This window comes from the organism of the source record quoted next, unplaced genomic scaffold, assembly GCF_019419815.1.
Source record: "Pyrus x bretschneideri cultivar Hongxiangsu unplaced genomic scaffold, Pyrus_bretschneideri_v1 Contig25, whole genome shotgun sequence".
Lineage (NCBI taxonomy): Eukaryota > Viridiplantae > Streptophyta > Magnoliopsida > Rosales > Rosaceae > Pyrus > Pyrus x bretschneideri.
Genome location: NW_025999557.1, coordinates 3,862,582 through 3,931,220, shown reverse-complemented (window position 1 = coordinate 3,931,220; position 68,639 = coordinate 3,862,582). Strand labels below are relative to the sequence as shown.

The 68,639-nt window shown below is 36.5% G+C and overlaps 4 protein-coding genes and 2 long non-coding RNA genes across 7 annotated transcripts; 3 read left to right on the top strand and 3 right to left on the bottom strand.

The window, feature by feature from the left end:
* Window positions 1–4,672: 4,672 nt before the first annotated feature.
* Window positions 4,673–6,400, bottom strand: LOC125478642. Its single transcript, XR_007259432.1, has 2 exons — window positions 6,006–6,400; window positions 4,673–5,304 (listed from the first exon to the last, which is right to left on the bottom strand). It is a non-coding gene; the product is annotated as an uncharacterized LOC125478642 (long non-coding RNA).
* Window positions 6,401–34,702: 28,302 nt separating this feature from the next.
* Window positions 34,703–36,883, top strand: LOC103957213 (50S ribosomal protein L24). Its single transcript, XM_018649860.2, has 6 exons — window positions 34,703–34,845; window positions 35,221–35,303; window positions 35,390–35,485; window positions 36,095–36,198; window positions 36,280–36,416; window positions 36,526–36,883. Exons 2-6 carry the CDS (start codon window positions 35,244–35,246, stop codon window positions 36,606–36,608), a joined length of 480 nt encoding a protein of 159 aa, XP_018505376.2. The 5' UTR covers window positions 34,703–34,845; window positions 35,221–35,243; the 3' UTR covers window positions 36,609–36,883.
* A 1,142-nt stretch (window positions 36,884–38,025) lies between these two features.
* LOC103957279 (vicilin Jug r 6.0101-like) lies at window positions 38,026–40,934 on the top strand. The gene is made up of 4 exons (XM_048586957.1): window positions 38,026–38,831; window positions 39,120–39,376; window positions 39,465–39,783; window positions 40,187–40,934. The coding sequence occupies exons 1-4, from the start codon at window positions 38,312–38,314 to the stop codon at window positions 40,645–40,647; spliced, it is 1,557 nt and encodes a 518-aa protein (XP_048442914.1). The 5' UTR covers window positions 38,026–38,311; the 3' UTR covers window positions 40,648–40,934.
* Window positions 40,935–42,627: 1,693 nt separating this feature from the next.
* Window positions 42,628–45,375, top strand: LOC103957211 (pentatricopeptide repeat-containing protein At1g03100, mitochondrial). Its single transcript, XM_009369331.3, has one exon. The coding sequence runs from the start codon at window positions 42,941–42,943 to the stop codon at window positions 45,296–45,298; it is 2,358 nt and encodes a 785-aa protein (XP_009367606.2). The 5' UTR covers window positions 42,628–42,940; the 3' UTR covers window positions 45,299–45,375.
* Window positions 45,376–55,837: 10,462 nt separating this feature from the next.
* On the bottom strand, window positions 55,838–56,905 carry LOC125478521. The gene is made up of 4 exons (XR_007259355.1): window positions 56,857–56,905; window positions 56,472–56,564; window positions 56,214–56,365; window positions 55,838–55,946 (listed from the first exon to the last, which is right to left on the bottom strand). It is a non-coding gene; the product is annotated as an uncharacterized LOC125478521 (long non-coding RNA).
* LOC103957209 (type I inositol polyphosphate 5-phosphatase 4) lies at window positions 56,906–60,616 on the bottom strand. Of its 2 annotated transcripts, none has more exons than XM_009369329.3 (11): window positions 60,127–60,616; window positions 59,956–60,043; window positions 59,463–59,531; window positions 59,226–59,313; window positions 58,979–59,083; window positions 58,269–58,887; window positions 58,001–58,194; window positions 57,760–57,868; window positions 57,445–57,593; window positions 57,073–57,347; window positions 56,906–56,982 (listed from the first exon to the last, which is right to left on the bottom strand). In XM_009369329.3, the coding sequence occupies exons 1-10, from the start codon at window positions 60,154–60,156 to the stop codon at window positions 57,122–57,124; spliced, it is 1,677 nt and encodes a 558-aa protein (XP_009367604.2). In that variant the 5' UTR covers window positions 60,157–60,616; the 3' UTR covers window positions 56,906–56,982; window positions 57,073–57,121. The 2 variants fall into 2 exon arrangements, 1 of the variants encoding a protein (XP_009367604.2); XR_007259354.1 differs by having other exon boundaries at window positions 56,943–56,982; window positions 57,445–57,487.
* Between the last annotated feature and the right edge of the window lie 8,023 nt (window positions 60,617–68,639).

Below are 68,639 nucleotides of genomic sequence, written 5' to 3'. Positions count from 1 at the left end.
CAGTGGTGAGGTGGACAACTGCAAAAACTCGCCCAACCAAGTATCAAGCCCTCGTGTATAATCAATTGTCTTAAATATTCCATACAATACCACGTATTCTTTTATATTAATTTTCCTGAAAAGTTGATGTCAATCCGCATTTAAAAATGGAGGAGAAAAAACTAGAGTGCAAAGAAAGAGGGGTTTTCTTGGTGAATTTTGTATAAGGCATTCGGACACCACTCCTAATCCCATGAAAGTGTGAGCTAGGATATGAGACAAACTGTCCTCACATCATCAACTCTCAACATGCCCTTGCACGTATGGTCAATTTTCAAGTCGATACATGAACAACAAATTGGGTGACGTGTGAGCACGTGTGACCCTTAGACTTTCACACAAGGGACAAGTGTGAGCACCTGTAGCCCTTGGGTTTTCAAACAAGGGATAAACTGGCTCTGATACCATGAAGAAAGTTGAGGTTCCACCACAAAACCAATTGACAATATGGGGAGTAGCTTAAGTCCTTATAAGCCTTTGCATGGTTTGGTCCCTCACTGATGTGGAACTTTGTGCTCATAACAAGAACAATATCAATCACTTGTATGTTATTGTCTAAAATAAGCTCTCAAATTCCTTATCAATTTATTTTCTCATCCATCTCCTCCTCCATCTACCCAACCAAGTCATGAAGAAACGTGTAAACATCGAGGAAATTAAAACAGAAAGCATCATAATGACAAATTAAAGATGATGACCAAGAAGCTTGTTGCGGTGTTTCTCATGTTCGTGGTTGTGTTAGAACCTTACTCTACACCTTCACAGATTGCACATAGAATATTCATATAAAACTCATATCATTCATAAACTGTCTTTCTTCTTGTACAAGCTACTATATGTCACAAACTCCTAATCCTTACTACCTTGACCGACTACTAATTGCTTATATCTACCATACATTTGTCAATCACAGATGATGCCATCTGGCATTCTAACAATACCCCCCCGTAAAACACAGGTTCATTAGAACAAAACATTAATAACGACTACAAGGAAAATAATACACAAGTAAAATTTGAATTCAAACCAATAACTAATGCCACCACTTCAAAAATTCACACTTCTGGAAATTTGTGTTTGAGATCCTGAAAAACTTCCCAAGTTGCATCATTTGTAGAATGATTCTGCCATTGCACCAACACTTCAGTGATTACTAAATTATTCTTTTTGACCATTCTGTGATCCAAAATGGCAACTGGTACATCTTGGAGGATACCGGCATTTGTAATTACAGGCAATTGTACTGTACTTTGAATTGTTGCACCTAATTGCTTCTTTAAACAAGATACATGGAAGACATGATGCAACTTTGAGTGATCATGCATCTTCAATTTATAAGCTATAGGCCCCACTTTAGCTAGCACAAGAAATTGACCATAAAATTGAGGTTGTAGCTTATGGAAAGGGTGGCATGTGTTGATATGGAACCAATATGAGATAAACCATATCACCAACTTCAAAAACTCTTTAAGACCTCTTTTTATCTGCTTGAACCTTCATTCTACATTGTGCAGCATGACTAAAAATTCATAAGAAAACCAAATGGCATAAGGCATTGAAAAGTGGCAAGGACATTTGTCAATCCAAATAGCTTCACTAAAAATTCATAATGTCCACCATGAGTACGAAATACAGTATTTTCAACATCATTTGGATGCATACGTATTTGATGGTACCCTGCCCTCAAATCTAACTTGGAGAAAAATTGAGCACCAAATAATTCATCTATCAAAGGGATAGGAAACTTATCTTTGATAGTAATCTGATTGAGGCCTCTGTAATCCATACACATGGGCCAAGTACCTTCCTTTTTTCTCACCAATATCACTGGAGAAGATCATGGACTGTTGCTCATCCTTATAAACCCAGCTTGTAACAATTCTACAACACATTTCTCAATCTTAGCCTTTTGAATATGACCATATCTATAAGGTCTACTGCCATGAATGAGTGGAATTATGTGGTCATGACTTCTATGAGGAGGTAATGACTATGGGATAAGAAGCACCATTTCATAATTATGCAGCAAGGTAAGTAACTGTTGTCGTTGCAACTCAGTGATATTTTGAACATCCTTACTACTATTCACCAATTGTTGTATCTTGTGAAAATAATTTCTGCATTTGTAAAGCAGAAATGTCTTGCAATTGTTCTTTAGGCAACCTTAGGCTAGTAATGTAATAAGTCTGAGAGTTGCTTGTGAACTGCATGTATAATTTGTCAAAATCCCACAATATAGGACCCAAAGTTCTCAACCATTGTACTCCAAGAACCACATCACACCCTCCCAAAGCCATAGCATATAAATCTGAAACACACACTTGAAATCTTGAAGTTTGATGGGAGCCTAATATAGAGTGCCTTGAGCAGCAACTTTTCCTCTATCTGCTGTCTTTACATTAAACACATGATTAGTATGCAATCATTCTTTCAATCTTTTCACCAGCCCCACATCTATGAAATTATGGGAGCTTCCAGAATTGATCACAATAGTAACAGGACAATTCCTAACATAGCCTGTAACCTTCATTGTTTGAATTGATGAAGGTGCAAGTGTACCAAATAATGCACAAGCTGTGATTTCAAGTTCTTCAATCTCTTCTTCCTCAGTAATACACAATTTAGTTTCTTGGACATTGATTAACAGTAGCTGTTTCCTCTCACAAATGTGACCCTTAACAAATTTTTACCCTTAACAAATTTTTCTTTACAATGAAAGCATAACCCAATTTTTTTCTACAATAATCCACTTCTTTAGGTGCTAACCTCCTAATGTTGTTTGGTCTAGGCTTGTTTTCTAACCCAAAATTGGAATTAACATTCTGTAAAGGAAATCGCACATTGGATTGAACATAGGGAGGTTTAGTGTTAGATTTCATCTTAAGATCAACAATTTTGACATCCAACTGATGAGCAAATGCAGAAGCTTCCATGACATCTTTTGGCTTCAACAACTTCACATCATGTCGCAATTCAGGGCGTAACCCTCCCACGAAGCATGATTTGAGCAATGCAGAACTGATGTCTCTTATACGATCTGTCAATTTTCTGAATTCAAACACATAGTCTTTGAGGGTACCCACTTAGCTCAATTTCACCAAGCTTTTTGCAAAATCTTCCAACTTCGAAGGACCAAATACTTGACATAATATTGTAGTGAAATAATCCTAATTGGGGTACTTTGTCAAACACCTCACCCACTGAAACCACTGCAAAGCTTAACTTTCTATGTGAAAGGAAGCTAATTTCACCTTCTTGGAGTCTTCAATGTTAAAGAACTCAAAATAGTGCTTTGCATTATATATCTAACCTAATGGATCATCTTCTTCATTGAATCTTGAAAATTCTAACTTCAAGAATGGAGATTGTGATTACTGATTGAAATTGGGACCAAAATCATGGTGATTGTAGGTATTGTTCATGCGAAATGGGCAAGGATTGTCACCCAGCGTTGCTTCTAATGATTCGCCCAAAGAACCCCCATTTCCTTGCTCCAAAGGTTCTGCAACTGCACCAAGATCAGCTCCTCAGTCGCTTTCACCTCATCTTGCGAAATCTTGAACTCCTCGATCTTAGTTTCCAAGCTCGAAACCCTGGACTCCATATTTTTAAGCGAAGCTTGTCGTGTCATACAATAGCGAAGGATTGAGAGGAACGAACTGGCGGATACCAATGTTAGAACCCTACTCTACGTCTTCACAGATTGCACAAAGAATACTCATATAAAACTCATATCATTCATAAACTGTCTTTCTTCTTGTACAAGCTACTATATGTAACAAACTCTCAATCCTAACTATCTTGACCGACTACTAATTGCTTATATCTACCATACATTTGTTAATCATAGATGATGCCATCTGGCATCCTAACAGGTTGTTCTTGCAGCACTCCACCTTTTCAAGACCGAGGCTTACGACGATGAATTCAAGAAATACAAGGAGTGGTTCGGCAACTGTTTGAAGGAATGTGAGACGGATAGCGCCAGCGGTCACTCTCTGTGAGATTAGGTGTGACACCTAATGTGGAAACAAAGAGAGTGTTGGTAAGTTTAAAAGTTATAGGAACATATTATCATATGGGGTAGCGTGTTAGGTTGTCATGTTGTCAGATAATGTTTATATCGTCAAATCATGAATTTAGATTACACGTTCAAGTGAGGAACAATTTGATAATTGTCTAGACTCAGTCTTATGACAACATAAGCATCTTATCTTGATGACAACCAAGACTCAAGTGCTAGTGAGTATATTGGGGGATGATTTAGGACGAGCAGCAGATCTCTCCCTTTGTCGGGTGTAAATGGGAAAGTCATCCACGAAGGTTATGCATAAGACCTTTTCCTAAATGAAGATGAACAACGCCGAATTATAGTATTCAGTGACATTTTCCTCTTAAGGTTCAGCTTTTGAAATTAGTTTATATCAAATTTGCAATGTCCCTATTCAATGGTCATGTATGCTAAGATAAGATTCGCTAGACACATCCGAGCTCCCAAAATAAAGCATGAAATTTGCCACAAACTCGTAGCGACATGCATGTCCCTTCATCTTATGACTTCAAAATTACTACTTGACTGCAAGAATTAGTTCCTCAAACAAGTGTTTCCAAATAACCAGGTCTCACAACCGCATGGAGTTAAAATTTGTAATCTTCTCAAAATTAAATATACAAAAACAAAAAGGAAGGGCTGTCAAAGTAATGACACCACATCCCTCAACCACTGATCTTTATGAGGCACGTCTGGTCCCATAGACAAAAACTCTGCCTTGCATTTGCGCTTCACATGTTTTATTACTGCACATTTGCCAACCGAATAGAACATCTCTTTGCCAACAGCTTTAAAAACCAATCGCCGCGTTCTGACTTGATATATCCCGCGCATTCTTCATCCCAATGCCCTTGCTTCCAACATCAGTAGCATTCTTTCGTAACAACACGAGCTTTATAGTCCTTTCCGTACTCACCCCCGTGGTAACCAGCAAGATGACCACAGAACTTACAACCTATATCATATTTGCTGCTCACAGTAACGCCCGCTGGAACAAATCCCAGTACGGACAATTACCAGTGCCATGTGGTTACCTTCTGTACAGCAAATTTCAGAGCCAACATAAAATCCTTTGAATCCTTCTTCTTCTTCTTCTTCTTCTTCTTCTTTGTCATTGAGTTCCAGTTGAGTCAGTCGAGTCATTGAGTCTCGAACACCCTTTTGTAAATCTTCCTCCTCTTTGTTTGTTTCTCTTTAGATATATTCCTCTTTGTCTGTTAATTTATTTGAAGTTCAACAGTCAGAATACTCGCAAACCATGAGGTTAATGATAAGAGAGCATCGATGCGCCATAAACTAGCATAATGATTGTATGTCTTCTGTATATCTAATTTCTAGTTGCTGTTTGACGGTCTCTGATCACAATCAAACTGCATCTGATAGTGATGTATACATGGTTGAATATTAATTTGGCCATAGAAGCGCTGTAAAATTTAAATGTTTTTATGGGCCATAGAAGCGCTGTAAGGCACTTAACACAGCGCTGCTGAGACGACAAATTCCTAGTAGAATGCGTAAGCAAACATAAAACTAAAGGCCCCTTTACTTTTCGTTCTCTAATTCGAAGCATTGCAACAGAAAAAGCACTACTTCAAGTTCAAGAATAATCTGTTAGGATGTTTATATCTTCTGTCATTATTCCTTGTCTATTTTCGATCTTATTTCTCCTTCGATTCGATTCAAATTGATTCGATTAATTCAACTCAATCAATTGAATTCGAATCGATTCAATTCAATTTAATTCATTATAACTTTGTTATTTTGTCAGTATAGCAAATAATCCAGTCCAGGGAAAAAATAAAAATTATCTAGAAGCAATTGAATAGAATTTCAATGCTGAAATAGCCAATTGCAAATTCCAGATCACCTTCCCCATCACAGATAAACCCTAAGACAAAATTAAAAAAATGCATACCTTTAGTATTCTGGATATCGTGGTCGTTGTCCTCACGGTCGTCGAACGGTTTGAACTTCGCCAGTTCCGCCGCATGCCACCCCTTGACGGATCCGGATCCTGATCCTGATCCGATAGGATATCGGAATTCCAACATGGCTTTGTTTGAGAAGGAGGATACAGGAGAAAGATAGGGAGAGCGAGACAAAGAAAATGCAGGAGTTAGGGTTAGGCGTTTCTCTCTCTGTTATCCTCCTTTCTCCACACGTGTAAGTAGAGATTAAGTCCTAAGATGAGCGTGTGTTCTGTGAGGGGAGAGGCCACTAAATATACATATATAGTCTTTACCAAATCAGATAGGATTCCATTAAAATCCATATAGGAAACTAAAAATCTTGTTTCCTTGTTCCATAAGAAACTGATCTCATTGCTGTGCAAAAACCTTCCTTTAGTAAGGACTAGCATTCCTCTTATTAATAAGACTTTACTATTAAACCTATAGCCGGTCCCTAAAACTTCTCTATCTCATACTTATAGTCCAATAGATCTCCTCTTTGAGTAGAAGTGGCATGAAACTAACACGGCCGTCAATTACCTTCTCCTCAAACTTTGCAAGATACTAACACGATCTTGAATGAATATATGATGAAATGATTTTTGAAAAACAATCAATCAAGAAAACCACAAGGCACATTTTCATAAGTGATTTCTAGTTAAAGCACAATGAAAAGTCAGTGATCAAAATAAAATTGGACTTTTGAAACCACATGAATAACAAACTGATTTTTCTGAAATGAAAATTTTAAGTAGGATTCGGAAATTTCACGCAAGGCCCCAAGAGGATTGAAGGCCTCAACGTTCTATACAGTCATGCAATTTCATGCTAATTCTATTTATATTACAAGTTTTAATTAATTACGATGCTAGGCCAAGTAAGGAAATATATTACGACACACCAAGAGGTAATAATTATTGATTACTACCTAATTTTTCTTTTAAATTTCAACAAAAGTTTTTTGTCTTCTTTTATCTGAAGGCTAATATGAATGTTAATATATTGGAATCGATGGGCAGCTTAAAAGGGGGTCGCACCAGGTCCTGCACCAGAATCTGGAACATCTGATGGTCTGCAGCCAGCATCTCCGTCTGATGAATCAGAAGCTCCAACAAAAAGTGATAAAATATGAACCTTACATATTTGCTTGATGAAACAATTACAAGATGAATTGCTTGATGAAACAATTACAAGATGAAACATATATATAGGGAAGAAAAAGAACACAAACCTAATTTTGCCTAACTTACCTAACTTGCTTGACTAACCTAACTTGCCTAACTTTGAACAAGAAAATTGACTAGCCTACCATTATTCCAACATGTTTATTTCATGCATTTTAACACTCCCCCTCAAGTTGGAGTGTGAATGTCGATGACACCCAACTTGCTAATTAAGACCTCAAATTGTGCCGAGCTTAGTGGTTTGGTGAACAATTCTGCAGGTTGATTCGAGGTCCGTTTGTAAGCTGTTTGAATGACGGTTGACATTGTGAGCTAAATGAGGATTTTGTGTTGACGACAAGTAATAGAGCCCATTATATCGCTTGTCCAGGCCAATCGCTGTCCTGTGGCGTTTGCAAAATGGTGAGGATTACCATCCAAGTTGTTTTTCCTTGAGCATGGCCATGATTTGGTTGTACTCTTCAGGAGTGAATTTGGGGCTGTCACCGTTGGTTTCATGACGGTGCTGATCCGTGACTGTGGCGACTTCACTGCTAGTCTTTGTTTGATTAGCCGCAGGTTTCTTCTTGTTAGGAAGAATCGTCTTTTTTTTTTTGCCATGGTATTTGTGCCCCGGTGGAAAACCATTGAGATAGAAATACCGATCTCCGGTATGATATTTTTTATCACAATATGAGCATTTAATAGAGGAGTTACCTCGTTGTGCAGCCTATGGCTTGTCAAATGCATCACATGCAAACTGTTGTTATGACGAGTGAGAGATACCTCCACTTGTTTCTCTTGTTGTAAAACAAGAGAGTACACCTTTAGTTTGGTGTAGTAGACTGAGATCGATTGTTGCTCCTGTCTGTGCTCAACAATTTCTCTCTTAATTTGGTAAACACGTGAATCGTTCCCTTGAGAGAAACGATCACGCAAGTCAGCCCACACATCAGTTGCTGAAGTGTAGTAGGAAACGCTGCTTGCAATGTCTTCATGTACAGAATTCAGGATCCATGCGAGAATCATGTCATTGCATCGTTGCCACAATGCAAATTGTTTATCTGTTTCAGCAGGTGGGTCAATGGTTCCATCGACCAAACCTAGCTTGTTCGCTTTGTGCTCAACGCATGGCTCCGTGTGTTGTAGTTGTCTCCTTGAAGGGTTTTGGAGACCAAGTTGTTGCAGCGATTCCATTGCTGCAGTTCCTCAAAATTGTCCTCACTTGGTTTGTTGATCGTCCCGTCAACAAAACCAAGTTTGTTCTTGACCGTTAAGGCCATACTCATGGATTAAACCCATGTGTTGTAGTTGTCTTCCACCAATGGTTGTGGTACGAGGATTGCACCAAGTTGATCCGAGTGGTGGAGATAGAGCGGGTGGTTGGGACTTTCCCATTTTGAATGAGAGGCCATGCCTAGAATGGTTGACCTTGTGGAAGATTGCACCAGCAATAATCTCAAGAAATCTTTTCTGATGTGGAAGATCAGTCAAAACTGCAACCACAGAGCATACTTGAAATTTCAAGAGACTTTACAACCAATGCTCTACCAAGATGTTCCCAGGTTGATCAGAGGGGTGTAATAAAAACGGGTTCGAAAGATCAGTAGCCATCTCTAATGGTTTTGTGTTGGTTCCTGAATCACTCATGATGACGATGTTGTTGGTTGTGGTGCGGAAGCGTTGAAGATAGGTGGGGTATTCAGAGTCACCAGAAACGGTGCTCTGATACCATGATAAAATATGAACCTTACATATTTGCTTGATGAAACAATTACAAGATGAATTGCTTGATGAAACAATTACAAGATGAAACATATATATAGGGAAGAAAAAGAACACAAACCTAATTTTGCCTAACTTACCTAACTTGCTTGACTAACCTAACTTGCCTAACTTTGAACAAGAAAATTGACTAGCCTACCATTATTCCAACATGTTTATTTCATGCATTTTAACAAAAAGTACCCAAAGAACGGGACGACCATAGCTGACCCCATCAGCATCTTGTTTATCTTATGTTTCCCCACCATCTTTCCTACAGATAGTTTTGGGAATTATGGTTTTCTAGTTCTACTAATACCTCTCTAGCATATGCTTTCTGTATGGTTTATCAAATGCACATCTAGTAAGAAGACTGTTATAAGATCATTAATTTATAACGTCTTGATTGGGATGATATAAGCTTGATAAACATTGTTAGCTTCGTTCATTTTATGTTTAACTATTTGTGGCTAGTGATTGTCTATGTGATAGCTAATCAAATACTACGTACAATGGCGAATCCATTATATTGTGTGAAGTAATTTTTTTCTTTCTCTATTAATGATTTTTTTCTTTAAATTAATGTCTGGCCATTAAATGTAGGGGTAAAAATGTAATCCAATTATAATTATTAGGGAGCTTTAATAAAAAGGGCTTGGGTCAACAAATATTTAACAAAAAATCATCCTAAAATGTTATTTAACCAAAAGGGCTCAAAGTTTAATAAAAAGACCATCCAAAACAATTGTCGACCTTTTTCGTGCTCTTATCCTCATCTTCCTCGTCATCGTCCTCATCCTTATCCTCTTATATGCACCACGAACAATTTATAGTGTTAGTATTTTATTCCAATAAAATCCAATAAGGACCTACAGTCTCGGTGATGTATGTACATATTAGGTGTCTGTAAATAGGAAAAAAAAAAAAAAAAGAAACAAAACATAAAACCGTTTCTAAAGAACCCAAAAATAACACTGTTTATGGAAAAAAAAAAAAAAATCAGATACAGTGTTTGTTTTTTCTATGCACAAATAAACACTGTATCTGGAAAGAAAATAACCAAAATCCAGAAACAGTGGCTTAAATTCCAAAAACAGTGACTTAGATTCCAAAAACAGTGACTTAGATTTCAAAAACAGTCTATGTATTAACATTTGATTGTTTCTTTATTTCATGCATCAGTTGATTATATTTAAGAAACATGATGCTTATTTTGCTTTGAATCCAAATTTCACTATTTCTTTTCCAACTTACACTTAAGAAACAATGTCTATTTCATTTGGATCCAGAAACAGTGACTTAGATTTCAGAAACAATAACTTAGATTCCAAAAATAGTGACTTAGATTCCAAAAACAGTGTAACTTAAAATCCAGAAACAGTTTATTTTTATAGTCCAGAAATAGTGACCCGTTGCTATTATTGAATAACATGCAGATCTCAAATTTATTTTCTGGAGAAACAAACGATGAACTCCACTAACGAAGAAAAATTGAAAAACAATACCTCGAATACTTTATGAATAATAACAAGGATCACGTTTCAACGAAATAATACAAAATATAAATTAAATAGCATGAGGATCTATATTTTTGTTTCAAGGAAAAAGAAGAAGGTCTGCAAAACAACGATGAACTCCATTAACGACAAAAATCTGGAACTCAACCTAAAAAAGTTAGGGGTAAAATCGACAAATCATAATTTATTATAGTTAGGTCATTTTTAGTTGGACTGCTTTAATATGGGCCTTGTACTAATCATTAAACAAAACTTATAACATGGTTTTTTTATTAAAATTAAAACTTTTCAAGCTATTTTCATTAATTTTTCTTAATTATTAATGATTATTTTCTCCGTTCATACATGCCCACTTGTAAATTGTAATGGAACCCTGGTATAATTATGTTCTTCATTAATCAAATTTCTTCATGAATAAATCAAGGAGATATGTGGAAAGTGGATTGTATCTTGGTTAATAAATTTTTTTTCAACCACTTAGTACTATAATTCAAAATAGTTTTATCGCTTGTAATAAAAATTCAAAGAAATAATCTAAACGCTCGAAGAATAAAATCAGAAATAGCAAAAACGGAGATGAAAGATGGATATTATTTCTCATATTATCCAAAGCATCTCCTATTTATTATTTTATTTCTCCTCATTGATATTCCGTGAAGGAACGTTCACAATACAAAATAAAAGAAAAACCCTGCTCATCAGCAATTAATCATGCATGTGCAAAAAATTTCACCAGACACGCCGGGGGCTTTTCGCATTTCGACGTGCTTCTCGGGTCTTGCAACCAACATTTCTCTTCACATTTCTAGTCATACCCTGTATTATTGCAGCGATAATCCCCTATCGCCACTCTGCATTTCTTGGCATCAGTAGTAGCTGCACATATGACAAGTTAAGAGTTTAATAAAATCAGTCCATATGGTAATAAAAAAAATAGAAAACTTCATTTTAATCTTTGGTACATATAATTTTTTAATTAAAATTATGAGTAAGATCTAAATCTAATTTTAGTCCCTTGATACATTAATAACCTCATTTATTAATTATATTTTGATGTTTTAATTATTTATCTTTTTCTTTCTAATTTTTAATGTATTAATTTTATTTCATTATAGTTTTTATTTTCATTTCATTCATCGTAATATATTTTGTTGTGAACATTTAGATAAACTAATTTTTGTTATATAATATATTTCGATGTACTTTATCTTCTTCATTTAGGTATATTAAATTCATTAAAATACATTTCGGTACATACATTTAGGTACACACATTTCGGTACATGCATTTCAATACAAAAATTTAGGTACATTAATTCAATATAATACATTTTCGGTACTAACATTTCGGTGCATACATTTTGGTACACACATTTAGGTACATTAATTTAATATTAATACATTTCGGTGCATATATTTAGGTACATACATTTCGGTACTAACATTTAAATATATTAGTTCAATATCATATATTTTGGTACTAACATTTAGGTATATTAATTGAGTCTTTCAAGTTTGAAGAATGTTAATAAAATTAATAAATTAAAAAACTCTTTTTTGGTCAAAAAAATAAATTAAAATTTGTGTATTAATAAATTTAAATATTTAATGGGAGACATTAAATAAAATGCACATTAATTATTTTGAATTAAGGACATATTAGGGACTAAAATCAATATTCAATCTAACACCAGGTTTTTTTTTAAATTTTAATCTTCTTGAAGGATTAAAGTTCAAAAACCCCTAATTAGGCATGCATTTATATTTGCAATAGGACTACGTCGGGGGATTAGTAATTACCGGAGCCGAGAAGAACAAGAACGATTAGAAAGCTGAGGAGTGAAACTGATTTGGCTATCTTAACCTTTCAAATGTCAGTATTTAGTGAGCTAAAGAAAACCTACAAATAGCTGAGCGAACTTGTCTTCGTAACTCCTGCGACATTGTGTTTATAGGGTTGGAGGATGGGTACGCAGGCTTTGACGGACAAGGATGAGAATACACAATTTCTAGGCATAAATGGTAAATTAAAATTATAATATGAACAAGTCCGCAAGCAATGTATTAATCGTAAATGTTGCATATGACATAAGGAAATATTGACATACATAGTAAATTAAAATAAGCATTATTGGGCCTATTCTCTATAAGGATGCATTCCTATTTAGTTATGAATTACAAATTCTCACATACACATAAATAACTCATTAAAAGCACAAAGGGGAAAAGATTTGTATACATGTCACCCATAGGACAAGTTGTGGAGGATTGCAAAGCTCTACTCAATACAATCACGGAAGCAAATATCACCCACACTCGCTGAAACGCAAACGCTGCTGCTCACTGCCTTGCAAAAGTTGGTCTATCTCTGATGCAAAGCTGTGAATGGATCGGTTCTCCACCTAGTATCATAACTGATATAATTGTTGAGGACTGTATATAGCCCTATGTTTAGAGATGAATCAACCTTTGTAATGCAATTAATGATGAAATGAAATCTACTATTGTATCTTTTTATTAAAAAAAAACTGTGATTTATCTATAAAATGAATGTATCCTTACATGTCGCCACGCAATGTATTAATGATTAATGTTGCACAGATTGTAAGGAAATGTTAAACAAACGCATATTAAGCGAGAGCTAATTCCGTCTTATATGCATTTTTTCATTATAGATAAACACTACTTGGCTCTTTCTATGTAAGGAGTCACTAATTCCGTCTTATATGCATTTTTTTTTTAAACCAAAGATATTATTTACACTAAGAGGTGGAGATAGTGGGTTAGACCTCACAATGGGCTTGCAATAACATGAAGAGGAATACTACTAAACCATAGTACTAAGTGACGTCTTATATGCATATTAAGTATACCAAAATAACTAAATAAGCTCACAAAGAAAAAGATATATATGTAGACTTGTCTAATTATGATTTATTTGAAAGGAGAAATTACCCTTGCAGGAAATTGGCTAATTATTTTCCATTAAATGGTGCATAAACAAGTCCTAAAGCAATGTATTAGTTATCAGTGTTGCATAGGCTATATAAGGAAATGACTAGCAAGCACAACCCGATTACTTCGCTGATGTTGCATATATGGGCGGCTTTCTTTTTATTTTCGTTAATGAAAAGAGTAATTCTACACTTATTATATTTTTGGGTAAATTATATAAAACTACCTCAACTATTAGGTCATTAACAGTTTCATACCTCGTCTTCAAAAAGTTTCAATGTCATATATCTTCGAATTTGTTGCAATGTCATACCTTCGGTCAGTTCACTGTCAGTTCCTCTGTTAAATGCTGACGTGGCATGAGGCATGTCCATTTTTTATTAAAAAAATTATTAAAAACTTAATAAAATATTAAAAATATTAATTAAATATTAATTAAATATTAAAAATATTAATTAAATATTAAAAATATTAATTAAATATTAACTAAATATTAATTAAATATTAACTAAATATTAAAAAATTAAAATTAAAAAAAAAAAAAACAAAACAAAACCAAACCCAGATCCCACCCCCCAACCCTCGAAACCCCATCCCCTTCATCATTTTCTCTCCCTGCAACCCAAATCCAAAATCACTCCCACCCATCCTCCACCTCCTCCTCTGCACCTATCCTCCACCTCCTCCGCGCACCCATCTTCCCATCTCTCCCCCCCTGCCACCCGAGCCCAACTTGCAAACCAGAACAAGAAAAAAAAAAAAAAAAAAAAAAAACCCATCTTCATCTTCCCTGACCCCCCCTTCCCTGCAACCCACCCCTTTCTTCCCCTTCCCGTCTTCCCCAAACCACTGTGCACCCATCCTCCACCTCATCCTCCGCACCCACTACTTGCAACCCAGAAAAGCAAAAAAAAAAGAAAAAAAACCCATCTCCCTTTCCCTGCAACCCAGATCTCGTCTTCCCCAATGGGTGTGGATTTAAGGAGTGGGGTGTATAGAGGAGAGAAAAGGGTGGATGCGCACGTGAGTGCGGAGGAGGATGTGGAGGATGGGTGTGGTGGGTTTGGGGAAGACAGGAGGGGGAAGAAAGGGGTGGGTTGCAGGGAAGGGGGGTCGAGGAAGATGAAGATGGGTTTTTCTTCTTCTTCTTCTTCTTCTGGGTTACAGGTTGGGTGGGGAGAAGGGGGTTGGGGGGGGGGAGGGAATACGAACTGGGTTTCATTTTTTTCTTTTTTTTTCTAAATTTAAAATTTTTAATATTTAGTTAATATTTAAATAATTTTTTATTAATTTTTTAATAAAAAGTGGACCCCGCCTCATGCCACGTCAGCATTTAACAGAGGAATTGACAGTGAACTGACGGAAGGTATGACATTGAAACTTTTTAAAGACAAGGTATGAAACTGTTAATGACTCAATAGTTAAGGTAGTTTTATGTAATTTACTCTATATTTTTTATATCATATTTGTATTACCTCTTTAATAGAGGTAAGCCCACCAACACATGCAGATCTTATCTCTATTAGAGAGGTAATACAAATACAATATGAAAAATATGGTAATAGTAGTATTTTTGTAATGAAAATCACTTGGGCGGCTTGTCATTGTAATAATAGCACAATAAAACACCGTTGTTTAAAAGGGCGAAGCTATAGGCTGTAATAGAGGGGTGGGCTAACAGGAAGAAAATGAAAGTCTAAAACCCCCAACAATGTCTTGAAAATGGGAGGTTCTAAGAGGAAAATGTGATAATAATCTGTTTAAAGGGTTATATTGGGTTTACGAATCTAACAAAATCTAAGCTAAATCTATGTAAGTCTGCTTCAGAAAGCTGATTGGGGAAGAAGCTGCCTTGCTGCCATAGTCCATTGGAAGAACAGCTCCACCCTTGATTGTTTACTATTTAATAGTTTCGAAGGTATATGGATTAGTTGTGACTAATTAGCTTGCTTGCTCGATTCCTATCACTACCCCTTTTGCGACGAAACACATATCGTCACGCAAAGTTTTTACAAAAATAAATAAAATAAAAAATTATTTTTTAAAACCTTTGCGTAACAAAATCCAAATATTTCGTCACCTATAATTATTTTCATAGTTTTTATTATTTTTTGAAAATTTTGCTCGACCAATATTAATATTTCGTCGCCTAAACCCTATTTACTTTTTTTTTTCTTTTTTTTTATATTTTTGTTAAACTAAATTATTTTCTTTGTGCAATGAATCAACATTTTGTTGCCTAAACCCTATTTATTTTAATTTATTTATATTTAAAATTGTAAAATAAAATTATTTTCCTTTTTAAAAAATTTGCTCGACGAATATTAATATTTTGTCACATAAACCTGTTCATTTTTATTTAATTTTATATTTTAAATTGTATAAAAAAAAATATTTTTATAAATTTTGCGCGACGAATCTATATTTCGTTGCGCAAAATTAGGTGGGCGCCAAAAATGGAATGCGAGAATTAAATATTTTTTTTTTTTAAGACTTTGTGCGGCCAACCCTTCGTCGCACAAAACTTTACGCGATCAAAACTCAAAACCCTAAAAATATGGGCAATTGCCAAAAAATGGGACGCGGGAAATTTTTTTTTAAGACTTTGCGTGACTAATATTTCGTCGCACAGTGTGATACGGTTATCTCTAGACCTATTCTCTTACCTCTCTTTTCTCTTTTTCTCTCCCTAAATCCGACCCTCTCTCTCTCTCACACTCCTTTCACTCAATCTCTCCTCTCTCTTCTTTATCTCTCACTCTCACTCACTCTCTCATCTCTCTCTCACAATCTCCTCTAACTCTCTCATACTCTCCTCTCTCCCTTTCTCACTTGCTCTCCATCTTGCCAAAAAGTATTTTCTCCCCAAATTTTAATTTTTTTTTCATTAATATGTGTTTTGGAGTTAATTTTGGGTTTGGGGTCGAGTATAGGGTGAGGGGTGGAGTTAGGGGATTTGGGGTATGCCAATTTTAGGGGAGATTATGCCAATTTTTTGGTATTATTTTATGTTGTTTTTTTGGTTATTTGACCATGTTTGGTTTTTTGTAGCGAATCGTCGTTAGGGGTGGAGTTTGATATTATTTTATGTTTGTTTTTTGGGTTATTTGACGATGAAAGTTGAGGACTAGGACGCCATCAGACTGCATCCCCTGCCACTACCACCACAACAGACTTGTATTAGGATTTTATTATTGTGCTTTGTTAATTTATGTGTTGATTTTAAATATATTACATATATTGGATAATTTGATCACTATTTTTCATGTGCAATTTTATTTTGAATATGTCAATTTAAATTAAAAAAATAAAGTTATACAATTAAATTAAATTAAAAAAGTAAAAATTCAAAAAATCTTGCGCTACCAAATATTTCGTCATGCGAATAATTAATATAATTAAATTAAAACAAGAGAGATAAAAAAAACAAAAAGTCAAAAACCTTGCACGACAAAATGTTTCATCGCACAAACAATTAATTTCGTTGTGCAAAATATTAAATTACTTTAATTAAATTATAAAATTAAAAACAAAAAAACTTTGCGCGACGAAGATTAATTTTCTCATGCAAACCCTATCTTCACGAGCTTTGCACGACGAACCATGCATGAAATTTTTTTTGTCGTGCAAGGTTTTGAGCGACGAAATTATACTTTGCACAACAAATTTATTTCATCGCGCAAAATGTTTTTTGTAGTAGTTATGCTGTGAGATTTGTACTAAGTTTTTATGCTAAATTTCTACCGGATCAACCTTTGAAATAATGTGCTATGACTTTTCATAACACCGAAAGGTGAAATATAGAGTTTCTATATCATGCATTGTGATACTACATTGCGTTAGAAATTTAAATTAGTTAAACTGCAATTATATATATATATATATATATATATGAAATGAATTGATATTAACACTCCAAAAATCTTATTTGGCACTTCAAACTTTTTATAATTAAAAAGAAAAATACACTTATAAAAAGTGTAGAATAAGATTTTTGGAATGCTAATAATAGTTCCCTATATGAAAATGGATCTTTCTCTTTATTTGAAACTTGAATTAGAACATTGGAGAGATCAACGATGGATAGTGAAAAGCAATTCAATTTATTTTGTTTTATTCGTTGTGATTCATATTTGATATTCCATTTGCATGAACGTCTAGCATGGATATGTGCATAAGCAAAAAAACTTCTGGGGGCCGGGGGCACTTTCGCAACTTCCAATGCCTTGGGGATCTATGGCAAGACATTTATCCATGCACGGTTTGTCGTAGCCTGACTTATTGCACGGGCAATCTGATATCACCACTTTGCACATCCCGTTTGGTTGCATAGCCACAATATTAATGCCTACACAAATGAATTTAGAATATATTAAATTTTGCATAATAAATTTACAAAATAGGTAGATATTCTTAAAAAAAAAAAAAAAAAAAAAAAAAAAAAAAAAAAAAAAAAACATATGGGCTTTATACTTTATTATTATCACGTATTATCCTACACCATACATCAATTTTTTTTTTTTTAACAAATTACACATTGAAATTTTGTAGTAAAACATTAGGAGATTACCTGATCCAAGAAGAACAAGAACGATAAGAAGATTGAGGAATGACGATACTTTGGCCATCTTAATTAACCTCAAACAAGTACTATGCTAGAGACGTAGAAATCTTAGAGATAGCTTTAAATTGATTGACATTGTCGTTCCTATGACATTGTATTTATAGGCTTGCAAACATGTATCAGTAATTAGTGTTGCATAGACTATAAGGAAGGAAATGTTTGGCAAGTACAATACAACTATTTTCTATTCTGGTTATGAGGTTATCCACTATATAGCTTATATATGATACATATTCATATTAATTTATTTAATAAAGTTCCTTTTTAATAAAAACAGAATACTTTATATTAGTAGGAAATGTAAATTCCTTATCCCAATAGGATTACAACTCTAATAGGATAATATATAGTCTAAGAGATATGGTAGAACCCTAAAGGGATATCCCAGATATGATAAGATTTAAACAATCACATCCATAATTTAATAGGACTGCAACACTCCCCCTTGAGTGTAAATACTCAAACAAATGGCGCATTATGTCTTCATCGATGAAGTAAGTACAGTTGATGAAGTCGTCGACATAATAAATGAATGCGAGTCTCAAATCAACGGAAGAATGCACAAAAGGTAAAACTCACAAAATCTCGCTATGGTAAAACCCAAGATGGGATAAAAACCCAAGATGGGATAAAAACCCAGACTAAGGAGAAAAGTGAGAAGTTGCATTAAGTCAAAACTATACGTCCTCTGGACGCAAGTAGAAAAATTCACACGGTTATGACTAGTTCAGGATGAATGCCTCATCAAACCTAGTTAGGTAGCAAAACCCAGTGGGAAAAATGCTCCTAATCGTAGGAAAAAAAGTACATTAAGATCAAGTGAGTATACTTCTGGATACTCCCCCTGAGTTTGACAAAACTTCCAAAGGAGAACTACAAGCATTGCATATGAATAGTTAGGCATATCAATTCCTTGAACAAGCTTCTATGAAATTGCAGATCCATAAGAATTTCAGTTATTGTATACCAATGTTGTGATATGCGATTCTGAGTTTCTGCATTTAGCCTTTGCGCATTTATGCACATTTTGTTAAATCTCCACCACAACAATCCAATGATTTAGGACATGGCACATCACCTTTAGTGAAATGTGTGAAGGCTAAATGCGGTGGAGATTCAGCGACATGCGCGTAAATGTGCTAAGGCTAAATGCGAGGGCTCGGGATCCATGTGATATGATAATAGAAGAAAATTCCTTTTATATTATTTCTTTGTTAATCATTTGAGTAATTATACAGTTGATTAAATATGAATCAATATCGTGGACACTAAAAACGTACGTTATCAGCTAGTTAGTCCTACGGACTAATTGTTTGGTACTTGCAATATGGCATTTAAAAGATAAACTAAACCAGGAAGAACAAGGATGATCAGAAAGCTAAAAAATGACAGTGATTTGGCCATCTTACAGTAGGAGAAAGTCTTACAAATAGCTCTATACTTAACATCGTGATTCATGGAGTGTCGTATTTATAGGGGTAAAAGAGGTATAAATAGAAATCAGTATCTGAACAAATCCGCTCAAATGTTTGAATTATTCTTGTCGAACTCCACGAACCGCACCGACGGCGGGACGGATCTATTAAGGGACTAGGGTGGTCCTAGGACCACCTGGAAGCTCAGATAAATAGCTTGAGGATCTTTCAAGTCAGGGCAGTGGTGGAGAAGAACAACAGCCATGGCGGAGGAGCCTCCTTGTTCCAAAGAAGAAGTCGATGCAAAGCAACCTCTCGTCTCTGTTTGTAATCAATCTCCAATGAGGCTGCTCCACCTGGCGCACTCATTAATACTGAAATTCATGAAATAGGACGTGGTTTCAATAATGACAAAAGTAAGATAATAACAGGAGGTATGGCGTGTTTCGATGTAAGACCTTTTGACTTCTTTTGCAATTGGTGGCCAATGAGGCCGCCCCACCTGGCCCAGAAATTAAAATAATAAACCAAATTTCTAATATAAGTATAACTTTTTTAGGATGATACTATGCCCACCTCTTTGTTTTATCTTTTTACTCATCGTATATTTGCACTCACCATTAAAAAATAAATAAAAAGAACATCCTATTATGATGGAGCACCAGCACTCACCATCTTTTATAGAATTGTGAAATTCTTTCAATTAAATTCACTTTACCAAAAATCAAGTCATTAAAAAAAATTTAAAAAAAAACCTTCACGTGATATTGTGATACTATGTAAAAGAATAAAGTTTGGGAGTAAAAGTCTAAATGTGTGTGTGAAAGTAAAGACTTTTGGACACCTATGTTTTATGTTGTCTTGTAAAATCTCTATAAAAGAGATGTGTATGTACGTTTGTAATCAATTTCATTCAAACAATAAGAAAAGAAAGTGTTTTTGTTATCGGAATAAACTTCTACCAATGGTAAGGAGAAACTTGCAGCAAGCTGTTAGAAAAATAGTCTGAAAGTTTTTCTTAGTATTAGCAGCAAGTTTCTTTTGGTTACAAAAATATTTTCTTTTCTTATTGAAGGAATGTGATCAATTACGAACGTACATAAGAGGGTTTTTTTATAGAAAAAAAAAAACCGTTTTCGTGCATATTTTTTGCTGTTGTTTGTAGCTACTTCTCAATTCAATAATGAGATTTGATCTTAATTTCCTATTTACTTTCGAGAAATCTAAGCATAACAAAAGTTCTTTTCATTATCTATGTAATGTAAAGAACAACTACTCATGAGCATAATAATAGTTCTTTTCATTATCTTTGCAATGTAAAGAACAACTACTCTACACGAGGAATGAAAATTTAGTATTTCTAACTTGTTTAGCACAAAGATTATGAATGAAAAATTGTAGTTTGCCATTTATTTGTTCAATGATATTTTCGTCTTCTTTTTTTTTTTTTTTTTTTTTTTGGAGCTTTTATATTTGGATCACCCTATGTTAAAATCCTGGATCCGCCACTTGCTAACTCAAACACTTTCGAGGTTTTTTTATTTTTTATTTTTTTATTTTTTTATTTTACTAAGCTGAATGTACGTTTAGATTTAAACTAATGGCAACATAGCCCTCTCGCAATTTACAAAACTCCGATTTTGATCCCCCGCTAGCAATTTACTTGTTTCAAATTTTGGGATTAAAGAATAGCAAGGGAGTGTTGAGCATATAAACAGTAATATTGCAGTAAGCCATTGTTAACCAAGAAACAGACTCTCGGTGAGGAAGAGAGAAGTTGAATCAAGAGGAAGAAAAATCTGTATATTTCTCTTAATCAAGAAGTCGTTACAATCGTTCACATATACTCTATATATTAGCACAGCTTGGCTTAACAGCCTTACAACTGCACAAATCATCTATTTAACAGATTACACAACAACCTAACTAACTCCTCTCTTCATCAAATGAATTAAATAAATTAAATCCATGAGTTTCATGGATTATTAGTTTCAATGATAGTATTGCGAATTATTTATGCTGCTCGGTTCTCGCACCCAACTATCTGATTGTAGGGTTACCAGACTTCTGATGTTTTGTTTAGCAAGAAAATTCTTTTGAGAAGGAAAGATGTCGTTGGCTTTCATGAATACATGACAAGTTTAATTAACGGACCCGTATATTAAAAAAATAATTTATGCACCTTTTGTTCAAATTCTACCCACCGGTTTTATTTTCTAGCCATTGAATTAACGAATTAAAGAAAAATCAATGACCCAAAATTAAAAAAGATGTGCAAAAGGTGAAAATTGGTTAACAAGGCAAATAATTAAATTTTATTTGTTGCTGAATACATGCAAGACATATTCTTTTTCTGAATCAATACTGGAGGCGGGGATGTTCAAAACTCAAAACCTTGGAAGCAAAGATGAAATTTTGAACCAGAAACTATTAATACCTTGCATATTCTTTTGGGAGTTTTAACGAAAAGTTCATGGTACTGTTCACTTTAACGAAAAACCATATTTTTACACTAAAAGTCAATTATGGTACTATTTATTTTACCTTTTATTTTGTCCTTATCATTAAAACTCAAAGTTTTCAAGCTTTTTTTATTAGTTTTCCTTATTCTTTTATTATTTCTCTTCCTTATTGATATTCCATGGAGAGATATAATACAATAGAGAAATAAATGCACCTAACAATCAAGCAAGCAGGTGCACCATATGTTAGTTTTCCCGCCAGTTTCCCTATCGCATTCTGACCTACTTCTGGGATCTAGCCGTTGCTTACATAACAAGTCGCATTGTGGATCGAAACCTTCATTCGGGCATTGGTAATCTTCCAGGGTCTTAACTATGCACCCATCAGCAGCTGCAGAGATGATAATGGATGTAGCTGCACAAATGACAATTGGTCAAGCATTATGAAGGTAATTTACAACAAAAAATATTAAAATTACACCATGACTACTATACCAGCGTAAATAAGTCGTTGTTAATAGATTCTTGTATGTAAACTACTAGTATTATACAATGTTAATAACTGTAACAAAATGTCGAGAGATTAATTACCTGAACCAAGAAGAACGATGATGAGAAAAAAGTTGAGCAGTGACGTTGCTTTAGCCATCCTAATTTTACTATGAGTATTTTAGTGAAGTAGAGAAAACCTACGAATAGTGATGGGATTGTTCTCGTGGTTCCTATTACCTTGTATTTATAGAGTTAAAAGGAAGGGTAGGCTTTATACAGAGAAGGATGATAGTACACAATATTTCTAGACCTAGATACGAAATGAAAATTTACTATATTAACAGATCCTCATGCAATGTATTTTATAGGTTATTAGGAAATATTATGCCTGAAAACAATATTATTTGACGTACATAGATATCATAACAAGTATATTCCATATTATTAATTGGTAAGTAAAAGGTCTAAACGCAATGTATATTGTATTATTGTTGCATAGGGTATAAGGAAATATCTAACAAGCACAATTAATTACTTTCTACTATGGTTAATGTTTACTTCGTGTTAAATATATAGTTTTAAGAAAGAGTTAATTACACTAACAACCCTTGAGATTTATCGAGTTTTCACAAAACTCCCTCACATTTAAGACTAATTACATTATGCTTATAAATTGATAACTTTACCCTTATTGTTTAAGTAATTAGTTATAAGAGTAAAATTGTCGATTTATTAGCGAATTTTTGACTGAAGGGTGATGTGAAAATGAATTAAAACGTAAGGCCTTTTGCTTGAATATATTAAATTAGAGACCATAAGGCCTTTTGCTGTTATATATTAGTGCCCTATATGGAGTTTTATTTTATTAAATTTCATGTAGTGTACATTGCTCATGTTATTGGTGATTAATATGGATGTATGTGCTAATTAGATTACTGTTTTAGTCAGGTGTTTATTTGTTATTGATTAAGAAATTAGTATTAGGATGTTATTCGTTGGGAATATACTATCATATATGTGAAAGATGAGTTGAGATTATTTATCATTGTCTGAGATGTGGTTAAAACTTCGGTGTTGAGAAAGGATTTCTAAAAATAAGGTAATTGGAAAGGATCTTTTGTGAGTTTAACTCTGAGTAGGTACCATTTTTCATGTTAGCCCAAAGTGCACATAGTTTTATTCGAGACTAGTGACAAAGAGTTAGACAAGATGACTAACAAAATGAGAATTTGGGATACAGGGTTTTGTTTGTATAATAAAATATATGAACCACCACTGCAGAGGTATAATGCATGGTATGTGATGTGCATGTCCCGTGTTTTATTATACATATTAACGGGTTGATAAAGGATGTTAAGTCGCATTGCATTTATGCATTGTCATTAATCTCCAGGACTGACTATATGTTTTAATTGAGTTTTGTGTTTTATGTCCCTATTGAGCAGTAGAAGCTCACCTCTCTATTGTTATGCAGGCTTACAAACTAGATAGTCAAGAGGGGTAAGCGGGATGAGATCGTATTAGATGTGAGGCTAGAGTTTTACTTTATTTATTTGTGTTAGCCTTGTGAATAATTATGAGTTATTTTTATAAGAAGAATTTAATTAATTTTTCATCCCTTTAAGTTTTTTTTGTTCTATTTAATTTTTTATGCGTTCTAGATTGAATTTTCTACTGATCTCGAGTTCGGGGTGCGACACGTGCAACATTCTTTTTTCCTATTCCAAAGTTTTGTCTCACGTGTTTTTTTTAATGTTCTTTTGTTGAGGCTCACTGCACGAGTGTTCTACGCTGAAGTTTGTTTGAGTAGAAGTTTGTCTTGAAGATGAGTAGTTACACCCCCCCAAAAAAAAAAAAAATTTGGGGCATGACTAAAATTATGAGTTGGCTTGCGTAGTACCAATTAAATTGCTTTTATTTTTTGCTGTATTTAACTTTTAGATTAGACTGTCTACGTATCCTAAGATGGAAATAAACCATTCATAGTTCATCATCTTATGTCCAAAAGGTAATCCCATTTACTTGTTAATCGGTATATCAAACAATGGTATGGTTTAACTAAATTTAAGAACCTTATCAATATCAATAACAGAACTTAATAAAACACCATTACCATTTGGTTGTTTACTGGTACAATTAAGGTTCAGCACAAATCGTGAAAAAAAAATGAAGTTCAGCACAGTCCACATCCTCAACAATTTCATAAAACAAATTACGCTCTAGCTCTCTTGGGTATTAATCAAACATATTATTGGCATGCATGAATTTACCTACTTAAACCGAAATACACACTTTCCAGCACCCATGGATTCACACTTTCCAGCATCCATACATATCAACAACCACAATTAAGACCAGAACAAGGAAACTCTTAATTTACAGGAGAAAAACTCACAAGTTGTGTTTCAATTTGATCTTTTCGCTAATTTGGATGACCACCGCTGCAGATGAAAAAGTGACCTAAGAAGATGGATGGAGGAGAGTGCTATGACAAAGCAACTTCAAATGGCAAAGGGTGGAGTGGTGTTGTTTTACCCACTCTACGGCTCTGCGTAAGCGCGAGAGCGAGTACTGTCAAATCCTCGATATTCAAACATGAGTAATGCTAGGGAAATTAAATTTGTAGACTAAATTTTATAAACTAAATGACATGCATGGAAGTTGGTGATTGGATTATTACTTAATCATTGATAAACATGCTCATTTTCTATGGATGACATCTCATCTGATTTGCTAATTTAGTCTCCTTAGCATTACTCATTCAAACAGTATGTCTTTTAATTATGAATACGTCTTTGTTCATGATTTTCACATTTGGCTTTGAATAGTTGTTTACCTATTTGTTGTACTATCCTTGTCTTCTAGTGATTCGACAAAGCATATATGTTCTCAGCTTAAACTTAGAATCAACAAGAGACGTTGAATCCATATAATAGTAATTTTTCTCCATTTACGAATAGACGTAAATAATCCCATCAATTTTTTCTAATACATCAAAGCGAAAAAGGAGAATATTGCTTATATCATAAAAGTCCACAAGAAGAATACAGCAACAACAATTAAACTTTATCCTGCAAGGAGGATACAGAAGGACCAAAAAAACGCTATTGTTTGAATCATAAAAACACTTAGTTTTATTTCTGTCCTTCTCATTAATATTAATAATCCATGAAGAGACACACGACTGAGAAGAATTGCATGAGCAATTTAGCAACGATGAGTGCACGTGCATCTCAACACTCCAATACCTTGCCCAGGGACATATCCACACTGTGACTGGACTTTGTTACCATTGGATCCAGGAAATTTGGAGGTACATCTATCTAAGCATGGTTTGTCCTGCCCTGCATTTGCACACGGCACATCTAATTCCACCGACGTGCAGAAGCCATTACCAATATTGATATCCATAAGTCTCATCGCCACCGTATCGGAAGCTACACAAATCACAGTTAAGCATTCAAATAATACTTATTCTTTTCATTACAAATGATATTACTAAATTAAGAGACAAAATTTTTTATAAATCGGGGGCAATAGATTGAGAAAAATGCCCTATCCACTGCTTGCAAAATAAAACATAATGCATTTAAGAAATGATGCAACGACGTTTGTTGAAATTTTAGCTTATTTTTAATCTCATTGAGGTCTATCAAATACATCGTTTGATAACTCAAGTATGAGAGAAATTGATCAACAATCAATTTGCGTATAATAGTCAACAAAAAACGGCTATAAGGAGATCAATTACCTGAACCAAGAACAACAATAATGATTAAAAGATGGGTTAATTACACTAACACCCTCTGAGGTTTATCGAGTTTTCACAAAACCCCCTCACGTATGAGACATTACACTAACACCCCTTCACATTTTAATTTACTTTCATAGAACCCCTTCAGTCAACATTCTGCTAATAAATTGACAACTTTACCTTTATAGCTAATTAATTAAATAATAAAAAAACATATTGGAAAAAAAATATTAAAAATAAATAAATTCAACATTAAAAAAAAATTAAAAACTTAAGAAATTGAAAGAAAAATGAAAGAAAACCCTAAACCCTCCCCAGCTCCACGACCCACAGTTTTTCCTCCCGCCGTCCCACCATCGCCACCTTCATCCCTAAACCCTCCCTAGCTCCTTCAGTGCCTTTTCCTCATCTTTTTCCTTCTAAAGATTGGCCAAATCAGACTCGTCATACTCCTTCTCAGCCTCGGGTCCCTCCAAGGGCTTTGCTATTCCACCTTGCTTGGAAGACATGGATGCGATCTAAGGCAAAAGGCTTGCTCGATTGGTAGACGCAGTAGCCCTAGTTTAGAAGTTTTAAATTTATTTTTTTATGTTTAATTTATTTATTTTTAATATTTTATTTTTCTAATATATTTCTTTATTATTTAATTAAATAGTTATAAGGGTAAAGTTGTCAATTTATTAGCAGAATATTGATTGAATGGGTTATGTGAAAGTGAATTAAAACCTGAGGTGGTGTTAGTGTAATGTCTTATACGTGAGAGAGTTTTGTGAAAACTCGATAAACTTCATGGAGTGTTATTATAATTAACCCATTAAAAGACTGAGGAGGGACAAATTTTTGGCCATTTCAACCAAGGGCGGAGCCGGGATTTTTTTCTTGGGTGGGCTAGCTGAAAATAGTACCATAAAATTAAATGTTTATTTTTTTGCTTATATAAAATTATATAATAATCAATATAAAAGAACAACAATATAATATAACTTATTCTCAAAATCATAATCCTAACCAATAAATTCAAGGATCATATAAATAATTAACCTACTAATTAAATCAAGAATAAGTAAATAAAGAGATTAAGAACGTGCCAAAGGTGACATTCATTGGAAAATTGCAACGGAAAGTCAAGAATTGTGGAGATAGGGATTTGATTGTGTATTTAAAGAACTTTATTAATCTTTTCTTGAGTAAGAAGCACATAAAGCTAAATTACATAGGATAAATGGTCTTTGTCTTTAAAGAATAGAATAAAGGGGGACTAGAGATATAACTAATTTATAATTTTTAGCAGAAAACGTATTATTTACTACCTCTCTTCTACTAAATATACATTAAATAATAATTTGTATTGAAATTGAGTAGGCTATAAGCATGAGTTTACAAAAGAATAGATCTATTCACAAACCCATTTTACTTCCAACATAGCCTTATTAATATTTTGTTAGTGATCATCTTCAATTCATTCGATCCGAACAACCGGCAATTAAGAGAGGTGTGTAAGAAGTAAAAATGAGTGTATGGATAGCACTACCCTTACAGAAAACCTCCCTGGGCTACAGCCCACCTTAGCCTTGTGGGTGGCTATGCCATTGATTTCAACTTTACAATTAAGTTTTAGAGAAAGCGAAATATATTTCAGAGAAGGAAAAATCTAGACGTGTAATTGTCATTTTTGTATCATTGTATTTATAGCTTTAATTGAAACGTGTGGAGATTTAAACAATTAATATGGTATTAATTAGCTAGGGCATTGCTCCACATACATAGAATTGGAAATAAGTATCCGAACGCATCCTCTCAATTCTCAAGTAGTAGTCCTAGAATGTTATCAGAATCGTGTAATTAATAGTAGAAGGCAAAATCTGGTATCAGTCTATACTTTATTAGATATTAATCTGATTACTTTATTAGATATTAATCTGATTTTCTTTTTCTTTTTTAAGAAAAAGTATGATATTCATTAAAATGAAAAGAAGCATACAAATAGAAAGATAGCGGTGCATCCATGGATCTCGATAAAAATCTTGCCGAGACTTTCAACCCAATCGAAAGTAAAAAGAGCGTTACACACCTAACAATCAACTAATAGTTTTCTATCCTCACATAGCTAAGTAAAATTCAATCAAGCAGACATGTCTTCTAAAAGAGCATCCATGATAAAACCTGGGGGCTCCCCGTGCCAAATTAACTCTTGGCTTGAACCAATCCCCACGCGAGCAAGACGGTGCGCCACCTGATTGGCCTCCCTTCTAATATGACTTAGTTTCTTCTGGGGAATAACGGTAAGGAACTCACGGAGATCGTTAATCAAAGGCCCCAGAGAAGAACAATCCTCAATCTGATTTCCTTGATTATTCATAGCTGCAATAGTAAGAATTGAATCTCCTTCGAAGACCACCTTCGTCCCTCTTGGACAGAACTGCTAGAAAAACAAAACTGCACCACGCGCAGCAAGAAGCTCCATATGCAGTGCCGACGTCGCTGCCCTTACTGGTCTCGACAATGCAGCAGTGAAAGCTCCCCCGCTGCTCCTGATTACCACTCCCACACCTCCCCGCTTAGACCTTTCGTCCCATGCCGCGTCAAAATTGCATTTAAACCAACCGTCATCAGGTTTATTCCATCGATGCTTGGTTCGATCAATTTTCTTCACTTGCGGTGAGTGCCACTTCTTATATTCTAATAACCAACCTTCTGCACGGATTCCAACCTCCCTTGGAATTCGTGCAGAATGTTGGTTATTAGAATATAAGAAGTGGCACTCACCGCAAGTGAAGAAAATTGATCGAACCAAGCATCGATGGAATAAACCTGACGACGGTTGGTTGAAATGCAATTTTGACGCGGCATGGGACTTCTTGTATTCTAATAACCAACCTTCTGCACGAATTCCAACCTCCCTTGGTTGTAGTTGAGTTCCATTCCAAACCCAGTCATTTCTTGTCCTCCAAAGTGTCCAAATAAGGACGAGACACATATCAAAAGTATGCGAGGAAGAACTTTGTACCAACTGAATCAACCAATCCCGCATGTCATCCTTCTAAATTCCTGCACTCTCAAACCTAAACTTGAAAACCGTACAGCCGCTGCCATGGGGCAATCCCTTAGAACATGCTCAGTGGTTTCCATATTCCCCGCACGACTTAAATACCCATCATCCTGAATTTTTTTACAATTGTTTTTTCTTTTTTCAAACTACAGAAAATTATTACTAAATACAAAGATCAACGTTACATCCTCAATAGTTACTCTAGATGAGGAAACAATTCTTAAGAGTCCGCATATTTTGCTGAATTGCAATCAGATTTGTATTGCAAAAGTTCTACATGATTATATAAAGAAACGGTCAAGCACTGAATATTGCTACATAAATAGTAATACGCCGGTGATTTCGTTTGTCGCTATCCGAATTGGCCTTTGCTCTAAATGGATGTTAAAAATGTCTTCCTCTGTAGTGTGATCTCAAGCAGAAAGCATATGGATCTTCCACCTACCACTGATATAGCTTCCAAGAAAGGTGGTGTGTGTAAAATTCGGAAGTCTTTGTATATATTTTGTTTTTGAAGAGACGAAAGGAAAAGTTAACTGCATTGATTATCTAAGTTGATGGATACGTAGTAACTAATGATGAAAATGAGGAATTACAGTACTGTTCTTAAAGGTATCTAGCTTCTAAGTTTGAATTGAAGGAATAGGGTGAGTACTTAAAATATTTTCTTGGAATTGAGATTGCTTAAACCAAACATGGTATTTCCTCGTTTAGAAAAAAAAAAATATGCACTTGATTTATTGGTTGGTATTTTCTTGTCAAAAAAAAAAAGAAATTATATACTTGATTTATTTTTATTTGTTGTACAATCCTTGTCTTGTAGTGATTCAAGAAAGCATCTTAAATAGGTATTTATTTTTATTTGTTTCACATTCATAATCATATACGTTATGGGTTTAAACTTAGAATCAACAAGAGACAACTTTGAATGAATCCATATAATAGTATTTTTTCTCTATTTATGAGTGGAAGTAAATAATCCCATCAATATTTTTTTAATACATCAATAACAATCAAGATTTATCGTACAATGAGGATACATAATAACAAAAAAATATTTAGTTTTATTTCTGTTCTTATTAATATTAATAATCGATGTAGAGACACACGACTGAGAATAATAGCATGAGCAATTTAGCAAGGATGCGTGCACGTGCATCTCAACACTCCAATACCTTGCCCACGGACATATCCACACCGTGACTGGACTTTGTTACCATTGGATCCAGGAAATTTGGAGGTACATCTATCTAAGCATGGTTTGTCCTGCCCTGCATTTGCACACGGCACATCTAATTCCACCGACGTGCAGAAGCCACCACCAATATTGGTATCCATAAGTCTCATCGCCACCGTATCGGAAGCTACACAAATCACAGTTAAGCATTCAAATAAAACTTATTCTTTTGATTACAAATAATATTACTAAATTAAGAGACGGAAAATTTTAAAAACCGGAGGCAGTGGATTGAGAAAAATGCCCTATCCACCACTTGCAAAATAAAACTTAATGCATTTAAGAAATGATGCAACAACGTTTGTTGAAATTTTAGTTTATTTTTAATCTTATTTAGTTTTATGACATGCATAGTTTGATAACTCAAAGTTTGAGAGAAATTGATCAAAAATCAATTTACATATAATAGTTAATCAAAAAAGGCTATAAGTGTCACATCCCGGCCCGGGACGGAACCACTTCCCTGGCCCGCTCCACCACCGTAGCACGATATTGTCCGCTTTGGGCTTACCATTCCCTCACGGTTTTGTTTTTGGGAACTCACGAACAACTTCCTAGTGGGTCACCCATCATGGGATTGCTCTAGCCCCCTTCTCGCTTAACTTCGGAGTTCCTACGGAACCTGAAGCCAGTGAGCTCCCAAAAGGCCTCGTGCTAGGTAAGGATGAGAATATACATTTAAGGATCACTCCCCTGGGCGATGTGGGATGTCACAATCCACCCCCCTTAGTGGCCCGACGTCCTCGTCGGCACATTTCCGGCCAAGGATTGGCTCTGATACCAATTTGTCACATCTCAGCTCGGGCGGGACCACTTCCCGGGCCCACTCCACTACCGTAGCACGATATTGTCCGCTTTGGGCTTACCATTCCCTCACGGTTTTGTTTTTGGGAACTCACGAGCAACTTCCCAGTGGGTCACCCATCATGGGATTGCTCTAGCCTCTTTCTCGCTTAACTTCGGAGTTCCTATGAAACCCGAAGCCAGTGAGCTCCCAAAAGGCCTCGCGCTAGGTAGAGATGTGAATATACATTTAAGGATCACTCCCCTGGGCGATGTGGGATGTCATAATCCACCCCCCTTAGGGGCCCGACGTCCTCGTTGGCACACACGCTACCAGGGTTAGGCTCTGATGCCAATTGTCACATCCCGGCCCAGGGCGGATCACTTCCCGGGCCCACTCTACCACCGTAGCACGATATTGTCCGCTTTGGGCTTACCATTCCCTCACGGTTTTGTTTTTGGGAACTCACGAGCAACTTCCCAGTGGGTCACCCATCATGGGATTGCTCTAGCCCCTTTCTCGCTTAACTTCGGAGTTCCTACGGAACCCGAAGCTAGTGAGCTCCCAAAAGGCCTCGTGCTAGGTAGGGATGGGGAAATACATATAAGGATCACTCCCCTGGGCGATGTGAGATGTCACAATAAGGAGATCAATTACTTGAACCAAGAACAACAAAAATGATAAAAAAACCGAGGAGGGACACGTTTTTTGCCATCTCAACTTTACAATTAAAATTTCAGAGAAAGCAAAATATATTTTGTAGAAGGTGAAAATCTTACAAATAACTCTAGACGTGTGATGTCATTTTTATATCCTTGTATTTATAGGCTTCAAATGTGTGTAGATTTAAAAAATTAATATGGAATTAGATATAAGTATACAACGAATCCTCTCAAGTAACGTATTTGTAGTAATAATCCTAGAACGTTATCAGAATCGTGTAATAGTAGAAGGCACAATCTGGCATCAGTCTACATATACTTTATTTAGATATTAATCTGATTTTTTTTTTTTTTTTTTTTTACAATTTTTTTTTTTGCCAATTAGAGAAAATTATTAGTAAATACAAAGGTCAACGTTTACATCCTCAATATTTACCTAGATGAGGAAACAATTCTTAAGAGTCCGGATATTTTGCCACATTGCAATCAGATTTGGATTGCAAAAGTTCTACATGATTATATAAAGAATCGGTGAAGCACAGAAAATTGCTAGATAAATGGTAAATTATAAAAATGATCACTGCTAGACTCCGCTGTGATGAATCTTTCTTTTCAATTCTCTCTATATTTGCTCCTGGTGCAATAGTCATTCATGGTATGGTATCATACGCTGGTGATTTTGTCCCTAGTTGCTATCTGAATTAGCCTTTGCTATAAATGGATGTTATAAATGTCTTCCTCTGTAATGATCTCATGGAGAAAGTATACTGATCTTCCACCTACCATTGATATAGCTTCCAAGAAAGGTGTTGTGTGTAAAATTCGGAAGTCTTTGTATATATTTTGTTTTTGAAGCGGCGAAAGGATAAGTTAACTAAATCGATTATCTAAGTTGATGGATATGGTGGTAACTGGTGATGATAATGAGGAATTACAATACTGCCCTTAAAGGTATCTAGCTTCTAAGCATGAATTGAAGGAATTGGGTGAGAAAATATTTTGGAATTGAGGTTGCTTCATGGTATTTTCCTGTTTATAAAAAAAAATAATAATAATATGCACTTGATTTATCGGTTGAGATTGGTATGTTGGTTTGCAAACTTATTGTTACTCTGATTTAGCAGAATCATTGACTAAGTTATATGGATTAGTTTAAAACTGGTATTTTCTTGTCAAAAAAAAAATATATATGTATATATGTACTTGATTTATTGGTTGAAACTGGTATGTTGGTTTGCAAACCAATTGATAGCATTCGATTGAGCAGAATCACCGACTAAGTTTATATCTTGATCTAGTGTAGAGAGACAATTCATGTACTTTTGCCTAGTGATTCTCACACGAATATTGTGGGTCATATTGAGAGAGATTTGAAGTTAGTTCCTCGTAATGGTTTGGTGTTTCAAAGAATGATCATTTGGATGTTGAAGGTTATACATATGCAGATTAGATTGGTCCTATCACATCTACTTCTGAATACATTATATTTGTTGGAGGTAATTGGTTAATTGGAAAAGCAAGAAGTAGAAGATAGTGATAATATAAAATGTAGAAATTGAGTTTCGTTGTCACATCCCGGCCCGGGCGGGACCACTTCCCAGGCCCGACTCCACCGTAACACGATATTGTCCGCTTTGGGGCCCCAGCACACCCTCACGGTTTTGTTTTTGGGAACTCATGAGCAACTTCCCAGTGGGTCACCCATCATGGGATTGCTCTAGCCCTCTTCTCGTTTAACTTCGGAGTTCCCATGGAACTCGAAGCCAGTGAGCTCCCAAAAAGCCTCGTGCTAGGTAGGGATGGGAATATACATATAAGGATCACTCCCCTAGGCGATGTGGGATGTCACAATCCACCCCTCCTTAGGGGCCCGACGTCCTCGTCGGCATACCACTGCCAGAGTTAGGCTCTGATACCAAATTTCACATCCCGGCCTGGGCGGGACCACTTCCCGGACCCGACTCCACCGTAGCACGATATTGTCCGCTTTGGTCCCCCAGCACACCCTCACGGTTTTGTTTTTGGGAACTCACGAGCAACTTCCCAGTGGGTCATTCATCATGGGATTGCTCTATCCCCCTTCTCGCTTAACTTCGGAGTTCCCATAGAACCCGAAGCCAGTGAGCTCCCAAAAGGTCTCGTGCTAGGTAGGGATGAGAATATACATATAAGGATCACTCCCCTGGGCGATGTGGGATTTCACAATCCACCCTCTTAGGGGCCCGACGTCCTCGTCAACATACCACTGCCAGGGTTAGGCTCTGATACCAAATTTCACATCCCGGGCCGGGCGAGACCACTTCCCGGGCCCGACTCCACCGTAGCACGATATTGTCCGCTTTGGGCCCCTAGCACATCCTCACGGTTTTGTTTTTGGGAACTAACGAGTAACTTCCCAGTAGGTCACCCATCATGGGATTGCTCTAGCCCCCTTCTCGCTTAACTTCAGAGTTCCCATGGAACCCGAAGCCAGTGAGCTCCAAAAGGCCTCGTGCTTGGTAGGGATGAGAATATACATATAATGATCACTCCCCTTAGCGATGTGGGATGTCACATTCGTGGTATGTCTCATGTATTTGAGAATCATTTTGGCTGAATGTCTCTTAAAATCCGATTAACTATCCCATAATTTTAAAATCTTTTTAAATACTTCAAAATTCTAATTTGACTCCACCTCTAAACAAATTCCACCAAATTCATGCCAAAATTACAAACCACTCCTGTTAGTAATTTTTCTTGGGCCTGTAGTCAATAAATGGAAGATGGGCCCAACCTGAAGCCCAAAGAAATCATAAAACCATAGAAATCGTTTTCTTCTCTCTTCCCCTAAAGCCTTTCCCAACTCTGAACTTCGTCGTGTTCTTTTTTTCTTCTGCCGGGCGAGCTTTTCTGGGCGAAATCCACAGTTCGTAGGGACGCCGAGTTAACTGTGAGTAATTTCGGGTTTTCCTGTACTTGGTTGAGCTTATTGTTTCTCGTGTAATGGTTGGTTAGTACCTTTATTTTTTCTTGTAATTTCTCGTTAAGCATAGCATGACCACCAGGTGCTTGACGAAATGTCTCAAAGAGTTTTGACAAGTTGGAACTCGTTTGGCAATTGGGTTGTTCGCTTCTTTACTTTTAAATCCAATATTTTTTATGAAAATTGTATTTATCAGGAAAAATTAGATTAACCCACTTGCTGATTAGGAAATGAGGTTGTTTCGTATGCTATGTGATTTGATCATTTGATGTGAGTGTGATCTTAATCTGCCTTTGAAATACCAAAAATTTTGGTTGTAATGTTTGTTGTTGGCTTCTGCAGGAGATATCTGGGTTTAACTCGAAATGGGTTGGAAAGCAGCTGAGAAACTCATTAGGCACTGGAAGATTCTCAGAGGAGATAATGTGAGGGGGAAATCTATATCATTTTCTCTGTCCCTCTTTCTTTATCTATTATTTATTAATTAACAATTTTCTATTCTCATGTGCAGGTGATGATAACAAGAGGCAAAGACAAGGGCGAGACGGGTGTCATCAAGCGAGTCATTCGCTCTCAGAATCGTGTCATCGTGGAAGGCAAAAATCTGGTATTAGTCTAGCCCTATGATATGTAATTTGGTAATACTGTTTTGGTTTATCTGATTTTGTCTTGCAATTCTTTGAGCAACTTTATATACTGTTTCATTCAATATTATAGCATTTTTCTTCGTGAGAAAACTTGTTATGGATCCGTTCTGTTCTGGTCACTCCAATCGGATTGAGATTGTAGATGATCTCTATGATTATCGCAACAAAAATGTTCGACCATGTTTTTGGGGTTATGCACTTTTCTCACGCCTACCATTGAGCAAGTGGAATTGGCCAGTGTAATGTGGTTGGTAGTCTGTGGACAGTATGCTTATTTATTAAAAGTATCTTTGACGGTTGGAAGCTCTTCTAAGGGTCATCTTAGTAGTGAAATTCGCTGTCTTGTGCAATGCCTATGCAATGTGTCCCATTGTGTTGAAAAAATCATTGGGGTCTGAAGGATACCATGCAGACGAGAATAATGTAGTATATGATATTCAAGGCTTTTTTTCTATCCAATTCTTATCGTTTCAATCTAATTTCTTTCAATGCTCAAGGCTTTTGTTTATTCGGTTCCAATGAGTTATCTGGATTTTGGTTGCTGCTGAACAATTACTCTGTCATTGCAGGTAAAGAAACATATCAAGCAAGGCCAAGGTCATGAAGGTGGGATTTTCACTGTCGAAGCGCCTCTCCATGCCTCAAATGTGCAAGTTGTTGATCCGGTGACAGGGTATGGATGCACTCATCTTCGCATTATGTTTTTTTCCTTTGTTTCACTTTCAGTGTGGTGATCAAAATTTTCATCCTGCAGGAGGCCTGTTAAGGTCGGTGTGAGATATCTTGAGGATGGAACAAAAGTTCGAGTATCTAGAGGATTAGGCGCATCGGGATCTATAATCCCTCGTCCTGAGATCTTGAAAATAAGGACTACTCCAAGACCTACTGTTGGTACTTATCTCAAGTCCTGAGATCTATATTCTTTTGTTGCTACTTATATAACAAATATCTCAGTTCGCCATGTTTTCTGCTGATAATCAAAAATAAACTTTGGTTGCAGCTGGCCCCAAGGACACTCCGATGGATGTCGTGTTGGAGAAGACATATGACGCTAAGACGGGGAAGGGAATGCCTGAACTTTGAGATAATTAGTCTCCTACTATCATTCTGAAGCTTGGATGGATGATTGTAGCAGAAAGAAATGAGACCATTTGTGATCAAAACCCGAAAGAAATGGGAGCATATTAGTTCTCGTATGTTTGGTGAAAATGGTTTAAGAATTTCTTGTACTGAATATGTGCCTACATTTTGTTATTTCGTTGGTAACATTGGACAAACGAAACGGCTTGATTGCTATAGGATTTCTCAGGTTTAAGGCCGTTAATTTACTTAAAATCTCAGATGAACTTATTCTTGCATATGGACCATTTCAGATAGCCATACAAATACATGGATCTCTAACAGTGGATACATTTTTTCAAGATAACACAAAACGTTTCTACATATGTTTGGCAAACAATCGGAAAGGTGCTTGGGTCATGCCTAATTGGATAATTGGTCATCGTGGTGTTAGAGTAGTCAAAAGATAGTTTCTGCGGTAAAAAAAATTAAATAAACCATTGTAGTAGAATCTGTTAGAAATTAAACCCGAAAACAAAAAAGCTTGTTATTTATACGTTAACCCATTAGCCATGGCTTCACACTCGCCCAAACTCTTTGCTACCACTGCCAGTTGAGAAGCAGCATATGTAACTTAGAATCAACATGACTGTTGAGAAGCACATCGCAGCTAACGGGCACTCCTGTTAGATCCCACATCGCTCAGGGGAATAGATCCTCTATGCCTTATATGTACATGCCCATCTCCATATAGCACAAGGCTTTTTAGGAGCTCACTGGCTTCGGATTCCATCGGAACTCTGAAGTTAAGCAAGTTCGGACGAGAACATTCCTAAGATGGATGACCCACTAGAAATTTCTCGTTTGAGTTCCCATAAAGAAAACTGTGAGGGCATGGTCAGGACCCAAAGCGAACAATATTATGTTATGACGGAGTCGTGCTCGGGCAGGACCCAAAGCGAACAATATTATGTTATGACGGAGTCGTGCTCGGGATACGGTGAAACCCATATCAGAATATAACAATCCTGATAAACTGACATACTCTGACTCGATTAGCCTTTCAACTAAGAGTGAAAAAAAACCTCCATCATAAAAGTGAAGAAATAACATTAACTTGATGACGAAGTTATAATAAAAAAATATTATGATGTGAATTATTTTGAACCGAAATTCAAATCAATATCTACGTTATAATTCAAAACGAAAATTTGCAAGATACTAGTGAGAAAATGTGACAAGAAAATAAATTTAAAAACGAAAATAAATTGAGGAAGTCAATGGATAAATTTGTTTGTTAGCTAGAACCTTACATGTCCGTACGGGCTCCTGCCATGTGATTCACATGGACATGGCGAGCGCTGCACAAGAAACACAGCAGACGCATCCTTTTGCATGCCGATAAAACTCGCCAGAAAAAAAATCCCCCAACTTTTTCTACTTCCGAAATAATTAAAGTACTACAGGACAAAGCAATCCAAAGCAAATCCAGAACCAAAACCTGACGCTACAAAAGCTTAGAAGGCATATCGAAATATATATACTCCATTGGAGCTCTGGATTGATCCATCAATCGACACGTAACACGGACACTGGACACTCGTCGTCATGCATGGCTTCGATCCTACTTCCTTATCCCATAATCTCTCCATATTTATAGTTTTCTTGCGTTCATCACCTCCATCAGAAAAACTAAGCAAAAATCTGAGATATATTCGTATAGAGTTATGGATTTGAAAGGTAGGGTACTTGTGGTTTGCTTGCTGCTGTCTGCTTTTTTTCTGAGTGCTTTTGTTGCTGTGGCTTTGGAAGATCCGGAGCTGAAGCAGTGTAAGCACCAGTGCAAACACCAGCGAGGGTTTGAGGAGTGGCAGAAGAAACAGTGCGAGAGGAAGTGCGAGGACTACATCAAGCAGAAGAGCGAGCAGGAGGAGCAGCGGGGGAGGTGGGAAGGAGGAGGAGGGGAAGGAGGAAGTTTTTACATACGTGAGAGAGAGGAGTTCGAGGGGCAAGGGCAACAACAAGAAGAAGAAGGAGACGAGAATCCTTACTTCTTCGAAGACCAGCATTTCGAGACGAGGGTTCAAACTGAGGAAGGTAGGGTTCAGGTTCTGCAGAAATTCAACGAAAGGTCTGATCTTCTGCGTGGGATTGAGAATTTTCGAGTCGGGTTTCTTGTCACGGAACCTCATGCATTCGTTGCTCCAACTCATCTTGATGCCGATTGTGTCCTATTTGTTTTCCAAGGCAAGTCACTTGTTTAGTAATTGTCCTAATTATTTTAATTATTGTGTGGCACTGGAATCACGTCTAATCATAATATATAACATGACTATATATATTTATTGATAGTACGTAATATACTGTTATATATTTATTGAAACTATAATCTATGTGGTGCTGATTTCAGTCCTACATAATAAGATGTATTATGTGTACGCTTATTAACTCATTAAGACGTTAATACCACAACCACAAAGTTTTCACTTTTTGGGTCCTAAATAATCCATTTTTTCTCGTTTTATGTGAATAAAGGTCGGCCAACAATCACTGTGGTGAAGGAGGAGAAGAAAGAGAGCCACAATCTTGAACGTGGAGATCTCTTTAGGATTCCGGCAGGCACCCCATTTTATATACTCAACAGAGACGAGAATGAAGGGCTCCATATTGTCGAACTTCTCAAAACAGTCTCTACCCCCGGAGAATACGAGGCGTTTCACTCGGCCGGCGGCCAAGACCCCGAATCCTTTTTCAAAGCATTCAGCCCCGAAGTTCTCCAAGCCGCTTTTAAGGTAACATATTTCAATTCCATTCTGTTGAATATTTGTGCGTTTTTACTAATATGGCGGGTTAAATATGTTTGTGCTTCTAATTAAACAGACGGATAGGAATAAGTTGGATAGACTATTTGGGCAGCAGAGGCGAGGCAGCATCATAAGGGCCTCCAAAGAACAAGTACAGAGAATGAGCCAGCAGCATGGTCATGGCGGCAGTGAAGGCATTTGGCCGCTGCCTTTCCATGGCGGTGAATCATCTTCAAAAGATTCATTCAATCTTTTTAAGAAGCATGCTTCCCAAGAAAACAAGTTTGGCCGTCTCTTTGAAGCTGATTTCAAAGACTTCAAGCAGCTTCAGGAGTTTGACCTCCTCGTCTCCTTTGCTAACATCACCAGGGTAAGAACATATGAAAAAAATGCTGGTTCGAGCTGCAAATCATGTTTTCACAAACCATTGTTGGACACATGCATAAATTCATCCTTTCATGTTTTTGATGACTTCTTTACATAAGTTTATAAATCATCGATCCTTTCACGTTTTTAGTGATTGACTTTTCTTATTAAGTGTGGACTTGCTTCTTTCATATAAGCTTGTAAACTCATCTTTTCGTGTCTAATGACTTAATTTTGCGTATGCGTGTCAAAATGTGATTTCGCAAAAGTATCTACTTAGATATGTTGCAGACAGTGATTTCACTGAACTCTTGAATTCAGAAGAGCGACATGTTCGTATTTCTTTTTAAATTTTACCAATCCAATTCACACAAATCCTACGTAGCTTAAAAATGAGTAACCAATGAATTCTCCGTTTTTGTTGTGATACAGGGTGCTATGGAAGTCCATTTTTCAACTCAAGGGCTACAAAGATATCAGTTGTGCTAGATGGTGAAGGCCACTTTGAGATGGCATGCCCGCATGTTGGCAAACAACGCCAGCACAGTGGAAGGTCACAACAGAGACAAAAGAGCAGCCCAACTTACCAAAAGATGAGCGGAGACTTGAGGCGCGGAGCGGTGTTTGTTGCCCCCGCCGGCCATCCTGTCACAATCATTGCCTCAAGGAACAATAACCTCCAACTCCTCTGCTTCGAAGTCAATGCTCGAGACAACATTAGGTTTCCACTGGTAGGGAAGAACAATGTGGTGAGCCAGTTCGATAGGCAAGCCAAGGAGCTGTCGTTTAACGTGCCAGCGAGCGAGGTGGAGAGTATTTTCAACAACCAGAAAGATGAGTTGTTTTTCGAAGGACCAAATGAGCAGCCTCAGCACGGCTGGGTTTATGCATGAAAGTTCTGAGGTTTTGTGAGAAGCCCTAAGGAGGAGGATGTTGGAGTTTTGGGGTACCGATATATATAGTATAACGCGGTGAACTAATGTAAATGTTGGGTTGTAACCTTGAATAAGAGATCAGGACTTCTGTGGTACCTATATGTATATTATAACGCTGTCAACTAATGTAAATGTTGGCTTGTAACCTTAAGTAAGAGGTCAGGACTTGTATGCCAACTAAATGTTGTAAATTTCGGGTTGTGATCTTAAATAAGAGCAAGGGATGAGAGTATGTTTTGTTTTCATTTGTTTTGCGTTCTATTAATTTAGTGTAGAATATTGCACAACAAAATTAGAAGATCCGTTCATCGATAGCTCAATTATTAAGTAGTGAAGGATACACTTGACTTTATTCTCGTTGCATCCTAACGATAGTGCTGGCAGCAGCTACTATTTTTTCGCAGTTTTTCAGTTAAGCGAACTGAGAACTTGGCCAGTGATACCATTGTGTGCTTAGCGTACATCTCTATTATTGAGAGCAGGAAGCGTTAATGGGCCTAAACAATTAACTTTAAAATTTAAAAAAAAAAAAAAGGTGCGGATTCGTTTAATCCCCTTTTCTGCTTGTAATTCACCGTTATATTCTCATTACAAACAAATCAATATCTTGTGGCATTGCAAGAATATATATATATATATATAGAGAGGGAGAGGGGGTAATGTTAGGGAGACTAAATGTGATAACTAAATGTTATGGAAATTGATAATTGAATTATTACTTAAGTGTTGATTAATGTGCTTAATTATAATTGGCAACACATCATTTAGTTTGCAAATTTAATCTACAAATTTAATCTCCTTACATAAAAGAATAGTTGTTAGAGGCAGCTAGCTAGCCATGAATTCGTATTGTCTTCTCCGTCAAACAGGACTCTTCAAGAATAGTCACAAGAAACTACACTTCCTTCAACTACTCCTCCAAGTCCCCCTCACGATTCCTCAAGAACTGGATGGGTTTCTCCAAAAACTTGCTAACAATCTCACTACTCTAAATCCACCGCTAGCATGCTTTCCTCGTCCGATACTTCTGAACCGTTACGTATGATTCTTCAACTTCTCGTCTCCAATTCTACGACTCTCTCCGCAGATGCCTCCAACCTCTGGATTAGCAGAAACTTCTTTCTCCAGCAGTTTATCAACATACTTTCTAGTCCTTGTTCGCTCAAGCTTCGAGAGAATGTGAGCGTCCAACTGGAATAAAGTTTGGTAATCACTAACAAATTCACGTTGAGTAGATTTTTGAAACTTGACTCTTTGGAATAGGCTTTGCGGTTGATGCATGGCTTCCCTGGTCCCTTACCAGGATGGGCCCAGGCACTCCCTGGTCCCTTACCTCCTCCGCCAGTGAGCATGAGTAGGAGTTCATACTTAAAATTGCTCTTTGCCGATAACAAAACTCTATGTTTACGATATGAACAGTTTATATTATAAATCATTATATCTCACCTCTGCAAAAAGTCAATATAACTAAGGTTGGTTATTCATCGAATTGTATAAAAACAGATAAACGGAATTGGTAAAAGCATTACGAATTGTCGACGTATCTACTACAATAAATTGTCCAAACGACCTTGCTTGTATTTATTTATATTTTTTTTTTCAAAGATGACCTTTATTAAGTGAATTATAATATGAACAGTTCTAATCATAAACACAAAGCTTCATAATTCAAACGCGGAGAGTTTTGAGTATGAGTTCTTATTTATCTTTGAGTAGACATGCATTATTCATATTTTAATAGCTTATTGAAATAGTCATTGGGTCATGCTATAATATAATTTGATTGCAATTTCTTCTTAATAAATGATTTCTGCACACTCATACCAAAATGTCCTTTCCTTTTCTGCCCCTTCCCTGAACCTATCCAATTAAAAGAAAATTCATATTTTCACATTTTACAACTTTGGACCCGCCTTCTTCCCTCGCTCACTTCGACACCTCCTCTCTCTCTCCCTCTGTGATATTCAAAATTTCATTTTCTTCTTCTGCCAGGCTCTTTGCATCCAACTCCGGCGACATGCCGACGCCAAAGTAACAGTAACCATGCCCACCTTTCTAGTACTTGAACTTATTCTTGCATGTCCAATGCGACGTGCTTCTCCTTTCAACCTCAGTCGATCACCACCTGCTTGATAAAATGCCTCAGGGAAGTTGGCCGCTTCAATGTCTTTGGTTACTTGCTTCTCTGGGTAGAATTTCTGGTGATTTTCGGGTAGTGAGTTGATTGGTAATTTTTCTTTGACTGGATAAGATGTTTTGTATGAAGAAATTCAGCTATCGGACAACTTCAGTTTGCCCATCTGTTCTTTATCTTCTACTTGCTAATGCTAGTTGTATTGTAGCTCGGATATCGGAATCTCATCTTCGAGCTTATTCGAGTGCCAGGTCAGTTTGTGGGTTTCTCGGCTCTTCTTCTTTGGCCAAGTCAAAAGTCCGAGATGATAAACTTACACCTAAAGGAAGCTTCTTTTCTACTATGGCGGGAACAATCTTGGTCCAGGCTCGAGACCCGGCTAAGTTAACTTTGGAGATACAGAATGCAATTGATGAGCACAGACTAAGTGATGCTTGGAAGTTGCATGAGCGGCATATGCAGATGGAAGGGTTTCCTAGGAAATCCGTTATGAATGAGCTCGTAACGAGTTTCGTGGAAAGCTTTGATGTTCAGTGGCTGGAGAAGGCGTACGGGCTGGTAGAACATGCTATTGAGAAAAGTAAACTGAATTTGTTAGAGAAGGAAACGCTGATTTATCTGTCTTTTGGGCTTGCCAAAGCCGGATTACCTAATCCTGCGTCGACTGTTTTGAGAAAGATGGTAGAGATGGAACAGTTTCCCCCTGTTGCTGCCTGGTCTGCAATCTTGGCTTACATGTCTCGAACAGCTCAAGGGGCTTACCTTGCTGCAGAGTTGATTCTCGAGATAGGTTACCTATTCCAAGATAACAGGATCGATCCGCGTAAGAAGTGTAATGCACCTTTGATTGCTATGAAGCCTAATACTACTGCTTTCAATGTCGCTTTGGCTGGCTGTCTCATATTTGGGACAACTAGGAAAGCCGAGCAGATCCTTGACATGATGCCTCGAGTTGGTGTCAAAATGGACGCTAACTTGTTGATATTAATGGCACAAGTATATGAGAGAAATGGACGAAGAGATGAGCTTACGAAACTTCAACGATACATAGATGAAGCCCACAACCTTACCGATATCCAGTATCGGCAATTCTACAACTGCTTGTTGACTTGCCATTTGAAATTCGGGGATCTAGATTCTGCATCCAACATGGTCTTGGAAATGCTAAGGAAGGCAAAAGCAGCACGAAGTTCTCTTGCAGTAGCAACACTGGTATTTGATGCTGCTGGAAAGGGCAACAAGTCTCTTGGACCGGGATCTCTGTCCGGTAAAAGTTCAAGCTATGTAGAATCAAATGGTTATGAAGATAATGGTTTAAGTAGCCCGTTAGTATCTTATGATGAGTTTTCTAGGGACAGAAATTTCTTGAGACTTGAGACTGATGCAAAGGAAGTACTTGGTGCAGTGTTAGCTAAGTTGCAGAGCCAAATCAAATTGGTAACAACTGACCGCGGTATCCTCCAGCCAACTGAAAAAATTTTCGTGAAATTAGTCAAGGCGTTTCTGGAAGCAGACAAGACCAAGGATTTGGCAGAGTTTCTTATAAAGGCCGACAAAGAAGATTCCCCAGCATCCAATGACGATTCAGCCTTGGTTCATGTAATTAATTCGTGCATATCACTTGGATGGTTAGACAAGGCGCATGACCTTCTCGATGAGATGTTTTTGGCTGGTGTAAGAACCGGTTCAGCTGTATACTCCTCTCTTTTAAAAGCATATTGTCAAGCAAAGCAAGCGGGAAATGCAGCATCACTTTTAAGAGATGCCCGTAAAGCCGGGATCCAGCTAGACTCAAGCTCTTATGAGGCATTGATCCAATCGAGGGTTATTCAAAATGATACACAGGGAGCCCTCCATTTGTACAGAGAGATGAAGGAGGCTAAGATACCAAAAGCTGGCCATCAGGAGTTCGAGAGGCTAGTACATGAATGTGCAGGGGACGGTGAACCTAAGTTGATGGTAAAGCTCTTGCAGGAAATCAAGGAAGGGCAGAAATCCGATGCCGGGGTTCACGACTGGAACAACGTAATCCATTTCTTCTGCAAGAAGAGACTCATGCAAGACGCTGAGAAGGCGCTGACGAAGATGAGAAGCCTCGGGTACACCCCAAATGCACAAACATTCCATTCTATGGTAACTGGTTATGCTGCTGTAGGAGGAAAGTATACAGAAGTGACCGAGTTGTGGGGTGAGATGAAGTCCATTGCTGCTGCCACCTCAATGAAATTCGACCAGGAGCTCCTGGATTCGGTTCTTTACACCTTCGTGAGGGGCGGATTTTTCAGCCGAGCAAATGAAGTTGTGGAGATGATGGAGAAAGGGAAGATGTTTGTCGACAAATACAAGTACCGGACGCTTTTCTTGAAGTACCATAGAACAAGTTACAAAGGCAAGGCTCCAAAATTCCAGACAGAATCCCAACATAAAAAGAGGGAGGCTGCATTGGCGTTTAAGAATTGGGTTGGAGTTTGTTGAAGAGAATGCCTTTATTTGCTTCATACATGCCTCAATTTTAGCCTAATCAAGTTAATAAAGTATGATTTGCTTGCTTATGTCAATTAGTTCACTCAACGGTCCAGCACTAATATATTCTCTAACTTAACTACCTCTGAGATTTTATCACAAAATGTCCTAGTATAATTAGGTATGAAACCACTCAATATAATATTTTGTGACGGGTTTTTATTTTTCAATAGATTTTATTAATTTATATATTATAGTATAAGTGAATCACATGTTGATTTGTCACGAACCTAAGGTATTGTAATAATCTGTGGCAGATCCAGGAAAAAATATTAGGGGGGTCAATAAGAATAACGTCCAACGCATAATTTTTTTAAAATAGAAATAGCATGTATATCATCATTTCATCAAATCTTGGTAGGTCTGAAGTCATTTGGAAATGCATATTGCACACCTATTAATGCCTCATTTGTGTGGGTAACTAACACATTCCAAGGCTACTCCCATATGAATGCTTAACAAAGAAACACACTTATCTTGAACACACTAACAATGTTTGATATCATTATATCCTATTAATATGTTTGTCCAAGAATGATGATGCTTTGTTATTCTCTGAGATCACCATTTCATTTACTTTGCATTTTTGGATAGTTTTTTACTTGGTTCTTTTTTTTCTGCCTACAATTGTAATCACAATCAACAAACAAGTCAGAGGTAAATAATATTAGGACTAGACTGTAAAGGGGCAATACCTCTCTAACGCATTTTATCAAGCAGTTGAAGGGCATATATGAAGGGCAACTCCAACTTTCAAAGGGGCAGCATCCAAGTCATCCATGGAGATTTACAGGAGTTTGGAGGGTCAGTTGACCCCGCTTACCCCTAAGTCAATCCGCCCCTGGTAATAATACTAGATTGGTTTAATATAATATAAGTGAATTAGTAATATCACGTGACGATGTGACAGTACGCTGAAACTTCTCAATATTAACCATGTAGTTCACTCAAACTATAACACATGAACTAGTAGCACTATGTGAACTTATCAAAAGCAAGAATTTGAGAAAACCAATTGCCAAAATTATCCATATCGTGTAAAGAAATTGCCAAAATTATTCACCCCAAATTAGACTATTGAGTGAAGAATCTTTGTAGATCTTGCTTTTACAACTAAACCAATACCGTTTCACATTTTTATTCAACCATCCTTCTAATATAAAAGCTTTCATCAATAAAACACTAATCTCCATTAGAACATAATAAAAAAAATGCGAACAAATATATAATGAGTCTTCATATTCAACAAGTCTCTTAGAGTTTATTGACTTTCAAACGTAAGGATTAATCAGGCAGTGGCAGTGGCAGTGACCAAGATTTTTAGAATAGTACTTATGTGATATTCCTTTTGTTATTGAAAATTATTGTTGTAGTAAGAAGTTCATAGTGTAATTGTTTGATCTCTATTGGATGCTGAGAAAAGCAAGAAATTTTTTGAGTTGTGAACTATAATTTTTCTCCTTCTCCTTCTCTTTTACTATTTTCGTTGTGTGATTGCACAATTTCTGTTTGGCAGCTGAGAAAATCCAAGGAACTAAGTAAAAAGGGAAAATGTTTGTGTTGTTGTGATGTATGATTCTTCTTCTTCTTCTTCTTCTTCATTATTTTTGCATCTGTTCTGCCGTTTGAATTCCCCTGTTTTCCTTCTCAATCATGACTACGATTCTCCGTCTACAATATATGTGAATTATACATTACTGCAAAGTTGTTTATATGCCTGTGGCAGCAAACTTATTGAAATTTGATGTGTTCCGAATTTAATTTCGCGGCGTGATGCAAAACCATGTACAGCATGACATACAATGTGAATGCTGAAGAAACTAGCTAGGCGCTACACAGGCGGTGGATGGAAGTCATGTTTTTGAGATTGGCATTGCACTTTTCACTTAGCAATGGTTGGTCTTGTACATTTAGATTGTCACATTCAACTTATCGTTAAATTTATTATTTCGGTGTTTTGTTTTTGTGGTTATGGTGGAACTGAAACATCTTATGTAAGACTTCGGAATGCAAGCTGGAACGGAATTTCCGTTTCCTCCATGGGTATTCCGAATCCAAATCCGTAAATTTCCGAATCTGAACATTTTATAAAAAGATTGGATGGTAATTGTATTTATTTTCTTCAATTTACTAAGTTGGATAAGGGATCCATATTGCCTAGTACTCTTGTAGCCACCATCCTCCCATCAGGTTTAATTTCTTGTAGAGATTTATGGCCCACTGAAGTTACTCATTGGGCTACTATGTTCTAGAGCCCAATTATTGTGGACTTTCAAGTTCGAGTTAATAAGCTCTAGAGACCAATCGAACAATGTGAGGTAATAAGTTCTGGAGCCCAATTATGGATTACGAAAGCGTTTCTATAACACTCATCATGAGATTCCCTTAAGGACGAGGCTCAATAAGTATGTATGAGGATGCATGAAATGAAGTGGTGTACTCGATGTTTAGGTTCGGTTTACGTGAAGTAAATTTGGTTGTCACAAGGAATATATATCCATGTTTTTGTGACACAATGACACTTATAACGAAAATCTTTGAAGGGCAAGACATAAAAGAAAAGTATAAGTATCACGACTAGTAAACTCAAATGTCTAGGTTCAAGTTTACACGCAAGTTTGGTTATCACTAAGTCTATTGACAGATCCACGTTGGGACTCGGAGGCTGGAAAAAACACAAGGCATGTCCTTTAGGGGCCCTTCAAATGTTGATACGAGACCTTGTGTGTCCATTAAGTGTTTGATGAAATGTATGATCAGCATGACTAATCGGCATCACTTGGCAATTGGTAGAGATCTCGACAGAACACAATGCACAACATGCCTTGGCAAAGGACAACCAAAACATTAAATGTTTGATGAAATGTACCGTTAAAAACTTGAAAACAAAATTGTGCTTCCATTTTCATTTATAAAATAAAAAAATAAAAAAAAACTTCGATTTTTTACACTATTCAATCGCAAAATGATTAGCCACAAAAGTGATTAATTAAACTCGTACCTAAAATCCCAAATCACTTGCAGAATTATCAGAGACAATTAAAGCGATGAGTGATGAGTGACGTCTTTCAAATACGAGGTGGAAAATTTTCGAAACACGAGAAGGGTCTGCCAAGACTGCCATGGCTGACTGAAGAAGCTACAGCCTCGATACTTCTGAAGAAAGAGGGTGTGCACGTGGAAGTTAATATATAGAAGATGCCAATTAATTAGTCTTCAAATATGACACTAACGATGATATCACCATCACAAATATTGTAGACAGTGAGTAATTAATCTCTGCCTCTGATGACTAGTGTTGACCGTTGGATCATCGCAAGCCATCGTGTGCGTCTGACGCACTGAGTCGTCCTCAGCAGCCAGCAGCACTGACGCCTTGTACAACAAGCAATGGACAATGACTTTAATTTCCCCCCAAAACCCTAATTAAAAAAAGTTCTTAAGTAACCATGACATCAGTCAAAACGTTGCAGTTTTGTACTTTCTCCGATCATATCATCCTATCTATATCTAGCTTTAGATTTTATTAGCTTTCAGAAGTTATCTCCTGAGACATTGCCACTTCCATGTTTAAGACCAAATCATTCTGTCAATATTTCCAGACAATGAGTAAATGCAGATTAGAGTTTAGGGTTTAGTGCGTCACACACACTTCATTATTCCGAATCGATCCTCTCATTGTGTTTTGGCACTTTGCTGTCTGGATTCTGGAAATTGTTCACAGTATTCATCGGTTTTAGGGTTTCTAGGGTTTTGGGGTTTCTAGGGTTCTTAGGGTTTTTGAAAAGTGGGAAAAGTGGAATTTTTGTTTGTGTGCATTGTAATTATAAATCAATAGTTTGATGATGGCGTGGGATGAGTAGGGTTTTGAGGCCATAACTTTGACTGGGTGGGACTTTGAGAAAAAAACACATGCTGAGAACATGCCCTCGTGCCATCTTCAAGCGTGCGGCAAATATTGTCAGAATTTCTTGGAAAAATTCCACGTTTAGAAAATGTTTCATCTAGAAGAGGAGAACACTTGCGTTAGAATTGGAGACCACTTAAGGTGAAAGAAGAACCGGTTATAATATTTATATGGTGAAATATATGATGTAACATTAGTGAGGATCAAAGGAGGACTTTCCTCGCTTCTGGAAAGTAGGATAGTATTGTCGTTTAACAAATTTTGAAACCCATTCAAAAAGGAAAAAGTGAAGAAGTAGCTAGCTAGCATGATTTCTTGTCACTCTTGAATCTGATACTGTTTAAAGTGATACAAATGTGGTTTCAGATAACGGTAGTGATTGGTCATGTGCAACATATATGTGCAAGGTCATCATTTAGATCGTATGTATAAAGGAAGAACCAAAGCTACCTAGGACCACATGACGCAGCTGCAGCATAAGCAAGTAAATGATTGAATGTTGCATTGCATCAGGCATATTGATCATGACAAAACACTGAAATTACAATGATATATATACATCATGCAGGTGCAGAAAATATGTAGTTGGTCATCATGACTACTGTTGCTGCTGCTGCTGCTTATGATGCTTTTAAGATATTTGGATCGAATCGATACATCTATGCTTTAATAGATTATAGTTAATTTGAATAGGGTAACGATTTTGACCATCCGTTTTCAAAGGACTTAAAAATTAACGTGATAACTATTTTCGGTTTTAATGAATAGGTTCTCTACTTACATCAACTAGCATATGATGGCGGTCATGTATCGCCCTTCAGGACATCTATCTTTGAAGGAGGTAGGGAGGTTCGACTTAACTTGTTCCCGATAGGGTACTACAAAAGAGGATTGAATTCGGGTTATCAAGAAGCATGATTGATTCTCCCTGAATCGATGTCCAGTCAATTGATGAGGACTGTAAATTCGTCGACAATATATCTAAGTACGTAGTCGGTTCATATATCCATCAGCGTAACACTTTTGTGAATGTACCTATGTGGGATTAAATGATTTATATCCATTCAACTTATAACATGTCTTAAATTTGTAATGCTGCATCGTCTTAAGTTCTTATGACGCGCCGATTCTTCTTATACAGATAAGTTAATTGTAATTGATTTATAGTAAATTAGTTTATTGAATCTGTAACCTAATGTTTTGTTGTTGTGATTTTAGAATATCTCTTAAATCAATCTCACTCATTCGACCTCGTTACCTTATTAGACGCAAGACGTGAGGCTTGGAGACAAAATTTCGAGACTAATGTTCGGGTCATGGGCGATTGGTAACTGGACATGGGATACCAAAATCCAACACAAAACAAAAGTGTTTAATCAACTCGACCTTTTAATCCAATGTTACGCCAAACATCGTATGTTGTTAGGATGCAAAGACAGAGATCAGTACGCAGGATGGTCGTGTAGGAAGGTGAACCCTTCCTTCACTTTTTCCCTTTAGGCTTCTTCAAAATCTGTCCAGGGTTTTGCGGTGTCTTAGACGACTCTGTGTCCTTTTAAAAGCAAGATAATTTGGTTTGCTTCATAAAACAGAAACCAAATGTGTCACCCCCTCACCCCACTTGGATTTTCTGCCTCCCCTCTTTACTATTAAGCACTTCTACAAAAGCTTATTAGGTTAAGCTTGGTGAGAAAATTCTCACACACAGACTTATTCAAGTTAGCTAGAATAGTATGCTCCTAGATGTCCTAAATTTGAATAGTTCTCGGCGTAGTTTAGATCAATTTCCAAGCCTTTTTGCCAAACTGTTTAACTAACTGCAAGTAAGCACCAAATTCACTAATTCGGATTAATACAAAAGCAGAAATCCTGGCCAGAACTGAGAAACAGGAAGCAAAGCTTTGATCAAAGTAAATTCCTTGCTCCACTGACCGTGTACTGCATTGCTTATGCGTGCAGCCTGTGCTCAACTTTGTCTTTGAAGTTATGAATTCATCGAGATTTGTGCAACACTTCGACTTTGCTGTTTCTTTTCTTTCTTTTGATATGAATGAAATGAACCCTCTGTAGATGTACAAATTACAGTCATCTCTACTACAGTAGCATACAGTGATGGGCTACACATGCGCCAATATTTCCTTAGACAAAAGAACACTGCTCGACTCATTACCGCAAAGGAACAAAAGAGCATTGCATGCAGCACACATATATAGAAATAACTCGTCAAATGTATTAAAAGAAATGTTTATATGTGTTAAGCTGTATATTACACGTACGAAACTCATTCCCATGAAAGACACCAAGTATTCTCCGACTCATGTTTCATGATAAAAAAACATCCAACTCCTAATTCCAACAGAAGAATGGTGGATTTGAGAAATTTCACAATATTCTCCTGACTCATATATCTAGCTCTTTCTATTAAAATACTCATATTATCATTTACTCATTCGATTTCTCAATCGATTCTTCAAAAACTTTATAACGAAAATGCTATTTCAACGTTGGCAGTACTATCAACTAGAAAAGTTGATGCTAATGTTATAAACAAGTAAGCTAGTGAAACATTTTATTATTGTCACAAGCATGTACATTTTTTCCCACAAAACTGTATCGAGCATCCGCTTCGACTGGGCCCCAGTTGACTCCGTCCTTGCATATATAACTTCAAACTTATGAAATACATATGAGTGTACGTAATATTTATTATTTTTGCACTTACTTTTAAAAATTGATGTAGAACAGCTGCGAGAAAGAAAAGAAAAAAGTAAAAAAGAATCATAACAGGAAGCAGGGAATCTCCGTAACTTGAATGATGTGTCCAGGTCCAGTTGCCACATGGGCAGAATTTGTAGGCCACATTTTTGTCACTTCGACCAATTTCCTTTTACATTCCCCACTCCAGCTTACTGCCACGTGTAAACGGACCCCGTCACCGCCAGCAGCACGTACCGTACATCAAACTGGAAATTTCACTCTGTCCATCAATTCCCTTATATATTGCTCATTTCAGCTTACTCCACGTTCACGTACAGTTTAACTCAGATATTGACAAATTTTTACATAATGATTAAAATAATTTATGATGGACAAGCTCATGAACCAAAGTAAAGAATTATATCAATCTCAGAACCATTTCAACTAAAAATGTTTAGTTTGACAAAATTACTCTTTAAAATGTGGTTGCTCACGTGACAATTTAACGATAGTGTTGACGGATTTTTCATAGAATGATCAAAATGATTTAACACAGAGACCGCTTCTATTGATTTTCAATCTGAAAAATCAAAATGAGAAGTTATGTCAATCCCATATACTATTTTGGTCAAAAAGCTTAACCACTTGGCATGTCAAACACTCTCACAAACTGTCGTTCCTAAGTTTTCTAAAACATTTTAGTTCTCCTAAATTGTAAGATATGCCAATTCTTCCGTCAAATTGAAGATTATTTTCATCCGTTTTAATGGTGGAAAACTAACAAAAAGTATGATGAATTTGAAACATGAGGATAAGTTCCAAAACCAAACAGACCGTGGTGCACGCGCACATTGAGCGAGTGAGATAAGAAAGGAAAGTAGGTTCAGTGGAGCACGGAAAACCCAATGAGACGGCGACGGGTCTTGGTGTTGGGAACAAGGGCCGTTTTCATGCGCGCGGATTTCAGTTAAACTTTAACCTTTTTCACCTTTCGGTAAAAACCGACCAGACTTCCAACACTGCAACAAAGTTTCATATGGAAAAATAAAGAAATTTTTTATTGTAATTGGAACACGAGTGGTACATCGTGTTATTATATAAGTAATAGGAAGTTTAATTTTTTAAGTTATTAATTTTTTATTACATATATCCTATTATTTGTATAATAACATATGTACCATCTCATATTCTGACCACATTAAAAAATCTCCCGGAAAAATGACACCTTCTAGCAGTATTATTGGTCACTACAATTAATTAATATTTTTTTCTTCTTCTTTTATTTGGGAATGTACAAGCACCTATTATTTTATTTCTTTCTTGAAGTTCGTATATTTATTTAAGAGTTTGATTTTCCAACTTTTTCAGTGAGTGTCTGTCATCCCATGCTATGAAATTAACATAAAAAAAAAAGTTTTAAATTTGAATAACTACTCAATCTTTACCATAATCTTAAATTGGTCATAACTTTTTAGAACATTTTAAATAATTACTTTAAATTTTGAAAACTAGACATCTATTAGGTTCACTATCGTTAAACGATGACGTAAACAAATATTAAGCCTGTGTTAACTCTCAAGTCATCTATGAAAATCTGAATTTTCAAAATGAAATTATTTAGCTAAGCAAATTTATGGTTTAACTTAGCTAAAATTGATCAATTTGAGAAATTAGAACTCCAAAGGCATCGATTAGTGAAACCCAACTTTAGTGTTTGTCCACCTCATCATTTAATGCTAGTAGCGTCATCATTTAATGCTGGTAAAGTCCCTAGTGACTTACCAAATGTCTAATTTTCAAAACGTTAGGTAGTTATTTAGAATGTTTTAAAAGGTTGAGACTAATTTTGAATTACCCTAAAAGATTAGGTAGTTTTTTGTACTTAACCTTAAAAAAATACTCGTAGTTGTTTAAGTTAACCGCATTTAAATTTACAGACGACATATTGTCAATCAGATAGACTATATATTTGTATTGGACAGAAAATGCAATTAAACGCATTATAAAAGGAATTTGTTTTCGACTCGAAATAAATTGGATAGGGTGAGTAAAAGTTTTAGCTCAAATGATATTGAATGAGATTTGGCTTTTTTTTTCCTTTTTTTTTTTTTTTTTTGGTTTGATGGAATTTAAATTGTATTTTGAAAACGTGTACGTACTAAAAATGGGTTGTTGTTGGTCAATAAATTGCACCCATATCTGCAGACACAGGTCTGAAATCTGATCTACCAGAGTCTACAAAAAGTACATTTACTTCCCACTTTTCTTTGTATTGGCACTTCAAGTTGCGAAGAGATATTAAAGCGTGTTGGAATACAATTCGGTATACTAAGTATCATAATATAAGTAATTGAATATTTGAAGATTTTTTTTAAAGGAAAATTAATGAAAATGATTTAAAAACTTTGAGTTTTAACGAAAAAGACAAAAAGGTGTTGTGAGTGAATAGTACCATGATTGACTTTTTAGAGCAAAAATGTGATTTTTTTCGTTAAAGTGAACAGTTACCGGGAGTTTTTCGTTAAAACTCTCAATTTTTAAACTACTTGTATTATGACACTACACTATGTTTGGGTGAAGAAATTTAAAATTATTAAGGAATTTAAAAATGACGGAAATTGAAATGACGAGATTTTATTTTCTAGAATTTGTAAATTTTCTTGTTTGGTTAACCTAAAAGAACAATGGAACTGAATACGGAATTTGTTATTTTTAAACTGTCAATCATAGAAATTGAGAAATGACACCTATTTACATGGAATTTGAACTTGGGATTTGGAGGTCCCAAATTCCAAGTTTTTTTTCCACGCGGAAATTCTAAATTTCTATGTTTATGAATCCAAACAAGAGAATTTGTGCCTGTCAATTTATAAATTCTAACTTTTACCAAAATTCTATGTTTATTTCCCTCATCCAAACATAGTGTTAGTATATTGGGCCATGTTTCCAACACAACCCAAGACGCATAGATTAAAACCCAACACCATATACACTAGGATATTAGACCACATACAAAAGATAAATCATAAGCATACAAAACACAATTTGATACACGTGACTTCTCACATAGAACGAGCGAACTATGTTCTAAGTTTGTTTGAGAAAATGTAAGTTGTTTTTGTTTCATGGCGGTACAATTGGAATTTGAACATAATGACCAGCTGAAGGACAACAACTTACATGAAAGGTGTACATCATCCTTGTGATGTCTCGTTTCAATGATATAACGTTATGTGAAGATAAACTTATACATATAATTATATGATTAACAAGAAATATCAATGTGACAGTATTTCCGTGCTATAGAGAAGACTTTTGAGAAGATTGTTGTAGGTTAGGGAAACCCACGTTCTATAGGGTTGCCCTCACGAATCAATTTGTTTTTTCCTATTCTGGTACAACCATAAGACCCAAAGATTGGTGAAAAAAAGAGCAAAAAGTAAAAATTATTTGTTTATTTGCGTAGGCAAAATCATTAGAAGCAAGCAACAGAAAAAAGAAATTTTAAATCAATCAGCAGACCTTCAACTTCTCCCATTTTATTCACCAGTAATGAGTATCCATCACATCTTGTCACATCTCACCACTTTTTTCTGTACCCAATCCGACAAAATAAAATAAAATAATTATTTTCACTTATGGGTAACAATCTAGTTCTAAGTTTCCAAAACAATTATGTTTAAGATTCATTATTATAAAGACTTGACGTGAAAAATAAAATACAGACTGTCAACTATCTGACATCCTCCCCGCCTTTTTTTATCCAAACTTAATAAACTTATTCAGACGGAATTCTTTGTTCTTTATACAAATACTTCACTTTTCAATAAAAAAATAAAATAAAGCTAAGCTTGACACTAATGATTTTCTCCTCTACTTTTTTTTTACACTGAAAACTTCAATGATTTTATCTTATTTTTTTATTCAAAAATAATTAGTCAACAGATTAGATGTCAAACGAACTTGGTGGCGCCGCCAAACCCTGGTCAGCTCATCCTACAAAAAGAAAATCAAGAAGCTAGTTAGTTATGATTCTTATGAATGTTTCAAGCTCTTTTTAAGAGATAAATTTGCTTATACCGAAAATGTCAATGTAGTAGTATTTTAAGTCAATCACGCGCTACTATGACTATTTATTAACTTTCAACATAAAACTTTTTGATTAGTTTAGAATACTGCTGCAATGACATTTCCGTTATGATTAATTTTCAACCCAAACAATTCAATAAAGTCAAAAGCAACATTCAATTTCCATAATCTTACCTGATTACCAAGATCACTCAAATCCACCAAGCCAGAAACTTCCAAATTTGCCAATTGGGAAATTTTGGGGATGAAAAGAACTAAAACCTGTAAACGTGTGGGGTTACTTAGAAGGTGTCAACAAATTCACCCAAAATTTGTACCTGCCTGCTCTGTGTGTGTGTGTGATGAGGAAAAGTATGGGGAGAATTAGACAAAGAAGAATGTAGGAAATTGCAGCCAAAAACTGTGAAAAGGGAAAGAAAGTGAGAGGCCAACCTTCTTCTGGATTGTGGGCAAAACAGTCTGTCTTTATCACCATCAGCAATTGCTTTGTGCCCACTTGCAATTTGGGGACCAGAAGATTTTCAACTGATAAGAAGCAAGAACAAGACAAAGAGATCTTCTCAGCAATACAACTTTAATCGGGAAAGAAGACACGTTTTATGCCCATGCTTTCGAAAAAAATATGCGCAGTACATGTTCGATATTTTCATGCATGATTAGGAAGTCAACTGGAGATTACTGGAAGCGTTATTGGCATAAAGATTCGATCTTTTTCATGACAATGACATTTTTTGTGCGGTAAAGAAAACCCTTTGCTCGTGTTATCGGAAATAATGCTGAGGGATTGTTTAAAATGAGGGAAGATGGTGAAAAGTACCTGAATGATTGAGGAGGTGAAATGGGGTTGGAATTCCGGATAATTTTGTATTGAGGAGGTGAAATGGGGTTGGAATTCCGGATAATTTTGTGTTTCGGTTATGGTGTTTTGTAATCGTAGGAATTCCTGTTTACAGACTGTGAACGTTAGATTCAATTATAAACTATAAAGTGAACTCTAAAAATACGTAAGTAAACCGGATCATAGGATAATAACCTGATGTAACAGTGCAGTAAATTCTGCTTCAGAAGGGACAGGCCACCCTTCAATAGAAATTGAGGCCGGTGTATGCATGGGAGTGTGGCAACAGCTCCTCTACCTCGATTCTGGAACTGGAACAACTCATACTTTTCTTGATTCGGCTACGGTTAATAGACTCAACCTCTGCCAGAAATACACCGTAGACTGGCCTATGATCTGAGAATCTTGACTCCCCACGAACATAAGACAGTTGCTGGAGGCCTCTTCCGTACCATAATATACGATCGCACCTTCACATGCATAAAGTATGTTTAGATATTCATATAATCTAAAAAACTAAATGATTTCCTCTCGAAAAATTTTCTACAAGAGATTTGTTGTTAGTACCATGCTGGAGTTCTTCGCTTCTCCTTGGTGTGCCTATCATCGCCTGCATACCGATCTGAATTATTTAGATACTTGTATGTAGGAGGGAAATATATCCTCCCTTCATTCCATCCCTCAAAGACGCGTCCTCTTAGTTGCTCTATTCGTAGCTGATAGTATAATCCATCAAAATTTCAGATACAAGCCATTCTAAAGCAAGTCAAAAAAGACCACAACACTTTTTTTCTTTCCTTTTCTTTTTGGTCCCATGGGGGAACACGAGATTAACACATTTGAAAGAAAAGCACAGTGCTTGTAGTGTAATAGGTTGCATACCTGGTCATTCTCTAACAATGCCCTCCAGTTGCGCATCTCAACAAGAGCTTTTGCAGAGCGGTAAGAAAGGGCAATGCGATAATTCAAATCCCCAAGCCAGATAATTCGACTGCACAAGGAAACTTCGTTTTAAAATTTTCTCCAAGGCTAGTTTCTTAGAAATTTTAAACTTCAAAGAGAAAGAACGGCAAAACTTAGATAAGCAGATAATTAGAGAAATTCAACAAACACAGGGGCTTACTCGTGGTCTAGTATAGTCTGAGGAGAGTTTTCATCTCCCATGCCATTAACCCGGGGAAACCTTGTCTTCCTAAGGATCTCCATGACATCGGAATTTCTACGAAGTTCATCTCCTTCCTTTTGCCCAGAGGTGAGATGAGTACAGATGAAGCAAAAACTTGTTTGATGCAAAGACATGCTAATGGAAATTGAACCCTGGAAAACTCAAGACAATAAGATTGCTGCATCTCCTGGAAGTACGAAATATATTTCATTAGAAAAATGTGTACCTTATTTCCGAGATAGCCCATTAATCCTCTTCCAACACAAGACACTTTCAAATTGCGAACATCATCTCGAAGATCACTTTTTACCCACACTGTCAAAAATATACCAACCATTTGCTTGCTGGCAACCAAGCAGTATCTCGAGTGGCCTAGCTGTCTATCTCTATCCTCCATTGAGAAAGACCCACTGTTGGACATTGGTGAATAATGTGTCACAACAGGTGAATCACCAGGTACATTCTCATCATCAGAGGAACCCCATCTGTAATTGGGATCATAATCACTTGATCTGTGCCCAAACATAACCCGATCACAAACACTGAATCGCCTATCAAGTCTGGGTTGCGGCATTGACATGTCATTGTCCATTCTCATGCTGCGGCTCAAGGATTGAAAGGACCTGCGATGAAAGAAAGAGGATGCCTTCTCCCTTGCCGATCCCTCAAAGTCCGCATCTAATTCTACAATTGGATCAGTTACTGGCGAAGGTGTATGGAAAGCACCGCTTGTTCCAGGAAGATTATTTAGAGTCTTCCTTATAAGAGCTAACCACTTTTTAGCTGGCGCGATGTCTTCCGCGCCTAAAACATTGCCGGCATTCAAAGGAACTATTTCTTGGAACCTGGGAACCAAAGGGATGGATGAGGATTCTATTACCAAACAAAAACGTTGCACAGATTAGAGAGAACATATCTAGATATGCAAGAACCTACCCAAGAACATAAATATCAGCAGGTGGAGAGGTATGAAGCCAATCTTCGAGATTCAAACAACTCGGAGGAGATTTTCCAGCCACATTCCATGTAGCTACAAAGATCCTGTGCCCACATTGAACACCATAAATCTCACATACAAGAGAAGGCTCTTACCCCGAAAATTTCTGTTTAAACCTCTTCATCCACAAAGAAGAAGTGCTTAATTACAGCTAATTTACAAGACAATGCTGGTTTCATTTCATACCTGTAATTATGTACATCTGTAACCTGTGATGCTTCCATATCAATCTTACCCCGCCGGATTCTATCCGAATGCCTCTTGCTCAATCTTTCTGTGGATTTAGTTGGGGTTTAAGAGGTGATTAGTCAAAGACTAAAGAATTGGCCAGAAAATTAGGAGACTCTAAACAGAAAGCATGATTATCTTTTTATGCTAAGAATGTTGTGGTCCAAAGCAAAAACTGAATAATTAGAACTGAACCTGTTTTGCTTTTCTTGATTGTGCATGCCTCCCTCTCTGAATGGTTGTTCCTCCACTCTCCATCAACACCTGAAAAAGATAACCCCATAAAGTTGTTAAAGCTGAGCTTTTTCCACTGTTGATACATTCAAATGATTCAAAAACCACCACAAGAAAACAAAACAAAACAATAAGAACATTTTTCAAGTTACAAAATAAATGAAGAAAATAATAATATTAATAATAATTAAAAGAAATTGCTGCAGAAAAGAGGAAGAAAACAAATGGAAGATCTTGAAGCTGCAGGGTCCATTAAAATCTGAAATTTTCTCTACCCAAAATTGCAGTGATGCAGATTAGAGCATTGCAGGAGTGTTCAGAGCAAAGAAGAATCTAAAAATGCAGAGAAATCCCTTTTTTTTTTTTTTTTATCTTGATGTAAAATCCAAGGTTCCCAAATCAGAAATCCCAAACTCTTATAAAATCCAAATCAATGCATGTAAGTGACAATAACCTCCGTAAACGGCGTCGTCTGCATCGAAGTCCTCGGCTTTGCTCTTGATGTTGAACCATTTTTTGACCAGTGTCTTGGGCCATGAAAGCTTCAGAAATTAGCTCAAAAAAGTCAGCAATCTCAGAACCAAAATGCAGAAGAAATTGGAAAAGTGGTGGCATTTTATCGAACCTTGCTTTTCTTGGAATTCTCATCTCTCATTGTTTCACCGCTTCATAAATGGATGTCTGTAATGCGGATGGAGAAAGAAGAAGAAGGCCAACAAAATTAAACCCCAAGAAGAACAAAAAGAACCCAGAAAAATGGGCTCAAAAGCTCTGGTTTTTTTCCGGGAAACAATGGGAAAAGCTCAGTGAGTTGGTTAGGAGAAGAAGAGAACAAAAATGGGTAGTGGGAAAAGCCCCTTGTTTCTCAATCAATGAAGAGAACCCAAATGGGCATTTTATTTTCCCGGCTTCCAAATAGAAAGTTAAAATCCGAAATATCCAACTGGGTACTTTCCTCTTGCACTTCTCTTCTGTGTTTGGCAGGAGAAAAAACAGAGGTACTTTCCTCTTGCACTTCTCGTCTGTGTTTGGCAGGAGAAAAAACAGAGGAAACTCGAAGGGGAAGAAACAGGAGGAGGACACAGCCCTCTAAGTATAAATCAAGACAAAGAGAGAGAGAGAGAGAGAGTGAAAGTGTGGGAGTTGTCTGTGAGAAAAACCTCGTTATGGGTACAGAGCAAAGTATCGAATTTTGAAGAGAGAATAAAGTGGAGTGGTATAAGAGTGAGAGGAAGGAGAGGGGAGACAGAGAGAGAGAGAGAGAGAGGAGTGAGCTTGGCTCTGTGTGTCGAGAGGCTTTTTACCCCAAAGTCCAAGGCCGACCCAGCCCTTTGCTTGGGAATTGGGGAGAATGGGCACTCGGGCTGTGGCTTTGGATTATATTTGGTCACCCACTCACACCCAACTTCCCACACTGCCCCTGCCAAGCTTTCTCTCTCTAAATTCTGCCCCCTCTCTCTCTAAGTTAGGTTTGATCTAAAACCCAAGCAGTCAAAGAACCCAACAAAAGAAATAGATAAAAGAGATTAATGCATTTGGGAGTTTGTTACAATACGTAGTACTGACTGATCTCTTTGATTTTGAAATAAGAAGGGAGGTTAACAATAACTTAGTTCGAATTTGTTTTTGACAATAATCGAATTTAAAAATTCTTACTTACAAATAATACGAAATATTACTAGAACATAAATTTAAGTAACACTTGACTTCTTGCGAACTTTATAATACGTGATTGTGTTTGCACAATTGGTAGGAATGTTTGGAGGGCTTTTTTTGTATAGGTCATTAATGTTGACCCCAATGTGGTGTGCTTGCTTTGAGACATTCATAGCCATAGATTTTTATAGGGTTTCATAGAGGGTGTATTTTTGTATAAGAAAAATGGGGTTTCTTCTCCAATGGAAGTTCATTGCTGAGGTGTGGGAGATTGGAAGAATGTTTGTGGTCCAACTTAAGAAGCAATTGCATGCAAATATCTCCTCAAAACCTTCAATGGTTTGCTTTTTAGTTGAACACTAGGTTACATTGCTATGCAAAATTGAGGCCCTTTTGACTCCATCAAGACTTGTGTCCATGAGAACCAAGGCATTTGTCCCAGTTTTGGGGGTATCAGTTTGGATAATTTCAACTTGCTAATATGCAAGCTCACATTTCATATATTTTGGATGAATGTAAAGTTTGTGTCTTGAAAAATGCCCCCTTCATAAAAACACTTGCTTATGCAAATATTGAACGTTAGATTTGTATTTTTTGGGGGATGCAAGACCTCAGTCTATCTCCTCGTGTGATGTCTCGTTTAAGAAGAGAGATATGGTATATGATATATCAGGGGCGGAGGGTGGTGATGCCTTGGGGGACATGTGCCCCCTCTCACTCATTTTTTGGTTATAAGATTATTGCATTAATCATATTAAATAGGGAACTTTAACGAAAAACTCTTGGTACTGTTTATTTTAACGAAAAATCATATTTTTACACTAAAAAATCAATCCTGGTACTATCACTTTACCTTTTATTTTGTCCTTATTGTTAAAAATCAAAGTTTTCAAGCCATTTTTATTAGTTTTCCTTGTTAAATAATGAATAATTTCTCTTTAGTTCTTAAGTGCCCCTCCTTTCTTCCATGTTTCTCACTCACTCTCATGTTTAAATCTTGTTGAGTAGCATATATTTCGTTAATTACGAATGAGTATGACATTGTTAATACAACAATAAATAAAAGTTAAATAACAGAGCAACAAAATTAGGTATTTTGCTGGTAAGTTTCAAGGTACCAATACATCACAAGTATACAAGTCACGAGCCAAATTAACCACTCAATATTTCAAATTAATCCAAGAACACAAGACATGGACCAAACTAGTTCACCTTAGTTCACATAAAGGTAGGATCTTGCTAGGCAATTGAGAGTCCCTAATCCTGGCTTAACACAATTCACAACCCCACGCGATCTCCTAGGTTTTTGAGCCTAAGTATCGATTAACATTGTTTAATCACTAATCTTGAACAAAGTAATTTCTTGGATTAAGCTCTCCGGGCTTGATTTATTAATTGACTAATCTTAACACACATGCTATATGTGGGAGACTGTGTCTTCTTCCCCTATCATACTACTTAATTGTTCATATTTCAAGGTTATCTAATTAAACTATTAAGCTAGACAGCTAAACACACCAATGAAAACTACAGAGTCTTCATCTCCCAAATGCCAAATGGGAATCCCTCACAAACCCCATCGAATCCTCTACTCTAGTGAAGCTTCCACTACCCTCATAGCCAACCATCCCCAATATATGTTGGCAACGATTTGTCTAAAACACATAGAGCTGTCATACAAACGGCCCACTTTTCTACCAGCATGGCATTTGGCCAAATCTCCTTCATATACAGTCATACATGTATAGATATGACCGCGACACCCCATATTGTGCTTGGCCAATGTTGTGTCTCGCATCGGAAAAGTACTAGGTCAATTTGGATTGTGTAAGTAATTGCATGTAGTCTCATTAGTGACTAGTTATACCAAGATCGATGTGGTGCTGATATGGCAACTGGTTCATGATAGATGGTATTAAAGCCAACCCAAACACATAGTATATTGTGTTGGCTAGTGTTGAGTCTCACATATGGAAAAGTACTAGGTCATTTTGGGATGTATAAGTAATTGCATGTAGTCTCACTAGTGACTAGTCTTACCAAGCTCGATGTAGTGTTGATAAGGCATATGGGTCGTGACAAATGGTATTAGAGCCAACCCAAAAGCATAGTATATTGTGTTGGCTAGTGTTGAGTCTCACATACGGAAAAGTACTAGGTCATTTTGGGCTGTATAAGTAATTGCATGTAGTCTCGCTAGTGACTAGTCTTACCAAGCTCGATGTACGGATGTAGTGTTGATATGGCATCTAGGTTGTGACAGATGGTATTAGAGCCAACCCAAACACATAGTATATTGAGTCGGCTAGTGTTGAGTCTCACATTAGAAAGGTACTGAGTAACCTCTATAAGTGATTGCATGTAGTCTCACTAGTGAGACTAGTTCTTTATATTATGATCGATATAATGAGAAAATGACGAATAGGTGGTGCAAGATGATATCATCAAGGGACCCTAAACGTTGGCTAATGCATGTCAAAATGGCGTCACCCTGGGACAGTGCAAGAACTGTGAGAAAAACAAATGCTAAACTTACGAAAGAGTGATGGGCAAAAGGAAATGAGGGAAGAGACAGACTACCCTACAACTCGATCGAATACTTTTCTTTTTACTAGTAACTGTTTCCTCACAGAAAAATTTCAACAAAGTGGGACCAAAGAGGACACCATCTAATCGGATTCAGTTATGATGAATGTGGATACATGCATGATTCTCTCCAATCTCTCCCTTTTCTTTTACATGACTTGTACCTTATCCTTTGGTAAAACGTGACGTGGAACATCCATCTGCCACTTCATATTATTAGAGAAAACTTAGTCAAATTGTACATAAATTCGGTCCTCTTTCTTTGTGGTTCATGGCCGGCTGATGTAAAATGTATTTCCTCACTCTCATGTCCCACCATCATTCATCATGAAATTTTGGTTATGCATGGTGAAATTCATACTGTCGTTTTCTCTTTCTCCTTGATTTGTTTCTTCAATTTGGAAAAAGAAAAAAGAGAATGAGTTTCTCACTCTAATTGTGAATAGATAAATGCTCCACCATTGAAGTTACATGTCATGTATGAAAGGTTATTTATCGAAATTATTATCCAACTCAAATTGTGCGTCGATAATGATTTTAACTCTACATTTGCGACTAACACATAATGAATTTGATGCTCAACCGATAAATAAAAAGAATAACTCAGAACCTCTAGTGCTAGGATGTTGGAAAACTCTTCCTTGTTTGAAAATCAAACAGGTAAAAATCCTAGATAGACAAACGAGGTAGTCAAAGGGATGATCTTTGATTTGTACTTTGGGCAAAGTATCTTCTTCTCTTAGTGAGAACATGATTTTCTTTCTGTTTCTTTTGCTTTTTTCAGCTTTGAAAACACCCTCTTAAGGCAGCCCCTCCCATCCTCTCTTTTGTTTTGCCTAACCAAAAATCTAAGGTGTCAAAGTTTTGGATGTTATTTGTGTTTTTGTGGGTATCTTTTGTTATAAGATGTGTTTCCAAAGCACCTCTGGGATTGGGCTTCAAGTACTTGGGGTGATGTGGGCATGTGGCTTCTGATGTACACTCTGTGTCCGTCGATTCTCTGACATGTATTTGTACATTTGCACAGTATATATACATGACAACATAAATTTTTCATTGAAAGTTAAACTTGTTAATTATGCTAAAAACATATATTCTTAAGTAGTGGCTTCCATGCTACATTATTCATTTGTCCAAGGCTACATAAGAGTAGCGTATTGCATTAGGTCGACGAAAACGGATATGTGTGGGACCTAAATGCATGAGGCACTCTTATGTGTGCATTGGACGAACAAGTGAAGTGGTACGAAAGGTCAGAGTACAAATTATCTCTAATAATTAGGCCTCATCTTTATACAACAGAGAAATATTATGACTAGTTACTTAACATGTTGAGTTGAATTTGACCATCCTTGCTTGCAGAAATTATAAAGAATACACATCAAAATCAGTCTGTGTGCATGTGCTCAACTGAACCTAGCACTCGTCTATAACCAAATGAAGCATGTAGAATAATTTGCTTGTCACATTATAAAGTTCGTAACAAAGAGGCCATTATTGGTAACAAAAGTGAATCATGTAACATATCATAAATAAAATACATATACCAAATATTTTCCCTAAAAAGAATAGGATTTTTATCACAAATGGTTTTGGAAATTGATCCACCTCATCAAGATGTTTCCTGAAATTAAAAATTAATCGATATACGTGATCGCAACTGTTTATTGAACATTGTGCGGTCATTTTTCGTTAGATACTATTTATATTTAATTTTAAATTTTAAATTTTAAAATGATTTATGACCGCACGATGTATGATGGATGGTCCCGATCACGGGATCCTTAAGATCCCTAGGAAAAGGATATGGCGCGTCGGATCCTTTTCCATAAATCAATGCAGTCTTTCCGTTACAATTCCATCAAAATTTCTGTTATGTGTTGATGTGACACATAATTGAGTCTCACAAGTCAAATAAAATATTTATTTTTATATAATTAAAAACAAAAATTAAAAAGGAATTTTTTGTTTTTTGATTTTCCTTTTTTTATGTTCTGAATCTGCTTCAAACACGATGGTCAGTGACTGTGGCAGGCGGAAATAAATTTGGGTTTAGGCACATGAACGGTTTGTCAGGCATGGAAGTCTGGGAATTATGGTGGTCTAGTGCGAGATGGTACGAGGTAGCGATGGGATGGGATTTGAGAGCGGTGGTTTCACGAGAACGCGGGTCACTTTGGGTTGCAAGTTAGGCGTGCACAGGCTAGTGGTTTGCGGGTTGGGCGGAACTAAACAGGTTGGTGGATGAGGACTGGGCTTCCTGGATGCAACTCACCACCTCGCAGCCGCCGCATTTGGTCTCGGATCAACCCAGTTGCCCATTCTTTTCTTCCTAGCTTTTTGTTAGGCTCTCATCCAAAAAACATAAGCCAAAAAAATAAAGGGAAACCTGTAGAAAATATGCGATGCAGAGAAATAGTATTGTGAAGGTGATGATTTCCTTCATTCATTTCACCGTATAGATAATTCAAAGTTTACAAGAGTCCTATTGCAACCATGAAACAACTCTTAACAGATTTATCAACTCTGAATTGCAGTTGGGTTCTTAGTGTGTGTGTGTGTGTGTATATATATATATATTTTTTTTTTTGGGGGAAAGAGTAAGAAATCTTGCTGGCAAATTGAACCCAGAAAACAAAATCTCAATCTGCAAGACAGAAAGACATTTGCTTATTTGTTGTTAGGTTTGAAAACCTTGGTGAGATAGAGATTTTGGGAAACTTCTGTTTTGATGAGGGTTTCCTAGAGCAACAAAATCAAGATTGAAAGTCTTTCAATACAGGTAATGGGGAAGAAGACGAGGTGGTGGTTCGGGGAAGACGACAGCAGGAAAATTAAAGGTCAAATCTAGGTTTTGGAGAAGAATTGAAAAAGGTGAAAAACAAAGTTTTAAAGTTTTAATTGTATAAAATTAAAAAAAAAATTTAATTTTTTTAAATATTTTAAATTTTCATGGTAATATTTAATTAGACTTTTGGGACTCACTTATGTGTCACATTAGCACATAACAGAATTTTTTACGGAATTGTAACGAAAGGACTACATTGATTTGCAACACCTATTTTCAGGGACTACATTGATTGATTTTCATTTTCAGAAATTATCTTGATGAGATGGGTCAATTTAAAGATCATTTGTAATAAAAATCCAAAAGAATATCATATAAAAAATAAAATACAAATTGACTTGTTGATATTGATGTGAAGTTTTTCACTTTTGGGTAGAAAAAAAAAAAATCTCATATTTCATCCACTTTAGTGTCCTGGCTAAGATCTTGTCACTGTCTTTCCTTCCCTTTCATTTTCCTAGCTTGTATCGCCACCCAACCATCCAATCCAAGGTGTTTCTTGCTGCCCTTCAGATCTTTGAGGTCCTTTGTCTATTTCATCGTATGTTTATTTTTTTTATCCCTTCCAACCTTAGCAATGCTTGGCTTAATCTGCAGAACTTGTTATAGTTAGACATGTCAAATTTGTGATTACTAATTTTCTGTAGTTCGTCATGCTTAAGAGCTGCAGTTAGGTGGCAAGAAACTACGACCAAATATGTATAGTATTAGTTCATACTTAATACAACCGTATTTTAGTATGAATACACACATGATCGTGGACGATAGATTGTCAGGTTCATTCTTTTCTAGTAAAGTATAAAATTAATCTTAAACCATAAGATCGACAAATTCAGCTCCTCCACAGGTAGGCAATCCAATCACTACTGTAAACAAGTAAAAGTAATACATTTATTTATAACTTTGCCGTTTCACATTTCTAACACCATTTACAAAAGCTACAAGTTTGCTGGTTCTCTTTGTGTTTACAAGTAAAAGTTACAATTTTGTATGTCGCTCTTATTCTTGTACATAGGTATTAAAGTGTTTTCTCACCACTCCTTGCACAACTTTCATCCTCCTTCTACCACCAAAATTACTTTTGATGTAGAGCAAAACCCCTAGACTCTCCTTGTTGGCAAATCCTGTAATAGCCTTTTCAACTTTTTGATCATGAGTTTCAAAAATATAATGTACTCTAGGATAATCAAGATTGGCGTAGCCACCCACAAGGCTAAGGTGGGCTATAGCCCAGGGAGGTTTTCTGTAAGGGTAGTGCTACCTAGACACTCATTTTTACTTCTTACACACCTCTCTCAATTGTGGTTTGTTCGGAGCGAATGAATTAATGATGATCATTGACAAAATATTAATAAGACTGTGTTAGAAGTAAAAATGGGTTTGTGAATAGATCTATTCTTTTGTAAACTCATGCTTATAGCCTACTCAATTTCAACACAGATTATTATTTAATGTATATTTAGTAGAAGATAAGTAGTAAATGATACGTTTTATGCTAAAAGTTATAAATTAGTTCCATCTCCAGTCCCCCTTTATCCTATTCTTTAAAGAAAAAGACCATTTACTCTATGAAATTTAGTCTATGCTTCTTACTCAAGAAAAGAAAATTAATTTCTTTAAATCCACAATTAAATCCCTATCTCTACAATTCCTTACTTTCCATTGTAAATTTTCAATGAATGTCACCTTTGGTAATGTGACATCCCACATCGCCCAGGGGAGTGATCCTTAAATGTATATTTTCATCCCTACCTAGCATTAGGCCTTTTGGGAGCTCACTGGCCTCGGGTTCCATAGGAACTTCAAAGTTAAGCGAGTAGCGCGCGAAAGCACTCCCAGGATGGGTGACCCATTGGGAAGTTCTCGTGTGAGTTCCCAGAAACAAAATCGTGAGGGTGTGCTGGGGGCCTAAAGCGGACAATATCGTGCTACGGTGGAGTCAGGCCCGGGAAATGGTCTCGCCCGGGTCGGGATGTGACAATTTGGTATCAGAGCCTAACCCTGGTCGCGTGTATGCCGACGAGGACGTCGGGCCCCTAATGGGGGTG

Excerpts from the sequence above, each read along its gene's own strand:
- LOC103957213 (XM_018649860.2), top strand. The coding sequence starts at position 35,244 with ATGGGTTGGAAAGCAGCTGAGAAACTCATTAGGCACTGGAAGATTCTC. Across the intron at positions 35,304-35,389 it reads AGATTCTCAGAGGAGATAAT|GTGATGATAACAAGAGGCAA; the intron begins GTGAGGGGGAAA and ends TCTCATGTGCAG. Across the intron at positions 36,417-36,525 it reads TACTCCAAGACCTACTGTTG|CTGGCCCCAAGGACACTCCG; the intron begins GTACTTATCTCA and ends CTTTGGTTGCAG.
- LOC103957279 (XM_048586957.1), top strand. The coding sequence starts at position 38,312 with ATGGATTTGAAAGGTAGGGTACTTGTGGTTTGCTTGCTGCTGTCTGCT. Across the intron at positions 39,377-39,464 it reads TTCTCCAAGCCGCTTTTAAG|ACGGATAGGAATAAGTTGGA; the intron begins GTAACATATTTC and ends CTAATTAAACAG. Across the intron at positions 39,784-40,186 it reads AACATATGAAAAAAATGCTG|GGTGCTATGGAAGTCCATTT; the intron begins GTTCGAGCTGCA and ends GTTGTGATACAG.
- LOC103957211 (XM_009369331.3), top strand. The coding sequence starts at position 42,941 with ATGTTTTGTATGAAGAAATTCAGCTATCGGACAACTTCAGTTTGCCCA.
- LOC103957209 (XM_009369329.3), bottom strand. The coding sequence starts at position 60,156 with ATGAGAGATGAGAATTCCAAGAAAAGCAAG. Across the intron at positions 60,044-60,126 it reads AGAATTCCAAGAAAAGCAAG|CTTTCATGGCCCAAGACACT; the intron begins GTTCGATAAAAT and ends TAATTTCTGAAG. Across the intron at positions 59,532-59,955 it reads AGACGACGCCGTTTACGGAG|GTGTTGATGGAGAGTGGAGG; the intron begins GTTATTGTCACT and ends TATCTTTTTCAG.